Source organism: Phragmites australis, chromosome 4 (assembly GCF_958298935.1).
Source record: "Phragmites australis chromosome 4, lpPhrAust1.1, whole genome shotgun sequence".
Classification (NCBI taxonomy): domain Eukaryota; kingdom Viridiplantae; phylum Streptophyta; class Magnoliopsida; order Poales; family Poaceae; genus Phragmites; species Phragmites australis.
This window is the reverse complement of record NC_084924.1, coordinates 35,293,868-35,365,774: the sequence shown is the minus strand read 5'-3', so window position 1 is coordinate 35,365,774 and position 71,907 is coordinate 35,293,868. Positions and strand designations below refer to the sequence as shown.

Here is a 71,907-nt window from a genome sequence, read left to right as displayed (position 1 = left end):
AGCCTCTGTTGCCACGACAGGATTGTTTACCCCTATCTACATATATATTGTGTTCGTCTTGTCCACTAAAAAGCCAAAAAAAATGCCATAGCTCTTTGTTTTTGCATCTATTATTTTGGTGAGTTTAATTAAGTTTCTATCCAATAGAGTCTTTGTTTTAGCTACTAGTCATCCATCCTTCATGTGTCCTTTGTGTCATTCTATATGCTTGTGATGTTTCATATCTATAAGTGAAAATCCAACAAAAAAATCATAGGCCAAGTTCTTCCTTTGCGAAAACTTTGATCCCATCAAGTTCTAGTTGCTGGTTGTGTCAGATTTTATCTTATAATTTGTGCTATTCATATATCTGGCCTTGTGGTATTAGAGTTAAAAAAAATGTCAAAACTAAAGAAAGAAAGTTGCTGGAAAAAAAAAGAAAGAAGTGAGAAAGATTCGTTTGCACAAGTGAGTAAAAACCTTGAATCAAGTGTGCAACCAGTTTGCTATCTTTTCTTTGGTGCAAAATTTTGCTTGGGTTTGATTGCAACATTTGCATCGCAGGCATACTCCTTGTTTGCATCAAATCTGATTTTTCTTAGTGCGTGAGTTGATCCATATACTTCATTCATATCTTGTGATCAGTACTAGGCATTAAATCTCTAGTTTGGACTGTTACTTAGCTTTACAATAACTATAATTCAGATTGCTCCTTGTGTATCAAACTCCCCACCAAGATCCACAAACAAGCCACCATAAATGGAAAATTGGTCATGTATTCGTTTAGCCATCACTTTTACCACCACACGTTACTTCTGTAATCTGTAGAGAAAACATAAGATTGGGTTGGTAAGAGACGATGAGGTTGTGCGATTCCAGATATTGTCCTATTCCACATATATTTCTAATCGAGTATCACTAATCGTGCAGGAAAGATGGTGATTAATCTAGAGGAATGTGTGTCTCTTGCTCAATTCAATGATCTAAAGCAAAACTTGGAGGGGCAACTGGAGAGGAGTTCACAAGATATTCAAGCCCTCATGAATCTTGTTCGTGGTCGTCAACAAGCCTTTGATGATGAGAGTAATCAATATGAAGAAGTTGATGAAACCGATGAATAAGTTGTTGCCTGGCGTGCAAGACACAACAAGAATGTGATACTTTCCATAGTCGTTGACCACCACATCCAGAACATGGAAACAATGATGTGCATGGTAGAGGAAGAGGTTGTGGTCGAGGGAATAACGACCATGAAGAAGAAGAAGAGGTCGAGTATGAACTATTACAAAACAATGGTCGTCAACGTAAAGGCAATCGAGCACGTAATCAGCCCCAAGAAGAGAGGTTTGGTAAATTGAAATTTACCATGCTTAAATTTGAGGGAGGATCCGACCCTAAAGCTTATCTCACATGGAAGCTAAAAGTTGTTAAGATATTTCGCATGCATAACTATTCTGAAGAAAAGAAGTTGGTAATGGCTTCTCTCGAGTTCGATGGTTATGCTCTAATCTTGTGGGAGCAAGTTATCCGTGATTGTGAGGAAGTGGGACAGCCTACTATTGTCTCATGGACTGAAATGAAAATAGAAATGAGAGCTCAATTTGTGCTAAGGCATTATCAGTGTGACCTTTTTGATAAGCTACAGAATTTGAAGCAAGGTAATATTTTCATTGAAGAGTATCACAAGGAAATGGAGAAGGCCACGATCAGGGCTAACATAAATGAGCATGAAGAATAATCTATGGTGCGGTTCATGTCTGGTTTACACCGCAATATTTAGCGCATTGTTGAATTTCAGCCATATCAAAATCTTGTAGAACTAGTGCATCAAGCAAGCAAAGATGAGTGTCAATTGTAGCAAGATGCGAAGTTAAGCAAAGTCGGCCCTTATAGCACTAGAGTTGTAGCCAATACAAGAAAGAATGCCTCATGATTTATTGTAGCTCAAGGAACTGTTACACGCTCGAGTGATGGTTTCCGTTCCAATAGTCTTAGTGGAAAGCTAAATCACTACTGCCAATTCCAACAGTAAACCTACAGCATCCACCCTTCTTCCATGGGTTCTACCACTAAGAGTAGTGGAATTCAATGCTTCAAGTGTGGAGGATGTGATCATGTCATCGAAGAGTGCCCGGATAACCGTACCATACTTGTTAATGAGCATGGCGAGTATAAATCGGCTAGTGAAGAAGAGCAAATTGTTGAAGAAGATGGAAAAATTGAGGATTCTCCTGAAAATGAGGATCCCACATTATGTTAGTATGAGAGTGGAGCTTCTCATGTTGTGGCTCAAATATTGAGTGTGCAGCTAAAGGAAACTGAAAATGGACAACGGCATAATTTGTTTCAAACAAGAGCCAAGATTGGGGGCAAGGTTGTCAAGGTAATCATTGATGGTGGGAGCTGCCATAATATTGCAAGTAAAGAGATGGTCAAAAAGCTTGATTTGAAGCTGCTGCGGCATCCACGCCGCTATCATGTACAATGGTTGAATGATTCGGCAAATATCAAGATTGCATATAGGATAAAAGTTCCATTCAAGATTGGTGAATATATTGACACCATAGAGTGTGATGTTGTGCCCATGATGGTGTGCCATCTGCTGTTAGGAAGCCTCTTGGCAATATGATCATCCATCCCTTCATTTTGGATGCACCAACAACTACACTCTCAAGTGGAAAGGCAAAGATTTGTTGCTTAAGCCCATGACTCCTCAGCAAATCATGGCTAAACATTTTCAAAAGAATTCAGAAGTGAAAGTGGAGAGTGAGAGAGAAAGAGAGAAAAGGAATAATCTGAGTGTCGTCCATAATTCGGTGAGTGAGAGCCACAAGCCAAATGTGAGAGATAAAAAAGAAAAAAAGAGGGAGAGAATCTAGTCATGTTAGCCCACAAATCTGAAATGAGAGATGTGAGGAATCACCCAGATCAAGTACTCTTTGTGCTTGTGTATAAAGATTTATTGCTTTCAACTAACAACATAACATTTCTTCCTAGTATTGTGTCTCATCTTTTGCAGGACTATGAAGATGTGTTTCCAAAAGAAACCCCAGCTGGACTTCCTCCTTTGCATGGCATTGAATATCAAATTGATCTCATTCTGGGGGCCGCACTACCAAATCGACCACCACACAGCACCAACCTCGAAGAAAGGAAGGAGATTCAAAGGCAAGTGCAAGAACTTTTAAATAAAGGTTATGTGCGTGAAAGTTTAATTCCTTGTGTTGTTCATGTGAACTTAGTGCCAAAGAAAGATGGTTTGTGGAGGATGTGTGTTGATTGTAGAGTCATTAACAATATTATTGTTCGCTGTCATCATCCTATTCCTAGGCTAGATGATATGATATATATGAGTTAAGTGGTTCCATAATATTCACTAAAATTGGTTTGAGAAGTTGCTACCATCAAATAAGAATGAAAATTGACGATGAATGGAAAACTTCTTTCAAAACAAAGTTTGGACTGTATGAATGGTTAGTTATGCCTTCTGGTTTGACTAATGCTCCTAGCACTTTCATGAGATTAATGAACCATGTCTTGAGAGCTTTCATTGGGAAATTTATTGTGGTTTACTTTAATGATATTCTAATTTACAGCAAGTCTCTTAAGGAGCATGTTGATCATCTTCGGTAAGTTTTGGATGTGCTTCGAAAAGAAAGGTTATTCACTAATCTTGAGAAGTGCACATTTTGTACAGAACAGCTTGTGTTTCTTGGCTTTGTTGTTTTCGGAAAGGGAATTGAAGTGGATCAATCAAAGGTGAAGGCAATCAAGGATTGATTGGCCAACTCCTGTGAATGTAAGCCAGCAAGAGGTGAAGGTGCCTGGACTAGAGAGTTTGAAAGATTTGTATGGTGGATCCTCTTGATTTTCAGAACCATATGTACAGTGTAAAAATGGAAAAGGTGTGAGGAACCGTCCAAATAGTATTCTAATTAATCATTAAGTCGATCATTTACTTAATCACAACTTCAACGATTAACCAAAATACTATCCCGGTAGTCCTGGTACGTGTTTTGTGCCCAATATCGGAACACATGCCTTACCAACATAAGCAATCACAACCAAGCTTAATAAAGAGCGAGCAATTAAATTATATTACAAGTTCTTAAACATTTACAAATTTAAAAATTTACAGCAAAAGAGATCCAGGAGGATACTAAAACTGATCAACTCCTAGAAAAAAGAGAATACGCAGCAGAAACAAAAGCTATAGACCACAAAAAGGTGGGTGAAACCATATGCCCTCAGGCTTCACCTCAAAAGCACGACCACCAAGTAGTTGTCTACTCATGCCCGCCACCCTCAGCAGGCGTAAAGTAGCCAAAGACCAACCCCTCCTCGACGGTAACACCTGAAAAAGTAGCGTGAGTACGAAGGTACTCACAAGACTAAATCTATAATAGGCACTTATAAATAGCCCGACTCCAAAGATCATGTGTTTGGATAATAGCAAGAAAAGGCCACAAGGTTAAGTAAATTTCATATGCAAAAGCAAATTCGACATAAACATGTGCAAGCATCGATACTAGACCAAAGTAACAAACTAGCCCATAAGCATCAACTGAACATAATGTAAAAGGAATCATAGGAATAAAATCTATAAAGCACCATCTCAACTTATCAACCACCTCAATCCACATTCGTAACTCTACGACTACTACAAATGGACAGAAGTATAATCATGACCGAGAGCAGGATATTTCGAAATGTTTTTACACCCTATAGAGGGTACTCCTTTACCAACACAACTTGAGAACCATATGGCTTGCACAACCACACAGGTACATATAAAGGGGTACTATTGTCAACCTTTTCAATAAACCTCAACCGTTTGATCATGCATCGATAGGTGTAGGGGTCATCCAAAACTACTTCCAGAGCAAACTGTATACCCCAACCGACCTCATGTCCGACACCATTGACCCGCATGCCAAAAAGCCACAGCTACAAAGGTCGTCGGCTTGTCGTTCCTATATACGACATGTAGTAAGCACGGAAAGTGCAAAAGCTAACAGTAATAACGATCGGTGCTTAAACGATGCAAGTGGTCTACAGTGTTTGGGTTCTCTCCCGACCTACCCAGGGCAAGTCCACATCCGTGCTGGAGAAACACCCCTAACACTGCTCACATCTCGACTCATCCTCACCACTCATCCAACCAACACCATCAACCCATCATTGTGATCATAGTGTAAGTAATTAGGCCTATGATCACGAACGATGAAACATTTCACCGCTCGACTTCTACCGAAGAACCTAAGCACGGCTAAGCAATTCAGTTAGCCTTTGAATTAGACATCATCAAGTTAAAGCTCAGCTACAAGGATATGGAATTCCAATATTCAAGACGGGGAAAGTAATGCATCAATATAGGTTCTACCCATACCAAACCCAACAACAACTCAAACTTATGCATAATATATCTAAAACATATTTATCAATCTATATCATACGAGATCCAAATTATTGGGAGAAGTATGCTTAGATGATTGCCTTGCTGCTCAGATGATCGCCTAATGCTACCCACGCAACACTCGCAGAATTCTGGTAGATAGATGTCGCCTTCAACCACGGTCGTGACACGCTCCGGTTCTTCTTTCACTAAAGAAGAACGTGTGAAATGATGAGCATGAATGAAATGCACAATGTATGCTACAACATGCATAACAACAAGCTAAAGGTGTAAGACATCCGGGGAATAACGAAACTTGCGATCTAAACAACGTCAAAAAAGTAACATGAGGCTAGAGACTCTAGGTTGAACTTGGAGACTTCATGTTCCGAACCTCCAGGCTATCCTCTGGACTGGTGTCTCGGTTAGCCATTTTCTGATTAAATCGGAACCTTCGGGTGAGTCCGAATACTCTGGGTCGGGCCGGACATTCCAGGTGAGGCTCCAAGTGGGGCTCTCTGCTAACTCCAAAATGAATCTACCCGAACTCTCCGAGTTCTAGCCGAGTTGAGTTTTAAAGTATTTTTCCTAGGTCGATTCCACTCGCATGTTAAATCTATGCTACACAAACATGCATATGCACTATACAAAGGGTTCTAGACTTAAATTACACACTAACTCCACATGAATTTTAAATAAAATTCAATGGAGTTTTCACTGGGCTACCCAGACTATCCGGGTTGATCCAGAGTATCCGAGTTGTCCAGAGAGGTTTCTTCGAGGGTGAAAACTCGGCTAATTTGATTTCCGAGCCTCTTCAAGTCAAAGAGAAACATGTTTAGGATAGTTCATAGAGTCTAGAACTCACTCGCCAACCTAGCAACACGATTCCTAACTCAAATCTCACCCAAATCCTTATTTTAGCTCCAAAGCTCAAGAATTCAAGAACTCACAACTTTAACTCCAAACTCAAAATTGACCAACCAAATCATGCATTCTTGCCATGGGAAGCCTAAGGGGCTTACCCACGGTATTTATGGAGGTTGGTCACCATAGGGGGATGAAGGAAATGATCGGAAAGAGGAAGAACGCCGGTGCTCCTCATTCTTCAACCAAGAACACCAAAATGAGTCAAAATTGGCTCAAATCCTCTGGGAAAACAAAAATTAATTGGATGGATGGGCAGCTTATGAGCTTGTGATCACTTGAGTACCACATGCATACCTCAAATCCTTCTTGAGGTCGGATTTTGGGGAGAGGGAGAGAGTGCTTGAGAAAGGGAGGGAGAGAGGGAGCTCTCAGCTCCTTGGGCCGGTTGCAAGCACGGGAGTAAGAGAGAGAGGGGGTGGGTGGGGAAGCTCCTGTCCATGAGGGAGAGAGAGGGGTAGTTGGCCCACTCCAGTAGGGCCCATGTGTTAGAGAAACAAGACATTTATAATGTGATTTCTATTCTTGTCTCTCCCGAATTACCTTCTCTCATCCGATTAACTTTAAACAAATTGCACTAGTGTTCCAAAGTAAATTGCACCAGAATTAATCATGGCCCTAATGACGTATAATTAGACTTAATTATGTGATTACGGTTTCGGGATGTGACAAAAGGATGGGAGAAATATCACTTGCATGATGGGTTCTTGTTTCGAGCTAACAAGTTGTGTGTCCCAAATTCTTCAGTTAGACTCTTGTTATTGCAGGAAGCACATGCAGGTGGATTGATGGGTCACTCTGAACGTGATAAGACCAATGAGTTGTTGGCCGACCATTTCTATTGGCCAAAGATGATAAGAGATGTTGAAAGATTCGTGAAGTGTTGCGTCACATACCACAAAGCTAAGTCAAAACTGAACCCCCATAGTTTATATATTTCACTTCCAGTTCTGAGTGTTCCTTGGGAGGACATTAATATGGATTTTGTGGTAGGATTATCTAGAATTAAGAGGGGAAGGGATTCAGTTTGTTGTTGTTGATAGATTATCAAAGATGGATCATTTTATACCATGTCATAAAAGCGATGATGCTTTCCATATAGCAAATCTGTTTTTAGGGAAATTGTGAGATTACATGGGATCCGAAGAAAATTGTTTCAGATCATGACACAAAATTCTTGAGCTACTTTTGGAAGACATTGTGGGTAAAACTTGGAACAAAGTTGTTGTTCTCCGCAACATGTCACAAACAAACGGATGGGAAAACTAGTGGTGAATAGAATACTTTCAATGCTGTTGCAAACGATGATCAAGAGGAACTTGAAAGAATGGGAAGAATTCTTACCACATGTGGAATTTGCTTATAACAAGGCAATACACTCTAACACTAGCATGTGTCCATTTAAAATTGTATATGGATTCAAACCGATTGCTCCTATCGATGTGCTGCATCTACCATTGCAGGAAAGGAGTAACATGGAAGCATCAAGGCGTGCTGCATATGTCAAGAAGAAACATGAAAATATTAACAAAGAGATTGAGAAGAAACCAAAACACTATGCTACGAAGGCCAACAAGCATCAAAAGAAGCTATCCCTTGAACCAGGTGATCTAGTTTGGGTACATCTACACAAAGAGTGCTTTCCAAACAAGCATAAACCAAGTTGATGCCACGTGTAGATGGACCATTCAAAGTTCTAGCCAAAGTTAGTGACAATGCTTACAAGATTGCGCTTCCTGAAGAATATGGTGTAAGCACAATATTCAATGTTGCTGATTTGTCACCCTTTATCGATGGAGACAAGTTAGAGTCGAGGATGACTCCTTTTCAAGAGGGGAAGGATGATGCGGACATTCTAGCCAGTCATGTAAACCAAGATGCTTCACCCCCAGTCCAAGGACCGATTACACGAGGCCATGCCAAAAAGATACAACAAGAGGTGAACTCGCTTCTTACTGAGTTGAACTTTAATAGTTATGAGAATTTTATACTACCTAAATGGTGTACATTTGTTTTGCTAAGGTTTACACTTGAAGAGAAGGACATTGCACTAAATGCAAAGGGTTACGAGCAGCACCGCAATCCTCGACCAGCTCCGAGTAGTGCCATGTGATCCTCAACCAGCTCCGAGTAGCATTGTGTGCTCCTCGACCAGCTTCGAGCAGCACCACGTAATCCTGGACCATCCTCGAGCAGTGTCGCAAGATCCTCAACCACGAAGATCAAGTGGTTGATCTCATCGACCACAAAGAGGAGGCCTCGACCGCCTCCACAACCTTCAACACTCTCGGTCTTGTGATAAATACTTCAACTTTCATGAGTCCCGCAACCAAGCCTGTGACGATTCAGCATGCACAATACACATGATTGGAAAGATAATCAAGGCTACTTTCATACTCAATAAACTACTCGTCATTTTGACTTCCCAATAAGGAGTAATGGCCAATTTACTAAAGACTACCAGAAGCTAAACAGGCTGCGCGAGGCTCCTCGACTTTAGACCTTTCAGCTAGCTTATCTTCAAAGAAACTTAAGCAACCTTTCACACCTAGCTAGGAGGGTTGTTCCTAGTATAAATAACCCTTGTATCACTATTATACAAAGACTTTGGACAATCAAAACCCCCCTTGTTTAGCTGTGTTCTAACAATTTCAGAGAGAGTGATCTTTGCCCCTTTGTTCTTGTGGTTTCCTTGTGGAATTACATAAGCGAACGTTCGATGTCTCCCAATTAGTGCTCCTGCTCCGTTTTATTGCAGGTTGTGTTGGTTGGTAACTTAGAGTGTATTTGGGTGAATTCTCGATTCAGGTTGCGTTAAAGATGATGATTAGCTTCGAGTTTTATTTGCCGTGTTACACTGTTATTCGACTTCTTTGAAGCTAGTTATCTTGTTCGTGATCCTATATCGTGAAGATCGGGACACCCTCCATATCAAGGAACTCCTTCAGATTGGTTGAGCCGTCGTATTTTTGGGTTAGGACTGGACGGAATTTGTCTAGCCAGCGTACCTCTCACAGCTAGGTAGAGAAAGAATTGCACCCCATCCTGTAACGAGAAGCCACTCGTTGTTGGACCACTGCACGCGCTCGAGGAGATAGTTAACTGTCTCACGACCCTGGCGAAAGGACAAAGGAGTCTAATGCCTCCCCGCGAGGGGAAGTTGAGTGACAGGGTCGCTTGCCTCCAATTTTCGGGTGACCCTCTGGCCAGGCTCCCATTTCTTGCTCTCGCTGGGCGTATTCCTCCTATTTTTGGGTAACCCTCTAGCCCCGAATTACGTCATGAAGGTCGCGGTGGTGAAGCGAGTCGCGCAAGTCAGCAGGTGGACTATCCCGGTGCGGTGGGGGTCTCCTCGTACTCCCTGCCATTGAGTAGGCTCGTGTTTCCTCCCGCCGCGCAGCCCACTGCAAGCCCTACCGGCCACCATCTCGACCGTCCCTTATGACAGACAAGGTGGCAGCTACCACGGTCTGGCGTTAGGCAGTCTCTAGCAAGAGTGCGAGAACACGCATCCATGGCGCTACCGGTGAATGATACTGTCACCAGCGGGTGGCTAAGAAGTACTCACGCAGTATGTAAGTTCTGCTCGTGGGTCATGGCCTTGTAGTCGAGCCGCTAACCGCAGAGCGGTAAGACATCATGAGGGGGGAAGCCCGGCACTTGCGTTCTGTGTGCGGTGCGATGGCCTTGAAGACGATGCGACCAAGGTCTCAACCTCATGCGCGCGCTCCTCCAGGTGACGTTGTTGCTGCTAGGGCAATATAGGACCATACCCTTGTCTGGCGCTAGGCTAGTTTCCTTCTTGGCCTACGACCTGGGGCTTACGTCTAGTTCCCGCGGCACAAGCGTCGTTGTTGCCCCATGCTGCATATGCCACCATGGAAACTTCACATTCGGTCTCAGAGACCTCGGACTCCAGCTCGGTGTCCAACGCTTGGAGCACACCAGGCTCATCTAGGTCGTACCCCATGATGAAAACATTGTGACTATCAGGGTCCTCAGAACGTGACTCCATGGTTGCCATGGATTCAGATGTAGGTAGCCCAACCATAGTCTCCAAATCTAAAGAAAACACAAAAAATGCGCCCCTACCTGGCACGCCAACTATCGGGAGATGATCCCTGACAATGTATATAGGGTATACCAGATTACGAGTGTATTGATCCGCGTTTCTAGTGGGTGTATATTGAACTGGACTCAAGAATACAAGGATTTATCCAGATTCAGACCTCTCATGGGATAACAGTTCTACATCTTGTATATTGTCTTATGGATTGGGTGAACTTGTTACAGGGTGTGTTCCATATCCCTACAAGCTGGGTCTTCACCCCTTTATAAACCAGGGGAAATATGTATACAAACGGACCATACCAAAACAGGTAATAGACCTACCTGATGAAGCCTAGCTATACCTAGCTCATCATGACGATGGGTAAGCATGCCCACTCCTCTCTAGTCGTCCTACACGCCCTGTACCATCACTGAATGTCATCACACTCACCTGTTAGACAAGCTCGCAGTATTAAATGCTACAAGATGGGTCACTACAACACCGCGCCGCCCCATGACCATTCCTCGCTAAAAGAGAGTACATAGGAAAGGAAAATACTCAAGTGGGCAGCATTAAATAAGACTTCACAGGTTAGCTGAGTACCTACCTTGCGACCAGCAAGGGCTGGTCGCAGGATTTTGCTATATGACCAGGGGCTGGTTACACAAGCATCACCCTGGTTGCGCGATGAAGTCATGGTCTTGACAATATTTACTATCAGCTAACATTTGACGATGTGGGGTTCGCTTTGTGGGACACCTTCTTATCTATTACACCGACAGATGCATCAATGAATTCAACGCCGGGAAACAGGACTGAGAGTAATTAGTTACCCTATGTACCTGAATAGTGATCAGTACACATATACCCTTTGATGTTTGAATCTTGTTTTTGCAGATCATATATTCATTTTTTTTTTCTCATTCATGTGTTGTTCATGTATGCAGCTTAGAGTATTTCTTTTATGCGAATTTTTTATGTACAAAATGAGATTTTTGTGACTATTGTGCCGAGGAAATTTATGTGTACAGATCAAACAACACTTGTACATATTTCACCTTTGTAGACTAATACTTTTTTGTTGTAATTTGATAATTATCTCGTTAACTCAGGTAGCTTAACATGTTAACTCTTTACAAGATTGAGTAATATACTTCTTTAAGGATAAGATCTCTGGAAAATGTATGTGAAAATAGTTATCTATCGATGTGGGTATCAGCATCTTTGTATCGGTTAATTCCCTAAGTGTGAGAATAATATTTTAGAATTTGCCACAACGCACCGGCATATACGAGTGATGGAGGAAAACTTGCATGGCTTAAAGTTACTACCTCTATTTTTATTTACTTATCACCAGTTTTTTATTATAGCAATTTTGACCTTACATTTTTTCCTACGAAAAGTTTATAATTACCTAAAACTTCTATATTATTAGGTTCGTCGTGAAATATACTTTATTAGTATGGTCTATTTTTAAGTATTTATAAATTATTTGTAAAAAACATAAGATTAAAATTACTAAGTAAAAAATTGGTGACAAATAGTAAACGAAAATAGAGATAATACTCAATAGAAAAGTCCATTTAGGTGTAAACAATGTCTAAAAGAACACGCAGGAACTGAGCACCAGATTAAAAAAAAGTGATGAGAAGGGTGCCGCGACGCCTCCAAGAAAAAAAAATGAGCTCCAACCTCACGCATGTGCAGATGTGCTGACTGAGGGGACTGGCGCGAGCCTAGCTGGGGAGCAGACATTCAGACCGTACCTGAAAAGACATACAAAATGGGCAGAGGCGCCACGCAACCTTGCCGGCCGGGGGTTGGGATCGAGGGGCTGCCGGTTGGCCTGACACTGGCCGGCCGGCCGGCCGGGCTAGCTAGGAGTTGGAAGTCCACTGCATGCACGCAAAGGCGTATGCGTTCTGGCTGCATGTCTGCTTCTTCTGGTGGGGGCACGGACAGGCGGACAGCCTACAGAAAATGCGTCACCGTCACCGCCGGATGCATGCAGCGGTGTGGTTTCCTAGATCACTTGAGAAACGACACGTCGCGCGTGCAGCCATATATGCAGCACCGATGCTCGTCAGTCATCAATCATGTCTACTCTGGTGTGATTGGTTGCCCTAGGATGCATAGTGGCGAACCCAGCTCCAAAATATTACTAGCACGAAGACGATTCATGGCCGTTAGTCATAGCGGATGACGATCTAGGCGCGCCGGAGTACGAGGAGAAGGGGAGGAGAAGGGGTCTCTCGTCGGCGTTAGGTAGGACAGCCGTCCAACCTTATCTTATTAAAGTTTACCGCTATACAAACGGATGGATCTGACTCGACGAATATGTAAGATCTTACGGATGCTTATTTAGTTATCTATATACAATGTTACAAATTAATTTAGTGAATATAAATATACATCTGTAGTCTGATCTGCTCATGCAAATTAATTTTTTGTAAATGTCACAAAATCATTTTTATACAAATAACTAATCACAGTTTCAACTCTGACATCTACTTAAGCGATCTCATATTCGACTAACTAAACAGAAACTCAGATTAACTTGTACAGACAGATACAACCAACTAAATATTTTTCTTTTCAACAAACATAACTCGACTCATCCTACTTTCCTTCAACCTACGTATATATCAGCAAAATCCATACGAACAACTATCATACCCTATATGGATGCGCTGCTGTACTCGGCAAAGCCACATACTTCATCCGAATTCCTCATATATATTCGCCTTGTTAGCTTTGATTACTCCAGTCACCCGACGAACTCCATTATGTTACATGATATGTATTCAATACACCTTACCCAACAAATTAACATACAAAACTACAAACAAAAACATCCTACAGAGTATGGTGGTGGCGTCACACTGTCACGTCCTTCACTCATACGTACCGGCTGACTAGAAGTGGAGCAGCTAGCACATGGGGGTGGGGAGAGAACAGGACAGGGCTACACCGGCGACCGACGCACCCATAGTCCCATATCAAAATGGCAAAGCCAATGGACTCGCAAAAGGCGATCGAGTTAGGAACGAAGGAACCAACCGAGATGGCCATGAAGAGGCTAGCCCCAGCCCCTCTCCGTATTTTGTTCGCATAGCATGCTTGCAACATGCATATGCACGCTGAGCCAGCACTGCAAATTAATCAAAGCGAGGCGCTTGCATGATTGGCTAGTGGACCGGACGCCGGCCCATGCCTACGAAACGTACCACAAGCGCATCGATTTCCTACGCATGCCCGCGACGCGTACCGGGCCACGCGCAGCGTGCTCCCTTCCCGTGCCTTTCGCGCGCATGTGGCGTACCGGCGCGGTGCTGGCCCCTGGCCGTGCGCGCATGCATGCGGTTGCAGAGCCGCGGGCGAGCCGGCCGAGCGAGCGGGCGAGCGAGAGCTAGAGCCCGCGGTGGCAGCAGAGCAGAGCGCATGTGGCCTGTCCGGCGGGTAGACGAGGCCGGCCAACTCGATCGGCTCCGTTTGCTATCGAGTCTCGTGCGCGCGGGACTCTGGAGTCTGGACCACCAATAATGGACGGAGACGGAGGCAGTGCTGTCCATCAGCTGCGCGACTTTGCACGGCGTCGGCACATGCGTGTACCTTGTGGCTGGCTCTCCACGATCCGGTTATTGGGAGCGCTCTTCTGTTGGGGCCCGGCACTGCGCTGAAAAGCGTACGGCAGCATCTGCCTGTTGTCGTGGTTGTCGCCGCTGGATTGTGCTGTGGAACGGAAGAGATGAATCGGGACTACGCGCTAGAATGCCGGGTCGGGCTCGGGCCTAGCTAGCACAGCCGGCAAATAATTAAGCCCAAGTCTGCTTGACACCAAAATACCGATCAGGTTAGAGTTCTGCATCATCTTAAAAAGTAAAAAAAAAAAGTTTCAAATTTGGTCTGTTGCAATGCAATCAAGAGTTGTTAGAGACTAGGTCGTCGTCCCTAAAAACTCTAAAAAGGTTAGGAAATCCTAAAAAAAACTATCTTACTCGGCATGGATGGTGCGCAGTGATTACAAGATATATATGAAGCTCTGTTGCAAAGCTCTGATCATAAGCTGATCACGTGCAGGACAAGAAAAAGAAAGCATCAAGGTCGCACGTGTACCTGACGAGCAAGATATCTTTAGATGATCTTTATACCAGAACGGTATCTTTTATGTGCAGTCTATATATAAGACTCTAATTAACAATGGTGTAATTTTCCATAAGAATATTATTTAGAAGCTAAAAGTACCTTTGAAGATTAAGATCTTTCTTTGGTATTTGTAATAAGGTGTAATTTTAATAAAAGATAATGTAGCGAAAAGATAATAGAAGGGTAGTCTAAAATGTTGTTTATGTTCTACTAATAAATCTATACAACATTTATTTTTTAACCATCCTTTTGCTAGATTCATTTGGTGGGCTATTCAAACTTCTTGTGGTTTGAGTCCTCTAACTAGTATTGCAAATATGCTGGATACTTGGTTAGGAGGGATCAATCATAAATTACATAAACAAATTCTTGTTGGAGCAAGTGCTATATGTTGGGCAATTTGGTTGAGTAGAAATTAGGTAGTTTTTGACAAAGCACATGCTCTTTCTCCTATGCAATTTATTTTCAGGGTACGCATAGGGCACTATCGGTGGATGAACACCGCAAGCGGGGATCCTGAGGGATCCCTTTTGAGATTCGGCCGGGGGGCTGATTCTGGATCTACCTCGTACGTGGGGTTAATGCAAATGTGTGAGATCTTAGCGAGACGGATGATCGTCTGCTGGTGGTAGTAAGAAATGCACTAGGGATTTAGGCAGGTTCGGGTCGCACGGAGACGTAATACCCTACTCCTGTGTGGCTTAGTATATTCTCAAGGCTCTTGGAATGCCTTTCTCTGTATCTCTGTGTTACAAGGTTTTTTGTCTATCTATCAAGTCTTGAGCTCCGGTCTTCAAGTGCTGGTCTCTCTGAGCTTGTTCAATCTCTCACTTAGCTTCGGCTTGCCACCCCCCTTCTTTTTCTCCTTCTACGAAGTGCTCCCCCCTTTTATACTACCGGGGGAGGCTTTTCAGGGCGTGCCCAGAACGAGGGCACAAGTTCTCATAAACCATAAATGAAAAACAACCATCATGGGTCTACGGTTGAAGTGACAAAGGGTTGACAATGCGCTACTCGGACGGTCCCGTCGGTCTTCACGTCCCAACTTTAGCAGGTGCGGGAGGAGGCCCACCTGCCAGCCTCTGAGTACTCTCTCATGCTCGTCTGGTCAGAGCAGGTCTGACACCGTCTTCCTTTGTGGGCCCCGTGAAGGGATATGCGATGGGACCCATCGCATTAATTGTGCCCACACCTCCCTACCAAGAGGTGGCAGGGACAGACGTGGTCAGTATGACAGGTGTGGGGGGAGTGGTTGGATGTGACCGACCACGCTCCCTTTCAAGTGCAGTATCGGGCCATCCACCGATTGACACCTCATCGTGGGGTCCACCGGTAAGGAGCTTTTTAGGTCCTCGGGGAACTCTGGGGTACTCGATGACCAATTGTCCTTGGCCCTGAGCACCCCCTCCCGGGCTTGACTTCTTCTCGGGTCCTCGGAGAACTCTGGGTACTCGGGGACCAACTGCTCTCGGCCCCGAGCACCCCCTCCCGGATCTTGGCTCTTCTCGGGTCCTCGGGGAACTCTAGGTACTCGGGGGCTAACTGCTCTTGGTCCCGAGCACCCCCTCCTGGATCTTGGCTCTTCTCTGGTCCTCGAGGAACTCTGGGTACTCAGGGACCAACTGTTCTTGGTCCCGAGCACTCCCTCCCGGGTCTGACTTTTCTTGAACCCTCGGGGAGATGATCCCCGAGGGAAGACGCCATGTGGTACCTGTGCTGTCCTGGCCCCAGGACTCGGGGACCCCGATCCCATTTCACCGACAGGCACGTTTCTAAGCTGGTTTGCAGAAGGGAGACAAACCTCTCTACTTAAAGGATGCATGCCGTCTTTTAGAGAGTACAATGATTGAAGTTTTTGTCAAGTATGGTTAGAAGTTTAACAATAGAATCTGTGTTTAAGTCTTTAGCTCATCTTTTTGTTCTCCTAGAGCATAGGCTCATGTTCAACTCAAGCAACAAATGCTCAAGCGTGCCAGAAAACAACCGGATCAGTGTCTCTCCCAGTTTGTTGACGGGCGGCCCATGTTCGTGTCACTAATCCCTGACCGTCGATCTCGAAATAAACGGCCCAACCGCGAGAGACCCGCGCCAGACACCAGGAGCCGATTCCCTTTCCCGAAGAGTGACTTTACACATGAGAAAGTTGCCTGTACTGCACTGCGCACACGCGACGCTGTCACTTTGCAATGGTGTGCGTGCGTTCACGGTGATTGATAGATAGCTCAGCAGGTAAAGGTCGCGGCCACGTACGTGCTACGCACAGAAGAGGGCACCCACCAACGCACGCACGCACCAGCTGTCGGAACCAAATTCTACCGGACCAGTTCTTAAAAAAAAAATTCTCTCCTATGATGATATATACCTACTCATTCTCTCATCTTCAGACTAGACGTTGAATCACGAAATAGATGTATAGATGCATCTCACGAAAATCTTTTTAGTGAGGATCTATAAAATTTGTTTCCTTAGCTGCCATTGAATTAATCGGTTGAGGCACGCACAATATGCATGGCATGCATGCTCCTGCATCCTGTCAACATCTATAATCACGTGCACATTCACATAGGGCCCGTGTGGTTACCAATATGGCTCATTCTGATTTGTATTGAGTGAGTCAGACTGAGTTTTGTTAGATTAGAGAGATATAATAAGATTTATTTGATTGGTTGCATATGTTTAACCTAGGTAAGAAGAGATTATATTTGGTTGCTTATATGAGTATATATTATATGAGATTGAAATAAAAAGGCAAGTGTTAACATGATGTTTATTTTGCCTAAATACACTCTATAGTATTTAATTTATCATATTAAACTTTAATCTAATTTAAAATATACTAATATAAGTTAATATCGACTAATCATACACTAATATATCACTTTTGCAGTCTGGCCTGAGAGAAATAGATTCGAAAACCGTTTCTAGAAGCCAGGATGTAACAGTGTTTTTGCATTTCGTAAGTCACACCCATTTACGGAGCTAGGCAACCAAACAATGGTTGCCTGGAAGCGTAAAGCCAGGCCGGCTCCCTGCAGGCAACCAAATAGGCCCATAGATGATAGATCTCAGGCGGCAAGAATATATAAAACGAGGAGCAATAGATGTCTGGAGTTTGCAGTAAAAGTGTAGTAGTATCGCTGTATTTTTTTTGTTTTCTGATCGGAAACGAGCGAAAACATGTGAAATCTGAGATGTATGACTCGTTTACTTGTCGGCGCTTACTGTTGGATATATAGGGCAAGATTATACTCTGTTTCACTAGATTCCCTATCATTTTCAGGAGGAGCAATGCAAAAAATGGATGCGTTCTGGGCCATTGGCGTCAAACGCGATAAACTAGTTGTGTGTCAGGATCAGACATCCATACTCACTCAACAGATTGATACCTCGTCACTGTTCATTCTGGACTGGGGGCCGGGACCATGTCTTGTTTGCTGTTGCTATTTAAGAACTTTTCATTTCGTTTGCAACTGTGTATGGTAAGAACGTAAGAGTAAGACTATTAGAAAGAGACTTCCGCGCGCGATGCATGCGTGCAATCACTATCAAAAGAAAGGAAGCGTGTCAATTGTCATGCAGGTTAACTAATGAGCCAGAAATATATAGATTCAGCAAAATACTTCTCTCTCGGCGCTAATCCAAAGATAGTTCAGTCTTTCAGTAGATGTCTAGTAGGAGGGGATCACACTCTGGTTCATTTCAGTCAGCAACTCGCATACATGCAAGAATCAAGATGTTATTTTTATTGTTGATAGTCTACACAAAGGATTTTGAGATGACAGAGAGATACCAACAGCGCACTGCCCGGCATGCATGGAGTGGACGGCAGTACCGTACAAGTTATTTGCATATATAGGGATGGGCATGTCGTTAGCCTTCAATTGATCTGCACAATTCCGAAAAATGTTTTTCTACCACCAGATGTGGCTCAAAGCTTATCCCTTAGACCAATTATCAATGGATCGATACACACAACTGCAATCCTTTACTAACACGCTTTTGTAAGCTCAACCTCATGAGCTGTGCATGATAACCAAAAGTCACCAAATTAATCTCCAACATAGGAGTAGTATATATATGCGCAGACTTTTTGTGGAAGTTAGTTCAATGCTACCGGCCCATCAAAACATTACAAGTAGTTTTCCAGAGTGGGCTTAATAGAAATTCTTAGTTAGTTAGTAGTATGTTCTTAGAGCTTCTAATTTATCACTCCAATAATTTGATTGAAGGCTAATAATGGTTAGGCCCACCTAATGCTCCCAATGCTTTGTTTCTTAGGTGATATCTTAGAGGAGAGGGAGCAAGAAATTAGGTTAATAAATAAGCTTCCAATGCATGCATATGTGTTGCTTATTTATTGAGGTCTCTCAAATCAATTTATTGTCTAAAAACATTTAGGATTGCTTAAAAGCTAGTTTCTTCTATAAGAAACAAGTTTCATCCCTCTCCTTTTAAAACTTTAACCGTCAATATCTCTTTGAATATTTTGATTGAACTTTTGAAAATGTTAGCTAGATTTGTCTTTGAAAGTAGTATATTTTGCATATATTTATATGAGTAATTTGTGGTCAAAGTAATGTGTTGGTAACCATATCGATATCCAAAATAACACTCTTTTATGACTAGAAGATGTAATGAGTAGACTAATTTTTATCTCTCCTTATTACCTCCCATTTGTATAGACAAAAATTTAATGTGTACAGCCTTATAACTAGCTGACATATATTGTTTAAGATCTCATTGTCCTAGCAGTGAGCATCTAGGTAGTATTTTATATATGCGTCTCTTTTGTGTTTTGTTTACATGGGCTTTGACAAGCTTGCACGCGCGTGTAGAAGCGTCATTGGCGCATAATGATAGCCACTTGATCACGGTTTCTTGCAGGGAAGCACACGCTCTACCTCTCCCCCAAGAATAATATATGTAACATCACACTGAAAGTAACATGCATTGAACAGCAATGTATTTTGGGAGTATGCATATGCGCAATATCTCATTAGAAAAGACGTCGTTAAAAACAGTTTTTGTAGTCTACGTTGTGCAACTTTTATTTTTGTGCCGAACTCATTTACATCATACTAGCAATGTAAAAATTCTGGTTAGCAAAACCTTAGTTACCATAAGTTTTTTTTTCGGTGGCAAAGACTAGCTCTTTGATAGACTAATTGTGCGGCATTGACATCTGTGAGTGAACACATTCTTTCGGTGCAAACCCATATATAATATATAATAAGGTGATTGCAAAACGTTAATCATCAGTATCCTTAATTCAGAGCATGCCAGATGCCAGATGGCCTGCACGAACGTGTCATCGATGCATATAGTTCCAATAGGGGCAAGGGACCTAGCTAAGCTAGCTAAAAATGCACTACGTTACACATGCACATTGAGCTGGAATGACGGTGTAAGGGCTGATGCTTAGTGATTAGGAGTCATCCCAAGCCTTCCTAACCTGCTAAAATATACAGACTGCTCGACCGGTGTGAGCAACAGAAAGGTGAAGACGGCCAGACGGGAGAATAATCCAGGGTGTTCTAAGGACAAGTACTACTACAGAAATTATTTATAAAAATGATTCGTAATCAGTTTTTATAAACGTTTAACGTAACCGTCTGTGATTGAAAACTTGTGAAAATAAAAAAAAAATTCATAAGCATAAAAATAGACTGCATGTAGAAAACATTCTATTTCCACATACGGTTCACTTAAGAAACCACTTATAAAAATAGTTTTTCACAGACGATTCTTTATGGTTTACTTAAGTAACCATATGTGAAAATAGTTTTCCACGGACGGTTCTTTAAGTGCACCACGTGCGAAAATAGATTTCCATAGCCGGCGCACTTTAGCATCTGCTTGTAGATAGATAGATTTCTATACGCAGTTCACTTAAGAAACCGCGTGTGAAAAACTATTTCATTCAAATAATAATAATGAGCATATATTTTATTCTCTTCAGATTTCAACACATTTTCAAAACAGATTTCAACAGCGTTTTAATTAACGCAAGTACAATAATATTCACAAGTACATATATTATCATAATTTACATCACAAGCTAGTATTGCTAAGAGTCTTTCCTCTCACACTCACAAAGCCTCGGATAGCTAGCCAATTCGCCTCCGTGATCGAAAAATCTGCCACTCTTATGGATGAGTTCGTGCATGATGAACCGGCACATGTTACGTTGGATGTTTTGGATACCTTCGTCTTTGAGAGAGATATGGGTACGTTCGATCATTCGTGTCTGAAATGAAAATATAACTAAAAGAGTTTTCACTATTGATAACGAAAACATAATCAAATAAGAATGTGCAAGCGTAATGATAACTTACATCCTCGGGATTCGTTGTGTACCTCTCGTTGACACTAAGAAATTAGCAAACATAGTATCCATAAAGAACGGTATCGAAACTTTGTTTGTGGAACTTCAAATAAAAATGCAACGCATTCGTTAGTTCAATAAGATTCTTCGTCATAAATAGTGAGATACAAGTATTAGAAGTGTGTTATTACCGAAAATTATGTACAGATCGTCATCGCATCTGGCTTGGCCGTATCATATATCCATCTTTCAATTCGTACCACTTATAGGCCCTATTTGAATGCCAATAAATAATTATCAATTCATAAATGATTTATAAGAATTTTATGTATGGGGACTATCTTTACCTCTGTATAATATCGATGAGATCCTGGTAGGATATTGGGGGGATCAGCTAAGTCAAGGACCACGAGTCTGCTTGACTGCGGCATCAGCATTATACAAATAAAGTGGTCGCTATATGAATCTTTATGTTAGGTTTTTGATCGATCAATTAAGTTGAATACTTATATTAGGTTCTTAACGTATCACACTTACTTAAAGTTGTAGGGAGCCATGATGTCATCCTTGTCTTGCATTTCTAGCATAGCCATTTCTATATAAGTTGGCATTTTAAGCCTACGTGATTTGATCATTTCTCTTATAACCCGTGTTTTCTCCTTGTTACTCTTCCCCTTAATTTGAGGGTCATCAGTCCTCAACTTCACGACTAAGTTGGGCATGAAAATTCGTTGTGGATTAATAAATCCGATCGGTAACTTTAACTTTTCCATATTGTTAAATTACATTCTAGAGAATAAATCAATAGTCATTAACTTCTATAGCATACATTGGTAGATATATGAACGTAGGGGTAGATTGTATGCACTTACAGGCACCACATGCTTATGAGATTAATGTCAAGTTTATCGCGGCGGAACAAAGTGTGCATGCCTTTAAAATCCACCATGACATAGGAGTCTCCGCTGAGAAAAATGTTAGCAGGACAGAAGCAATGATTATGGAGAACCCCGTACATCATGCCCTCATGTACCATTTATGGAATTTTCTCATCTCTCATGGACCTTTTTGGAGTTAAAATAATGATAGAAATGGCTTGTCATTCTCATATTTCTCAGGAACATCCAGTGTAAAAAAGAAATCCAACTGACAGGTACTTAAGATTTTGTCGGTCTCTTTCTCGAGATCACCCTTCACTGGAGATTCTGAAGCGGATTATGTCTTTGCTTTGGAGGACAGAAGCCACCTCTTCACCGGAGATGTTAGAGTCTTTTCGTATGGGTAACTATGATAGGGACTCTCCGATACTCAGGTGAAAGTGTCGAAGGTGCGTACACTAGAGGTGGAGATGGTGGAGTCGCAGACGCTAGAGACAAAGGTGCTGGAGTCGCAGACGGTGAAGCACGATGCGAAGATGCCTGAGGCAGAGATACTGGGCGAAGGTGCCTGAGGCGGAGAGGCTTGGCACTGGGGCAAAGGTGCATGAGGTGGAGAGGCTTAGCGCTAGAGCAAAAGTGCCTGAGGTAGAGAGACTGGACGCGAGGGCGAAGGTGCCTGAGGTGGAGAGGCTTGTTGCTGGGCGCGAGGGGCGTCCGTGACACTGGCGATTGTGATTGCTGATGGATGAAGATGATATCCCATCTGGGTCACAAAATAAAGTTGCCAACAGCCTCATCGAGAATCTCGATACCCTCAGGTATGCTGATTCTAGCTTGTATTTCATAAAAAGTTGTTGTACTGAGTCCACTTATTTCTTGGTATAACCGGCTGAAATGTCTTGATTGTGAAACATATGGCCTGGAATAGCCTGGCCCATGGCAGCCTTGACAGTGAAGTCTCCCTTATCGACCGGAACATGCAGCATGCAAGGGATAGCCTCTATGATATCATCCACAGGATATATCAGGTTATCGGCCTACGTGGACCCAATACTGCTCTAAAAACTTAGGTTGGTTGGTTCCTCTATTATCATTAATACCGCCCTTTCTTTCTTCATTCCATATTTTTATGAACTGGATCTTAACATATTCTTGTATCTCTTCCGCTAGGGTCTTCTTATATCTATTACAGGTTTTGTACTGGCCTGCGACATCTAGGAACCCATACTTCCAGCCCAATTTTGATCTGATGCCTCGAGTGTGATCCGGGTGTTCTTTGTTCCCCAAGGTCTTGGTAAGCAGGTCATTCTCCCTATCAGGCTATAGAGATCCTTGATTAGCAATCTCTTGAATCGTCTACGTCACTTCCATGGTCTGGGAGCTTTTGAAGGATAAATCCCCAGAATCGGTTTGTTCCGACCCCTCTACAATGGAAAAAATTGGCTCAAAACAATATAGATTTATTACTCTCTCTCTCTCACTCTACATCTAGATCTATCAAAAAGTCTACATTCATGATAAAAAAAAAACTCCTAGAGGATATAAAACATCAAATTGAGGCTACATTTTTAAAATATAATGCTAAAATCATGTAAATCTACACAATTTAATCAGAATTGACCACAAATTTTAGCTAATTCGAGGATCTAAATGGCTAGAACTATGAGCATCTCTAGATCACATCCAAACCATGATTAAACCTTAAATCTAAATCTAGACTTCAAAAAGATGCTAGCTAGGTATAAGATATCCTTACCTTAGATGGCTACTCCAAGGAATTCAAAAACAAAACCTTCTCCCCTCTGCTTTCAAATCTCGTTGCCATCTCCGAGCTGCTCCGTTCGGACAATGAGCCCTATATGAATGAAGCTTCCCCCGCGAGCAACTACTGTTTACGGAGGCGGTTCACATAAGGAACCGTCTGTGGAAATAAATTTCTAAAGACGGTTTCTTATGTGAACCTCCTGTGTGAATTCTTTATTTCTTATGTGAACCGCCTGTGTGAATTCTTTATTTCTATAGGTGGTTTACATAAGAAACCGCATGTGGAAATATTGCATTCTTACAGGCGGTTCTTTATATAAACAAGAAATCGCCTGTAGAAATGCGACATTTCTACAGCCGGTTACTTATATGAATCGCATGTAAAAATAGCTCTATTTTCACAGGCAGTTTACATAAGGAACCGCCTGTGTAAATTAATTTTTACAGGTGGTCCCCAACCGTATGGGGTCACAACTTACTACTCAAACGATTTGTCATATGAACTGTCTATAAAAATAAAATTTAACTATCTTAAAAAATAGCTTTTGCAGTAGTGAAGGGTATAGAAGCTAGATAGGCAAGTAACTGACAACATATCTCATAGAATGCATGCCTTCATACATACAGAAGGGATCAGTCGATATAATAGCGACGGATGCAGCTGGCGTTTCGGTTTGTTGGATGGCATCGTGCATGTGGCTGCATGTGCTCGCTCCGGCCCGTTGCGACGCCAAACAAACAAAGCATTTAAGCGTGCTACGCCCATACACGCGCGCTCTAGCAGGCTACTGATCCTCGTCTGATTGATCTACCAATTCTACCACCAAAAAGGCATACAAGGGCGTATGGATCAATCGATCGATGCACCATGGCGCCTACCAACATGCACTTCTGCTCGGAATGGCGACGCAAACTTTCCGCGAAGATAGCCGCCGGCCGGGTGTGCGGCGCGGGCGGTAATATATTACCGGCCGTGCCCCGCCAACCGCAGCAACGGCGCCATTAGAATAAGCCGCGTGCGCATCCTTTTGTAGGTGGTTCGCGGTGACGGCTCGGACATGCGCATCTGGAGCCGCACCGGCACATGATTGGGTGTTGCGCATGTTCTCGCAATCGGCAATCCCTATCCATCCGTGGTGTAAACAACAAAGATTGCGGCTATATATGCGTGCGCACTTGGTGACTCTGCCCGAGTGATGTGCCTTGTTCCGTAGAAGAGCACTCCTCCTTGGCTCATCCCTTTCGGCCGTCAGCGAAGGAAAGCGTTGGGTCGAGGATGAGATCAGGAGATAGGAGCAAGGCGATACGGCCGATGGCGCCGGCGATGGGCGAGAGGGACGTTCTGGAAGACTCTAGACTGGTGAAGCAGGTGAGGGAGCTGCGGAGGCTGGTGCCGGCTTGCCGCGAGCCGTGCGGGCTCGGCGAGCTGTTCAGGGAGGCGGCGAGCTACATCGAGGACTTGCAGGTACAGGTCAAGGTGATGCAGATGCTGCTCGACAAGCTCTCCGACGAGTGATGAATTCTTGTGCGCGCGCTTATACAAAATGTTGTCAACTGTGTCCATGATCCGATCCGTCGATCGATACACTATAATCCAATTCATTCATACGATTTTCTTATTCTTGCTTTAAATTCCGTGCGTGCCAGATTTACTGGATATGCTATTTGATTCATTAATAATTGTATTCGAAATCATTTATACTTGTGAACCTTGAGTGTGTGTTCGCGTCCTTGCAGTGTAAGTGTAATATAGAACAGCCGTGGTTTAATTTCGTGGAGTTACCAAAGTTAAATGTGTTGTGAGATTAAAACGCACAACATATGCAACTCGTGTACCTTCCCAGGAAAGACCCAATATGTCGCGATTGCTCCCGTGCGACTGCGACCAGACAAAGTTGCCACTCTACCGCCGGCGCCGGCAGATGGCACGTTGTTTAAGGTACTATTTAGTTGGATGAACTAAGTTGTATGGAGTAGATCGTCTGTTAAAATAGGATGATTTTGAATAAGATGGTGCAAATAATATATTTGGTTCGATGTATGGAACGGTGCATGAGAGTGTTTGATTAAATATGTGAAATACATATATGAATGTGTTTAGTTACTAAAAGATAAGTATTATATCTATTTATAACTTAATTTCTTTATAATACAATAATTTATAATTATAATTATCGACAATACTCTAATTAGTACTAATCTTTACTAAGTTCAATTAAGTATAACCTAACATGCCACTATTCATCGCTAATTACTCACAATAATATTTAATTATGATTAATAACATCTAATTGTAACTCATGTATAACTAATTGTTCTTAATTCTCACTTATACTCACTAATCATCACTAAATACATGTAATTACAAGAGTTAATAGAGCTTGTATGAGGTCGTTCGACCAATTTTCCATATGAAATAGTTAACATCTAGAATCTGTTCACCCTATCCTAAACAAATTGATACCGTTCGTCCAACTAAACATATACCTGACAACATATTTAACATCATCTTACGCATATACCACCCGCAACCAGTGCCTAACACTCGGCGGTGCCGCCGGTAGGGGGCAGGAGACCGACTGGGCCGCGCCGCGTTAAAATCTTTCGCTGCAGGGTCCACACGAACACGCGGCAATCAGCCCAATGAACCATCGCCTCAGAATGGGCTAACCTAGCCGATGCACACACATGAATGCATGGGCCTAGGCCCGGCAACTAAAGCACTCCCCCGTCCTAAGGCGGTAACTCCAACAGCCATTCCACTCACTCTTCTCCTTCGGTCCTCCGGTTCTTCCCCCTCGCATTCCCTCCTCCACGCCCCTCCCGGCGAAGCCTAGGGTTTTAACGGCTACTCCTCTCCACCCGCCGCTTGGCCACCGCCGTTTCCCCCAGCCTCCCATGCCGCCGATGGACGTGGACTCGGACCCAGCCGCCGCGAGCAAGCCCACCCAGATGGACCTCGAGGACCAGGCAAGCCGCCGCCGCCGCCCGACTCCTCCCCTCGTCGGTTTTTTTTTCTCTTCCATTGGGGTTGCGTACCATGAGAGTGACTTTGCGCGATTGGTACCGAACGTGTGCAGACGGACTCGAAGGGGAAGGGGAAGGCGGAAGAGGAGGGGAGCGGGAAGGGCGAGCTCGCAGACTCCATCGGGAGCCTCTCCATCGGCCCGGGGCGCACCGACTTCAAGAAGAAGCCCGTGATCATCATCGTCATCGGCATGGCCGGTGCGTCGAATTTGCTCACCCACTGTTTAATTGACGTTTTAGTAGCATGAATCCCCCAACCGACCTGTGATGCTTTGATCTTCTGTTGAGTAATTTGAGGGCTGGGAGCTAATGGTTTTGGTCTATTGTGTCGTGCAGGGACTGGGAAGACGACCTTGATGCACCGGCTGGTGTGCGATATGCATGCATCAAACAAGAGGGGCTACGTCATCAACCTCGACCCTGCGGTGATGACGCTGCCATTTGGTGCCAACATTGATATCCGTGACACCGTGCGGTATAAGGATGTGATGAAGGAGTACGGGCTTGGTCCCAACGGTGGCATCCTCACCTCGCTCAACTTGTTTGCCACCAAGTTCGATGAGGTTGGGTGCTATAATCTATTTCATGATTCCATTGCAGAAACACCTCCTACCAGTGGATTTTGTCATTTTGATAGCTTTTGATAGTACTGTTTGTTGTCCTTAGTCAGTTTCTTAGTTCTATCTGTTATCTTTCTGGTTCTAACTTTAGGAGTTTCGAGGTGGAAACTTGTATCCCGACCATCTTCGGGTCTGTCCATTAATTAATTGCACAAACACAACTAGTTAGGCAAAAAATAGGAAATAGTTGAAACATATGATGATCATTTTAAACAGGATATTTTTTTTGAGCTAATCTCACAATAATGCCTATTATGCTGTGTATCGGCACCAAGTGCTTATTAGGAATGCAAATAAATTTTGTATGTGCATCTGAAGAGTTGAATGGTAATTTGTTAGCTGTGCAACTTCACAAAATATACAGGGATAATACTTCAATTTGCTGATCCTATGCATAGATCTCCCAAAAGCGGGAAAGTGAATGATCAGTGGTTAGTCACAAGAATGTTGGGCACTGTTAAGATTCTACTGAACATAATAGGATTGGAAATCCATGACGTATATGACTGATATGCTTTGCATAATGATATTTTTTTTACCAACTTAAATGTGATGAAAGAATGCATTCCTGATGTCATATCAACTCCTACTGTCCCATGCTAATTGTTCTAGCAATTGTGCTCAATTTCAGCCTACATTGGAGTCCAGGGAATTTATTTGATGCCATACTGAATAATACAACTTATTTGCAAAATTATATTGTACTTTTGGTGGTATATGGGAAACGCATTTTCCTGATACCTTTGTCTTATTCATCTAACATGACCTCTAATATTCATTCTTAGGTTGTGTCTGTTATTGAAAGGCGTGCAGACCAGTTGGATTATGTGCTGGTGGACACTCCTGGCCAGATTGAGATCTTCACTTGGTCGGCTTCAGGAGCTATCATTACTGAAGCTTTTGCATCAACATTTCCAACAGTTGTTGCATATGTTGTTGACACACCCAGATCAACAAACCCTGTCACCTTTATGAGCAACATGCTTTATGCCTGCAGTATTCTCTACAAAACCCGCCTCCCTCTAGTTCTGACATTTAACAAGGTTGATGTTGCCAAGCATGAGTTTACTATCGAAGTACGTATACCATTTATGACAATATTGTTTCCTCTGTTGCCAATACTATCGCATTTGCTACTGCCATACATTCACATCTTGTCAAAATTACACTTTACACGTTATGCAGTGGCTCTCTTTTATATATACTCAGCATAATTTGCATACTGTGAAATATGTGTATGTGCAACTCACCTGAGTTTGTCCATGAGACTTTCAGTTTTGTTCGAAGTGTTAGTTGATTTATTAGCCAGTTTGCGTTACAACTTTGCACTTATATATTCCACCAGTTTGGGTTTTCACCATATTACATTGATATCTGTAACTGGAGATTAATGTTATTTACTGGACCAGTGGATGCAAGACTTTGATGCGTTTCAGACAGCTTTGGATTCGGACAATTCTTACGCCTCTACATTTACCCGAAGCCTCTCTCTGGTTCTTGACGAATTTTACAAGAATCTACGTTCTGTTGGAGTATCTGCAGTGTCTGGTACTGGAGTCGATACATTTTTTGAAGCTATAGAAGCAAGCGCCAAGGAATATATGGAAACTTACAGGTCTTTTCTCCCAAGATGAACTGATAGAAGACTGATCTGCCTGCCTATACTTACATACTAATTGTTATTTGAAAATTTTCAGGGCTGATCTTGACAAGAGGATTGCTGAAAAGGAAAGATTGGAAGCAGAACGTAGGAAGGAGAACATGGAAAAATTGCAGAGAGATGTGATGAAATCCAAAGGACAAACTGTGGTACTCAGCACTGGTTTGAAGGACAAAAATCCTGCTTCAGACATGATGGAGAATGCTGATGAGGAGGAAGAAGAGGAGGCTTTGGAAGATTTCAGGTTTTCCGAGGATGATGATGATGAAGAAGATGGAGAAGATGAGGAAGTGGCTCATTTCAGCTTTTGAGGTATTGTAGTATTACTCCACAGAAATTTGAGATTTACCTAATGTTATCGGTTGTTTTGGAATCCGAGGAAGTTGTAATAATGCTCCAGCATCTAGTTTTTGCATTGGATGTGAATTTGCGTCTCAGGCACTAATGCTAACCAGCATATATTTGTGATACGTGAGCGAGAGGCATATTATAAATACACACTATTACAACTCATCTGCCATCTATCGTATATATGAAATTTTCGAATGGCTAGTCACAATCCGTTACTAGTTAAGACCAAGTTGAGATGTTATTGTTCCTCGTATACTTCGTTTTTGTTTCTAGGCTCTTGAATTCAAATCTGATGTTATTAAGCTATCTTTGCAGGTGACCCAACAGTAAGTTTACTTGGTGTACTGATGGAGAACCCATTGATACGTTTCCGATTTACTGAAGTGGAATGAAAAACCGTCTATATCAGTAGGTTGACTCTGCTATTAGTCTTGTAAATCAATTCTAGCACTTGTTTGAACACGATATCCTGCGGTTGAATTTGATCACTTCGCTGAGCTGAACTAATTGTCTTTATCGTGAGTGCTAAGGAACGATTCAAAGCTAAATAGGTTTAGTTGCGTCGTCTAATATGCCGTGCCAAATTTTAACTCGCAACTTAAATCCTTCACTTGATCAGCAGTCCAGCCCAACCGACCTCTTGGCTAACTTAATCTGATGCTTGCCATAATTCTAGCCGTTAAGAAAGTGAAGTCGGGGGACGATGAAAAGAATCTCTTACAAAGACATGGCAGGGTCTAGGACATGGTACGAATCGCAAGGTGTGATGAACGGTCCAAAGACCCCTTGGTACAAAATCAAGGCGTTAAATTTTGTTACATCAATGGAAAGCCCATCCACCTAACAAAAGAAAGAAAGCCCACTCAACATTGAGTCCGGCCCAGACGGCCACACCAACTCTCCCCAATCCAGCAGCCTCTCGCCCCCGCACCTCATCAGGAGACACCACCACCGCAAGCGACGACGGCGCGATGTTCCTGCGGCGGATCCTGACCGGCGGTGGCGGGCTAGCGACGCTGCGTGCGGCGCGCACCGTGAAGGAGACGACGGGGATCGTGGGCCTCGACGTGGTGCCCAACGCGCGGGAGGTGCTCATCGGGCTCTACACGCGCACGCTCAAGGAGATCGAGACCGTCCCCAAGGACGAGGGCTACCGCAAGGCCGTCGAGTCCTTCACCAAGCACCGCCTCCAGATCTGCCGGGAGGAGGAGGACTGGAAGCGCATCGAGGACCGAATCGGATGCGGGCAGGTCGAGGAGCTCATCGAGGAAGCACAGGACGAGCTCAAGCTCATCGACAAGATGGTTGGTACGTGATTCTTTGCTATCCCTCTCCTCCCCCCTCCCCTCGGTCTCGTTGCCCCTACAAAATGATTCCTCTCTCCATTTTTTTGGCTTTACTGATCCGCGGTTAGCAATTCGGGTAAATGATGACTTCTTCAATTAGTTAATTTTGTGTGATAAACTACTTCATTGATCTGGGAGCGACAACATAGTAGCAATTGATGCGTTGTTAGCTCACGCAGGACAAATGCCCATTGTTTGATGCTAGGGTCTTTGGCAATAGGATTGGTTCTTCTTGGATAATTGAATGGAATTTTTGGTTCGAGGTTGCTTGTTGATTGTGAGAAACGTTCATGGTATTGCCCATTTGGTATCAGCAGCTAGGATTGTGGTATATAGTACTCCCTCCGTTTCAAAATATAAAGCGTATTAGGATTTAAAAAGTCAAACTTCGTAAATTTTGACCAACAATTAGTTGAATTATCTGCATATTTAGTGTAGTATCAATAGATTTGTATTTCACATATCTTTTAATAAGATATTGGTTTTGTAGCAATTGATAATATATTATAAGAGAAATTAATGATCAAAGTATACTTTGAAAGACTTTCTCAAATCCTAATACGCCCTATAAAAATAAATGGAGGGAGGAGTTAATAGGATCGATTGCCTTGCCACAACACCCAGTTTGTACTGGCCAGTAGATCAAGAGATGTACATGTAAACACTGATTTATAAAAATTGGAGCGTTCATTGTTGTCTTGAAGCCATGTGTGTTTCTGGTTTCATCCCATGGCATGCTACACGTGGAAATGACTACTTCTGCTATCTGTCCATCCCATTAGGATCAGTATATTGTGTTGATGTATCGGTGTGTGTGAAAACATAGTGTTTCCTTTCAGCGGTATACCATGAAGATGAGGCAGCATTTGACCCTTCTTTTGTTCTAGTTCAGATGGTTAGTGTGCCATGTCTTTTATCTTTTGCTAAAAATGTTCAAAGAAAATCTAATGGGTTTAGTTTTCAGGGTTCGTAGAATATTATTGAAATTAATTCCAAATTTATGTGTCGCTGTGCAATATGATTTGTCCATAAAACTGCAAAAAAAAAATTGAAACTCTTATCAGCGAAATAAAATGGAAAATTAACTTTTTAGTTGAAAGATGATTTGCTGGATGCAAGATGGGAGTATAACGTAGGGTGGCCACCATCTACTCGTCACGTATTCCTTTGGATTAATGTTGTTGACTGTGTCTGAAAAATATGTCTGCAATACTGCATGTGTCTGAATGTTCTAGGCTTTTAAGTTCGAGCATATGCATCTGCCTCTAATTGTTTTCTGATGCAAAGCCTTTGAAGTTTAAGCTTCAATTTTTTAATATAATTAAACACTGCAATGGATGGCAGAATGGGATCCATGGGGTGTTCCTGATGACTATGAATGCGAGGTGATTGAAGATGATACCCAGATCCCTAAACACGTCCCGCAGCACCGTCCTGCTGCGCTTCCAGAGGAGTTCTTCAAGACACTAGATGCTGTCAAATCTGATCCTGCGCTGCAGGGCGATGCTCCTCCTCAAGTGAAAGCATAAGGATGTGAACTCTTCACGATATGTCATTTCACCTTTTGCTCTGTTGTGGTAGAGACTAGTTTCATGTGTCAGTTACCAGCAATGTGCTTCTTCCAAGCTGAATAAATTTCTAGCGAGTACTATCAAAGAATGAGTTTTAACTCAGTGATCCGGTACAGTAAAATTTGTGCCTATGAATGCTTAATACTGTGAACATCGTTTCTTTTGATACAAATCTATGTTGACGAAAGATTGAATGCTAGAGTGTCGTGTACAAGCCCTGCACTTCCTTAGTTGCCATCACTTTGTGATTGTTTGGATGTACTGAAGATCACTCAAGCGTTTTAGCACTGTATTTCCTCTGCCTTCTGGTAGGCAGTACTTCCATTTTCTTCCTCGGCGGTGTTTGTCCAGGAAGCTTGGGCGCGAGGCTGCTCAGGTACTGTCAGAACCAGCGGACATCCGAGGAGTTCATTGCCTGGTGCCTCCATTGTGGCGTATGAAATCTTACCGAGGCGCAACGGCAACTCGGCAAGCGTAAGCCTGGCGCGCCGCGAACCCATAGCCCAGCAAGGATGCAGGCGGTGGTCGTTGTGCGCATCTGAGATGGATCGCCCATCGGCCATCGCGCCCTTTGGTGGCATGCTCGGACAGGACGTGGGCGGCACCAGCAGACTTTTAGCCAGTTTGGCACGCTGCACTTTGCGAGACCAAAGAGCCCAGCGGCAACCGGCGGGCACATCGTCATGATGCTTGATGCGGCCGTGAACAGCGGTGGCCTCTAGAATATTCGGCGCGCCACGCTGCTTCCGCAAGGCCGGACCGTGCCTAGAACGAGGCAGAGCGGCGTTTCAGTATCTGTCCTGTACGCCGTGCTACTGCTTGGCAATCTGGAGGAAGTAAAGAATTCACTTCTCGAAGATCACTGAGCTAAAAATCATAGCTATGTCCCAGTAATACTTCTGTTTGGAAAGAACCCTTTAACTAATAACTTAGCACTTATGAGGTAAAATACACCACAAAGTCATCCCGGGAGAGACCACGCACGGGTACGCTGCGCTTCGCGCTTCCACCGACTGTTGCTACCGGTAACAGCATCTAGCTAACTTCACTGCAGCCTGGATGTTTATATACACCAAAACGGACAGAACCAAACGGCACAAGGCTATACCCTATGTTCAGGTAATCAGTTCCACAAAATATACCCTCGGTTACCCGGCTACCGAACCAAAACATCACTTCCTAGCGGCTTCAGTTTGCAGCAGAACTGGCCAGCTGCAGGAGACCGTTAACCACTTCCAACTTGCTGTCAAGCTGCACCTTCTGCTCCACGTTACCGTAGGGCCAGTAGAAGTTGGGCTCCCCAAAGCTGTAGTTGTAGCTCGGCAGTGGCTGAAGCTGCAGGGGCTGTAGGAGGGTGGGGATGAAATAAGGTGGCAGGCTGTTGCTCGACTGCTGGGGGAATGAAGTGGGAGCGCTGAGAGTGGCTTGGCCTTCTGCCTCTGGAACTCGCTTCTGATTCAGCCGCCTTCCAGGTCCAGTGATGGGAAGGTCACGCTGAGCGATCGCTTGCAGGTTGTACCGGCTGGGCTCGAAGTTGGTGACAGCGTTGTCGCCCCTGAACTTCAGTGTCGCAATGTCGTACGCCTCTGCAGCCTCTTCTTCGGTTGCTGAAGGAGCAGATTTATGTTAGTCCAGATGATTCGTGACGAGAACAAATCATTCATTAAAAGTAATCATTGTAAATATGCAAATCAAGGCACTACACGAGCATACTGTTATACAAGGCTACATTCATTTAGGTCAGGATCTTCTTGGTATGAGTTACAGGCTCTTACTGAAAGTCCCGAGATACAGGTCCTTGTTGCCTGCAACACGACCGATTCTTGCCTGCCAGCGTCCATGTTGGTGGTGCCTGACAAAACAAATCGAGTAGTAAGTGAAGCAGATTGCCACTGGTACAGAAGATATTGATCAATTAATGGGCTCCTGTAATTGAAAATACCTTGTGACGCCTCTGTAGATTGACGCTCCTCTAGAAAAGCCACTACTTTTCCTGAAGATTTACACCATCAAGTCAAAATTAAGAACACATAGAAGCAGCCATGGACATCATGTTGTTGCAGTATACGAAGTTATAGAAATACCTCCTCAGTGAGGCTACTACCTCATGCCTGCTCATGTTCTGCATCTCCTCAATCTCTCTGATGTAGTTTTCTTTCTAAAAAGAGAAGTCCATTTTCAGTCATGCATTGAGCAAAGATTTAACGTATATGAAAACAAAATTCGTTTGCATTCTAAAATGGAGAGAGATATGGTTCAACAAAAAGGTAAGCACACTTTGCTCAGTTTTCAGCCAGCATAATTGAGTTTAAAGCGTAGGAATCTAACTTTGGTACATTAGATGGTAAATATAATCAATAATGTAGCTAAACAACTGAGTGATTTTCAGAGTGTAAATAAGCAAGCTTCGCTTCTGACATGTTTTCTTTTTTATTCATGACCTTCAGGCTGAAACTACATGTGCTCACACAGGAGATGGGACAATACGATGGGATCCAAAGCATGCCTGAAGGACAACGCGAATATTCATGACAATAGCTAACAAGATGCCTTATTATGTGCAATATCTAAACTGAACCTTGATATTTGCTTCTTTGTAATTTATTGATACACAACTCTCCTGCGTATCACTAGGAAAAAAAGAACTATCAGGAATAAAGAGAAGTACATCACTTACAGGGAAGTTGGTAGTAGCATTAGCACCCCAATACTTCAGAGCAGCAAGATCATATGCCCTAGCAGCCTTATCTTCTTTGTCATAGCCACCTGCACCACATGTATAAAGCTTCTACTAAACATTATGCTGAAAAGGTACACTCAGGAAAATAAAAGGTCAGGAGGTAACTGTTCATACCCAAATAAACTGCAGAAAATCCCCATACAGCCGGCAAGATAATGATCATAAACAGAGTAGAAATGAGAAGCCCAGTTAGTTAGACCAAAAGAGAACAGAAGATACACAGTTGTGAGAAATTTGATTCATAAAGCTTTAGCATCTAATTGAGGAAATATTCACTAGACAAAGTGGTGCCATCCATGCATGCAAATCACCAACTTTAATGAAAAAAAAGTTGGTCGGCATTGGCTAACAGCAAGAGATGGCTGATCTATATCAAATGCAAAGACAAAAGGTAGTTTTATTATGGTAATAGTAAGAAACAAAGGCACTCGGCAGAAAAATCAAGAGCAATGGTCAGCACAAATCGAACAACAGAATCTGAATGTAGGAGTTCTCTTCGTTTCCTTTAAACTCATATAGCCATATAGTGCCATCATTCAAAAAAGTACCCCCTCCGTTCCTTTTTATTTGTCCTTTTAGAATCTATCCGGTCAATGAAAATTTGACCACTAATATGTTTACACTATTAAGTTTGATTATATGAAAATTATGCTATTGAATTTGTCTTTTGAAATGCATTAACAAAAGTACAAGTTTATTAGTATATATTGATATTAAGTGGTAAAACTAGTAGTCAAAGTTATATCTTGAAGACCACGAAAAGTCAATAAGAACAAATAAAAAATAACGGAGCTAGGTAATATAAATATAGCCATGCACATCATCTGCAAGTACTTAATGGCGAATTTACAACCGCACTACTTTTACTGAAGTCAAATTTAGAGAATGCCATAATTCCCTTCTTATTTCCTCCAAAATCATGCATGCCATACTTCATGCAAATGTATTTTGTGCAATCCGAGGCTCGACAAGATTCTTGAGTTGAATGCCAACATTCCCGAATGAACGTACATCACAGTCCATGGTGTTATTGCATGCTTTCCAAGACTGAACCATACATAAACTGTCAACTGACCTGTGACATGCAGTGATATGCCAGATTTGCTAGTTCAAGCATGTACCAATAGAATTTCAATGCAATGATCTAGGTACATGCCCACTCAACAATCACAAGTCCTCAACAATCACACGTCACTACGGCGTTGCTGAGCTGTTCCATAGCTATCGTTACAGAATGTTCAGACAGTTCCAAATTCAAAATCCAAAACCCTCTCTACCTAATGCAGGTGAAAAAAATTGGGAAACTTGCCGTTGAACTAAGAAACTAACCGATCCAACCACAAACGCCTCATGCATTGCTCGCCACCGCCGAGGCGTTCTAGGGGGTGGGAAGGCTACAGGCGAGAGACTAGCTCAGCTTTTCGCCGGTGCCTGTAGCAACGACGCTCTTGGGCGTTGCTCTCCCCATGAGGGTGCTGTCGTGGTGCCTCCTCCACTCTTCCTACAGTTCTCTCCCGGTGAAAACCATATCCATTTTCTGGACAGGTGATGGTGACGTCTTAACATCGCTTCCTTCCTGAAGGCATCGCCTTGGAGATCCCGTTTTGCTTCTAGTGGCTAGTCTGTCGCAGGGCTAGGGCGTTTGTCGTGGTCTTTGCCCCCTCCGAGCTGCCTCTTGCTTCGCAGTGGACGTCTGGCACGGGTGGGAAGTGTTTGCTATGCGAAATCGGAGCTGCTACGTCGTGGGGTGTGACGAAGCTTGGCAACGATGTCATGTGACAGGCTCTTTCTCGCAAGTGTCCTGGTGGTGTTATGTGTCTAGGTGCGTTCTTGAGGTGTTAGAGACTAAGATTCATCGTAGTAAGTCGAAGCTACTTTGTCGCTTTAGAGACAAGCTTGGCAACAATGACTCATGTCAGGCTTCATCGTTTGTGGGTTGTGAGTGTGTTGGTGAGTCGTCATAGTTGGTTGTCCCTGTAGCTTTATGTTGTCGTCAGGATTTTTAGCTGATTTTTCCTTCTAATAAACCGTGCGGTTATAAAATTTTCAGACTCAGTTTCTCTCATAAATTGGATCAACTCCATTCTTCTTCAGTGAATTACAGGAACTCCGTGCCTTTTTGAAGGTTCTTCGGGAAAAAAAACACCTCATGCATGAGCTAGAAACAAAAATGAAAAAGAAAAGGCCGCATGCACTGCATCTCTGACTCTGACAAACTGGCATGTACTTACACACGTTACCAATCCAAGATACTAATCAACATTTCATAAACCCCCGGTAACTAAAATGACTTTAGCAGCAACATTAGCCACAGGGGTAAAAAGGAACAGGCACCTACACTACACGGCTACACCTACACGGTCAAAGAGGGAGGCCGGCTTCGCAGGGAATTCGGGAACTGGGCCGAGCAGGGAGAGTGGTGTGGTCTCCCATCGTCATCATCTTTCACATACTTACTGATGTAAGTTTTGCTTTTTTTTTATTATTCAATAGATTTAAAATTAAAAAATAAATTAAAAATTCATTCCCATCTAATTAAATTAAACAAAAAAATAAACTAATCAGTAACTCGTCACTTCATCCTTTCCGGACACGGCGGCGTCCCATCATATCCTCTTCCCCGGTACACAAAAGATCCGCACCCCACAGCAAAATCCCGTCCCGTTGCAGCACCGCCCAGTCACTGCACCCGGGCCCCACCCACACTATTAGAGCCGAGATAGGATTGGTTTACGGGTTAATTACCTTGGTGCCCCTTGCGCTTCTGGCCCTCCTTCCGGGACGTGTTGTCCCACAGGTGCGCCTCGTACCGCCCCGTCCACCTGTGCCTGGCCCACACGTGTGACGGTTAATCACGTGACAGTAGTTAATTACACTCCCCAACCACGCTTACTGGCTCGCTAAGGACAGCTACTCGCTAGGCAGAGCCGACCGGCACGCACGTACGGACATACCTGGTCACCCCGCGGTAGGATGAGGTCCTGTGGCCGGCGGCGTGCACGAGGGGCAGCGCCGGCGAGGGCGGCACAGGAGCAGGCTCGCGCGCGCGCGCGGAGGAGCCGGCGTCCGCGGCGACGGCGACGGTCACAGCGGTCGTCACCTCGGACGAAGACGGCGCCAGCGCCGCCAAGGCGAGCCCCTTTGCAGTGCTACTGCCGCTGCCGTTCCCGGAGGACGAGGGAAGGAGGAGGAGGGTCTGGTCGGCGCCAACCTAGCCAAGGAGGGTGGCGTCGGCGGCCAGGAAGTCCTCGGCCGTGAAGCAGTCGAAGGGGAGGAGCAACGCGTCCGGCAGGGCCCCCGCCCCCATCGTGTAGGCGAGTGAGACAGCGCCGTTCGGCGGCGGCGGTATCCCAGCGCTTGATCAGCCTCGCCCTGGGGTTTTTGGTGGGGTTTCCTCCCTCGCGCCCTCTCGCCGTTGAAGAGAAACAAACACGGGGCCGGGGGAAATTGGCGGCGGGGTGCACGCGGAAGAAGTGGCGGAGAGGCGGAAGAAAGGACGGGGGGGAGCGGAGGGGCGGATATTTATAGGCGAGGGGTTGAAAATGATGTGCTGGGTGGCTCGCACTTCTCCTTCTGGTCTTCTATGGCTAGAGCTGGGACCTTGGGCCCTTTTTTTGGCCGACCCGAGCCCGGCACGGCCGGTGGAGCCGAAGCCCGACCCAGCCCGGGCACTATTGGGCTGGGCTGATCCGGCTCGATTTATGGGCCGGTCCGGGCCGTGATATGAGGCCTAATGGGCATTCCGGCCCGGTAAAAAATGGGTCGGGTCTGGGTCGACCCGGTACGAAAAAAGTCCAGTTCGTCATATACAATCTGTAAGCTGAGCTGTGAATATGTGATATGATGATATCAAATAAAAGAAAAAAAAATTAGCTCTGCTCAGTCACATCTCTTAAACTATTTTCCTGCATATCAGAAGAAAATGGTCATGCACTCATAATATATTGAACATTGAGGCAAATAAGAATATGCAAGGTTCAGTACCATAGATTTGAATTAGAGGCTGTAAGTTAAAAAGCTAAATAGTTTATGATTATACATATCTCTGTAGGATCAAGAACTGTAGTGATTTACAACACGAGCACAGAAATCTCTCAATCAAACTTCACAAGCAAACATTACTACTAAGCTACAAGCAAACGTGACATTAGGAATACGAGGCATACAACCAGGTGAGCTAGTAGGCATAAAGTGAGATAATGAAGTGACTCATCGAGTGACACAATGAAGTGACTCATCGACTTTAACTTTATGCTGTGAGCCTGTGACTCGCAGAGTGACACAAAGTGCCAAAACAAAGCAACGGGCAAGAGCAGAGTAAACGGCTACTTCTTTGCTTCTATTTAATCTTCCAGTCTGATCTAAATTTTTCTATCACACTGAGTCACCAAACATAGAACCATGCTGCCTCGTTCAAAGTCATGTGTTGTTCGGAGTAAGCGCGCTAAAGCCGTCCAACGCTCCATTAGCCCCCCTCCAGCTCTCGACCCTCGCCAGTTGTCCCCGAGCATGGAAGATTATGGCATGGACGACCGTCACATGGATGGTCTCGAGGGGTATGAGGACGACCATACCGACGCAAATCAGATGGAGCCTGATGATGTGAATCATACCTCTGTTGGTAGCACGTCCACCTCGATCGGACGGCGATCAAAAGCGTGGAAGCACATGAAGTTGGTTGAGGAAATACGGGGTGGTGAGAAGGTATGTATCGCAATTTGCAATTATTGTAGTCGTGAATTATCGCGTCTACAACAGCAGGTACCACACATTTGAATCGACATTGGAAACGGTGTCGGGAAAAGATTGCTGCAGCTGCGTGGATAGCTGGACAACCTGTACAGACACAAATTACCTTTGCGCCTGACGGTTCGATAAGCACATGGATATTTGATCCTTCAGTAGCTCGTCAAGAAATTGCTAAATATATAGTTTCCGAGGATCTACCAATTAGAATGGGGGAAAGCCCAAGTTTTGAGAGAATGATCCAACATAGTTTTTGTCCACAATATCAACATGTCTCTAGAAAAACTACTAAGAATGATATTTTAAAATTGTTTCATAGTCAATTAGATGCTTTGAAACAAAACTTCCATAATATGACCTACTCATTTGCTTTAACATCTGATATTTGGACTTCATCACATCAAAGAACATCATATCTTAGCGTTGTCGCACATTATGTAGACAACAACTATAACCTAAATAAAAGAATAATAGGGTTTAGAATCATTGATGAGTCACATACAGGAGAAGCCATTGCCGCACGTGTGCTAGAGGTTGTTAAGGAATTTAAAATAGAAAATAGGATTATTTCTATAACTTTGGACAATGCATCAGCCAACTCAAAAGCAATGGAGGACCTAGAACCTCACATACAGAGCTACATTGGTGGGTATGTTCTCCACCAAAGATGTATGTGTCATATCATCAATATCATGGTGCAGGCAAGTATGACAATGGTAAATAGATATTTGAACAATATTCGTGGTGCCATCCGTCTCATCTTTACTTCGCCTACAATATTTAGTAGTTTCAAGGACTACTGCAAGGCTCAAGGTAAGAAGCCAAGAAAATTCGGACTTGACATGAAAGTGCGCTGGAGTTCAACATATAATATGTTGAAGCAAGTGAAAGGTTACGAAGGAATTATTACTGTTTTCGTAAATGCTCAGAATGCTGGTTTACTACTTACAGAAACTGATTGGTACATTGCTACACGTTTACGACTTTTTCTAAAACCCTTTTACAAGGCAACAGTGCAGTTGTCCGGTGTTTATTATCCTATATCTTGCTTAGTGCTAGAGTGGCTCTGGAGAATTGCATACATATTTAATGAAAATAAGGATGACAATGTTTTAAATCCCATTGTTGAACAAATGAAAGATAAATATCTAAAATATTTCTCTGCTATCCCACATCTATATTGTTTTGCTGTTATATTTGACCCGCGTAAAAAGTTGGGTGGTTTAGAGCTTGCTTTGCAGGAAATAGGTGACTTGCTCAACCTTGATTTCTCGGATGCCTACAATCATGTCAAAGAAGAAGTATTTCGGGTTTTTCAGTTATACCAGGGCAAATTTGGATGTAGCCCTCCGGTCCCGAAGTCTACACAGCAACACAAAGCAAACAAGTCGAGTGCGGCCAATTTATGGAACAAGATCAAAGGCAAGGGATTCGCATCATCATCTCAGCAGACAACTAGGTTATCTTGGAATCCCATAGCAGAGCTTAACCACTACCTTGAGCAAGATCTTTACACCCATGATCCAATGCTTGCGGACAACAACACTGTCAACCTTCGTGCATGGTGGAAAGATAAAGAGCGATTCTTCCCTGTGTTGTCACACTTTGCACGGGATGTTCTCCTAGTTCCAGTGTCGACCGTCTAGTCGGAAGCGACATTCAGCATGGTGGGGAGAATTATTGAAGAGAGGAGATCATCGCTCACTCCTGAAATGGTAGAGGCAATCACCTGCCTCAAAGACTGGGAGAAGGCGAACGCTGGCACACAACATCAGCTTGAGGATTTGGAGATCGCGGGGGCATTAGCGGACCTCGAGAACCTTGATCTAGATGATAATGAGTAAATTATGTGTGTAACGATGTATTGTACTCTTTTTCTTACCGGAGGAACTCCATATTGGAGTGTAAGGTTTTTAACGAGGCAATCACATTGTAACACATTATTTTATAAGAAAATTTCTCTTTTTTCTCCAAAAATATTTGATGCATCTATTTTATGTATTATATTTTTTCGCCGTATTCCACCATAAAATTTCGCATCGCTCCTCGCGCCATTGCACCGTTTCTCGCGCCATTGCACCTGCATCCGCGCTGACACACGGCTCTGTCGCGTCAACACGCGGCGCGCGCCCGCGCCAACGCTCGGCTCCATGCCTCCGTCCCGCGCCAAACGCTGATCCCGCGCTGACACACGGCGCCCGCGCCCAGTCTCTGCGCTGTCCCGCGCCAACGCCCGCTCCTGCGATGACACGCGGCGCCAGCACCCGCGCGGCCGTGCCAGCTCCCACCGACGTCGTCCGACACGCAGCGCCGCGCGCGAGCCCGCGCCGGCACGCCCTCACACGCGCTGGAGTGCTCCGATCCCGCGCTGAGTCGCTGACACACGGCGCCTACGCCAGGTCTCTGCGCCGTCCCGCGCCAGCGCCCGCTCCTGTGCCGACACGCGGCGCCAGCACCCGCGTTGTCCCGCACGGCCGCGCCAGCTCCCACCAATGCTGTCCGACACGCGGCGCCGCGCGTGAGCCCGCGCCAGCACGCCCTCACGTGCACTGTAGTGTACCAGTGCTGGGCCCGTGCCATCCCAGCCCGACGAGGCCCATCGGGCATGCGTGCCGGGTCTAGGCCTAGCTGACGGTGGCTTGGGCCAGCCCGACCCGACCCGAGCAGTATCTCGGGCCATTCTAGCACGGCCCGGAAGGCCCGAAACCCGAAGGGGCCGGGTCGGGCCAGCCTGACCCGGCCCAAGTCCCACCTCTATCTATGGCTATGGAATGGAATGGAAACGGGGCTGGTGGGGTAAGTGGATGGGTTCGGCGGCCTGCGGTGGGGCCGGGTCTTCCGCTGTGCTCTGCTGGGATCTTTTGGCCGCGTCTGCGCAGTCTGGTGAGGCGGTGACCCTTTTTTGGGCTGTTTGGTTTTTTCTCGCCATGCTAAGTTAAAATTTAGTTAGACATTAAATTAGGATAGTATTAAATTTTGGACATTAAAATGATGTTTGGTTCGAGGTTAAACTAAATTTAGCTGGTCAAAAATTTTGGCGGATGATTTGACCGTCCGAGATTTATCTAAAAATGCTATAAAAAAATTTTGTCTGATCAAATTTTTCGGAGCATTACTAAATTTTAACCTCAAAACAAACGGATGTCAAATTTTCAACGTAGTACCAAAAAAGGGTTCAAACAGTGCCACTGGTGCGGCAGTTTCGGTTTGAATATTTGAATGGAATGGAATTGGCAGTGCCATCCGTGGCCAGGGTGAAGGCACGGAGAAACGGATAGGGAGTGAAGGTAGATGTGTGTATCGCACAAAAATGATGCTGTTGCAAAAAGAAAGTTAAAACATGCATGCGAGAGGTAGATTGGCTTGCCTTACTTCTTAAGAACAGAACTAAGAAAAAAGTGTAAAACTATGTTTTTCTTGGTCAAACCAATTTTCAGACTTTTCAGCTGCAAAATGTAAAGTTTTTAGAGGGACAGTGCCGGAGAATATCTTAGTTCTAAGTTAGCTGCCGTCATAACTACAACTCGGAACTCGAAATGCCTGATCTTACGGCTTTTGCTAAAAAAACAAAATGTCTAAAACTGGATACTCGTCATGCTTATTTGCGGTATTACTCGTTGAGACAGCTAGGGTTGGAATGGATCAGATTGGATAATACTTTTTTCATACTCTTAATCCACTTATTTTTGGTGTGATTAGGAGCGGACCAAATAATGCACGGATACAAATAATATCGATGATTAGTAAAATTAATTATGTAAATACTTATTTAAAGTAGATATATGTGACCATTAATTGTGTGTAGGACACGAGATTTAAAGTGTCAACGGATATAGAAGGCCACATACAACATTCACACGTGGTCTGGCGCTTGCGGGAAGTTGTTGCTTTTCCATGCCACCATGGTGCTTCATGCAAGTTCTTGCGATCGCGTCGCTGCTCGCGGAGACGCCCGATGCTTGCATCGAGCCATATGTGGGGAACGGACTTCGTGGGAATGCGGACTCCCATGCCCAACTGAAATCACAATTTCTTCATGGAGATTATTAACGGTTTGAGTGCGGAGATTAGCGTGGAAATTACGCTGCCATTGAAGATTAAAACTCTTATGCATATGCTTTATTAATATCTCTTTTTAAACGTCTATTTAAGTATTCTTGTATTGCACATGCCCGAAGAATAAAAACAAACCAAGATGAAAAGAAAAAAAACAGACCCACTTGGGAAGAAGGCTAAAATGAAAATGTTCAGAATTAACTAAGCGGTGATTGTTCATCAGTTAGCAAAACCCGTTTTTCTTCATAAAAAACATAGTTTCTCTACCATCCTGCATGCATGTGTCTTATTCGGACAAAGGCAATGCCTACCCCTTCTCTTATTTAAGGAGTTCATTCACGGCCGTGGACTTTCATTACATTCCACAGCCGCTGGGCCGCATACGGCTCATCACTCGTCAGTTACTCGTCGTTTCCTGCAGGCCAGAACAATCCAATGATCTCACCTCTCCTATATTGGTGAGGTTTTTCAGGAGCATAATCTTGGCCCGCATGGGTCGTTAAGTCGTTTGATGTTTGTGAAAGGTCATTTGATTGTAGATCTGAGTTAACTACTGCATTTCCTTTGAGTCCGTGTCTCCACAGGCTGCATCTAGCGAGTGTGCATTCGAGTTCTAAATCTTGTTCACGGGTTTAACGGGTTAGGTATCCGATCTGTAGCGTATTTAGATTTTCTCCCGTGAGTGACTGGTGGGCATCCAAATAACTCACTGAAAGTCAGCTCAGTTCAGCCCAATTTGCTCTTCTTCCTCCCCATCCGCATGGACCGTGTGCCCCCTTGATTGCCTCGCTTGGCCTCCCCGCCGACCTGCTCGGCCTCCCCGCTCGACCTCCTTCTGCCGTAGATTCGACCTCGTTTGTTAACGCGGATTCCAAACCCGACGAGAACCTAGGGGTGTGTGAGTTCGATGATATTTTTCACATGTTTGTCATTTCGGGCTTAGGTAAGTTAGGATTAGCAAGTATCAAATCGAACATGATTTTACTCCACCCATCTCGACGTGGTCTCACCCGTTACCATCCCTAGTGCACGCACACTTATGCTCGTATTTACGCCTTGGCGAGCCGCGCACGCACAAAAGTGCAGGAAGGATGTGCGGGGTTCGGGTCGGTGGGAGAGGTCAGGGTAGTGATGCCGCGCGCACGACCCGTCCCTGGGGAGCGGGGGCGATATCGCGGTGCAGACGGGCTGACCTAGGCAGCGAGTGATAGGCAGGGAGTTTGCACAGCAGGCTGCGCTGCAGCACGCACATGATTGATTGAAAGTGCCAGATCGTACGTGTTACGCCATTGGAGTAGAGCAGCACTTCGACTAGGGCTCTAGGAGGATTCCACCCCCACCTTCCCCTGCTTGCTCCGTGGGACGCAGCGCCGCACCGGTAGCCGAGGTGCTGGGCGGGGCGGGGCGGGGTCCTCGTGGTTCAAGCCTTAAAGGGCTAATCGATTGGACTCGGGTGCCATTCTTGGAGGCTTGGATCAGTTTATTGAGTCGTGGTTGCCGATGGCCGATGGCCGATGGCCCTTCTGCCCTTCTCGCTCCGGTTCTGGCCGCTGTCCCCTTGATAGGAATATAGGATGCTCGTGTGCTCTTTGGGGACGCCGGAGAGGATCTGAACGCTGCAGAAAGACTATTAGCATGTCCTCTACGCAAAAAGCTGCCACGCAGGAGGAAAAGGAGCTTGGAGCTCGATTGTGTGAGTACATCCTATGCTTTTTAAATCCAGTGGAGCATCCCGTCCTAGAAAACATGAACATGCTCGTCTATGGATAGACTGGTTCCTAATTTCGTGTTGTGCCATTCACCATGCTACTTCTGGGGCTGTTTGGTTCGGTGACATATTATTAGCCTAAGTAAATGACCTAGAGTTTCAATGGAGGAAGAAATCTTACCAAATTTTGGTAGCAAACCAAATGCTTGTCAACATTAGCGAATTTAGGTAAGACAAGCATTGGCATAAAAACAAACAACTGTCACACCCGATTTTCAAAGAACAAATCAAATACATTCTACATGTATATCAGGATCAAGTTTTCATACATACGGTGATTTCATAAGTGATAACATAACAATGTCATTACATAACGATAAGATTCATCATTACAAAAGGATATGTAGGTCTTAAAGAAAACACTATAATAACTTTTAGCGATAACGGATCTTCCATCCATCCACAGTCGTTGTCCAGGGGAGCACGAGCCTAGAACATGGTCTTCAGGTCGAAATCTTTCTTCGCCTAGAACTCAGCTCCATCGACCAGGGTGCCCTCGAAGTCCTCACCTTCTGAGCAGCATTAAGAGATTGGGAGAAGGCAAGCGTGAGCATATGGGGTACTCAGCAAGTGTGGAAAAACATGATATGAAGGCTTAAGGCAAGAAAGACTTGAATCAGGTTTACTGCATCTATACCATCTTAATCTAGGACTCAAAAAGACACAACAATCCTATTTACTATGTGTGATGACACCAACATTAAAGAAACAGCTCATCGAATTTCATCTGGCTACTAGACTCACCAGATATTTCATACCCAGCTACCAATTCATCAAGATACCACCCGACTACCCAAAACTAACCATCCAAAATCCCTCACTAATCATGAAGAAGTCCAAACCCGCTCTTGACCGTGAGTACGGCTGACCGATTAGTTTTATAATCTGCAGAGTTTGCACACTTTACCCACGAGTCTTGATTCTCATTTTGCTTCACACTTCCGGGGTGTAGAGCCAGGGTCTCACTACAAAGCATTTACAAAGCGCCTCCAAATCCATATGCACCCACTAAGGTTTCACCGTTAACAGGGATTCCATCCACTGCAGAGGCCCCCTCTTATGCCACTCAACAGCCAATTGGTGCGTATAGAATAAGAAGGACATCTAATTAATTGGTCAGGCTGTAACCATATAAGCCTCGTGGTTGTGCTGTTATGCCAGGTTACAGGCTTCATAAACCGGTCCTTAGAATCCAAGGCAGGTGCTCGCACATTCCCAATGCGCACACAGCAGTCATACCAACCAAACCAACCTAATTGGATCCCTATGATCCATGTTGCTACAAAAAGTTACCCAAACCGGTTTCATGTTGCATAGACCATTATTCATATTAACATTTAACTCACCTGACTTGACAGCACGACTAAGCATTTCTACCCTTAACACATAAACTACAACACTAGCGACAAGGATAATCACGGAAAATACTAATAAACCCTAATCTTGGGATTCATATTGACAAGCATGCATCTAGAAAAATAAAAGATACTCTTTCCTACAATGGGATCGATGTGATCAAGGACACTTGCCTTCAACCGTGGGCTGCTCAAACTCCTCGAAATTCTGATCCTGTAGGTTCACAAACTGCTCGTCTTCTATTGCAATCGCGCACAGTGAAAATAAACAAGCACAAACATCTAAGAACAGTACACCAAACAGTAGCAAGGCACTATAAAAATATTACTAATGGATAGTGCTCGCTGCTACGATCACGGGAGCGCAAGAATCGCCTAAAACGGAACTCGTATGAAAAAGTTATGAGGGTTTTAAGCTACAAGGGCTTTTTTGAAAAAGAATAAGGGCTAATTTGTAAAAATAGAAAGTTCTAGGAACTTATTTGTAAAATTTTAGGGATCTATATGCAAATAAATAAAACTGTAGGGGCTGAAAGTAAAATTGCAAGGGCTGAAAAGGGTCTTTTGTGAAAACAAAAAAGTTTGGGGGCCTATATGTAAAATTACCTAATCTCAAAGATTTAAGGATTTATTTTTGAATTGAAAAACCAAATTATTGCATCGTCACGCTGATTGGGCTCGAATGGCTGAGGTGGCGACTTGCGAGGATGCTGATCGGGTGAAAACAATTGACGTGGTGCCTACAGAGCCGCTGACTAGGATTGTGGACCGGCACCGTGGACTGGGTCTACTGGTCCATGGTGGACCGGTTACACACCCGAAGGGGTATGTGATCTCGGCCTCAAATCTGAGATCTAATGGCCCAGGATGATTGGGGGAAGTCGATGACCGGCAAGAAGACAGTGGCGCCGCCTCAGACATGGCTGGAACATCATCGGCGACACGCAAACTGGGGCTACGGGCTACCAAACTCGACGATAAATGGTGCAATCAAAAGAGATGACGACAGATAGTCTCACCGAGGGCTTTACAGCGGCCGATAGGGTCTCAACGGTGGTCGGCGATGGAGGGAAGTGGCGGCGGGGGTCGGAGCTCAATGGGGGCTCGGCTGTTGGGACGGAGACGCGAAATTGGGGGTCGATGGGGGGCTTCCTCAGGGTCCTGCGGTGCTGAAGAGTTGATCAGCCGGTCCCGAGGCGCAACAGGGAGAGCTGGCAACAGTGAGGAGCGGAGATGCTCACCGGACCTCGGCGCGGGCTGGCTTGCGGTAGCGGAACGACGTCGAGAAGCGGCGGGGAAGGCTTCATGTGTTCCTGCATTGCCTGCGGCGACCTTAAACGCGACGGGAAGGCTCGGGTGCGGCGGTAATGGCGCTCAGCGCAGTTGACGATGGGGTGAGGGAGAAAAGGAGGGTGCTGCGGAGTCCGTTTTATAGCGCAGAGAGGGAGCAGTTCGTTGCGGGGACGTGGGGCGCGGGGGTGGAGGCGTGCGCCGATGGTTTTGATGAGTAATTGCGGTGCGGCGCGAGCACAGTGCGAAAGGAGCGGGAGGAAAACGCTGATAGGCGGACCTGGGCTGTTAGAGAGAGAGGGAGGAGGAGCGGGCTGGGCTGCAGGAGGAAGATGAGCTAGGCCGGTGAAAAACGGGCGTCACAACAGCCCTATAATTTGCACTGCCCACCCAAGGAATTGTAAAAGGAAAGAATCTAGAACTTCCTGTATTCGGTGTTGATTGTTATTCACCGTATAAAATCCGAATATATATTCTATAAAAAAGGAAATAGGTAGAAGGTCAATTTTTTAATATTATAAAGTTATTTGGTAAAAACCGGTACAAATTAGAAAAATATTGTATTCATCTGCTCAAACATTCAAAATATCATTCAAATTGTCACAAAAAATTCTTTTTTTTTTGGTAGTGTAGAGTATACTATCTTCAAGTGCTCCAAAGTTTCAGATCAAACAATGAATTGTACAATAAGAAGAAAAAAGGACAACTTTTAGGGAATCATAAATTTGTGTTTTTTGTTCCTAATTGTACAAGCCATGAAGTGGGGTGGAATTTTGTGAAGAACTTGAAGATAACATCCTATACAACTCTAAATGTTTTCAAAATTTTTGTGACTATCTGAATGGTGTCTCGAAGGGTGAGAGCAAAAGAACATAATATTTTAGAGACTTTCGCAAACATCGCTCAACAAAACGACGATCTTTGCCAAGCCTTGTCGCCTAATGGTTGGGCAACCAGGGTCTATTTCGGTAAAATTTGCAAATGGACCCAATTTTGTAACATTAATTATATATATATATATATATATATATATATATATATATATATATATATATATATATATATATATATATATATATATATATATATATATATATATATATATGTCTTACTGGTTGCAGCCCACCAACACCGGCGTGTTTCCCAAGCTGGAATTTCCTTGGGATGGTACTAACCTGTGTTGATCTCATGGACAGGTTATTGCCTTGTTGGCCTCATATGCTATTCAGTATTTCAGTTACTACTGTGATTTTTTTTCAAATGACTACTGTGAAATTTGTAATCAACTTGGAGTGTAGAAACTGAAAGTTTGACAAGTGATAATTTGATGAAATATGGTAATTGTGACTTATCAAACTTGTTATACCACTTGAAGTATTGTGTTGCTTCACTCTGATTTGGCATACTGCATTTACGGATACCAAACTGTAACATTTCTGTTGTTACCGTGTCGAAGCGAAAATTTAATTTGGATATCTAAATTAACATATTTAGCGACCGTTGAACATCCTATTTCACCTGGTGCTAAGCTAGCATGTACAATACGCACAGCGACTTGTCATACAGTAATATACAGTAGCACAATAGCAGATACCGTGGAGATCGTACTGCTGATAAGGATCTCTAGCGATTTACTGTGTTGTCCTGTTGTACTGATACTGTAGAACGCTGTTTCAGATCGCTGGATGCAGATCAGACTGTGCAGATGCAGCGTAATGCACATTTACTGCATCTCTGCCGTTCGACCATCACAACTGGAGAAAAGGCGCTCCGAAACCCTAGAATGTGAATTTTTAAATTGACTCTTCGCAAAGCAATCCAAGAGCAGCAAGAAACAAGTAAAAGATCAATGCTGGTTAATCTTGTCCTCAGATTCTTTTTTTGACACAAGGACAAGATTATTGAATTCTGGAGCAAAATAAGGTGCAAGCATACTCAGAAATGCAAGCTACGCGTCCCATGCATATAGGGTCTTGATTTGTGCCCAAATTTTCAATACCAAAATTTAGCTGTCCAAAGTTGTAGTTGCCCACAATTTAGCCAAAGATTGGCATAGAACATGACCAGGACGATGTAGGCTTACCAAAATTTGGCATCCATCCAAATGAGCGCCAAACTTTGACAAAGTTGGTTTAGGGCACAAACCAAAAAGGCTGTACTCCAATCTTGCACCATAAACACGTCAAAAAGAGTTGACATAGAACGGAAATAACATCAGCCGCAATTACATCAAGCTTTGGGCCAGACATAACGCATGAGGACACAATTTCTCTTCCACAAAGTCAGATCGCTACATACGAATTCTTGGACAGTAGGACAGGCAAAAGTTTTTTTTTGCAGCCTACAACAAAAAAAGTGGATCGCATCGATCCAAAACACTTTCATATTGGCCTAGAATGGATGGCTTCCATTCACCACCCAATCATATCGACCTCAGCATTTGTGCCCAGTAGCAATTCTAACAACAGGAAGCAATTTACACATTTTTTGCTGCTGGGTACAAAGATTACAACTACAGTTTACAAACACCTTTATATGGTCACTCTGCCACTTGTATACCAATTGCTATGCTGTGTACATGAATATACATGTACCTGCACATGCCTCACAACAGGGATAAGTTGCTCGCGTGAATCTAGAAGCTTGAAGAAAGATCCAGCTCTTGACAACCAACTCCACGGAAAAACTTCCGTATTCCTTGCGCCAGAGGCATGAACAAGCCCCTACATCTAAAAAGACAGCCAGAAATTCTGAGTATCTGATGCGGAAAACGGCCTCAACAACCCAAGAAAATTAGGCTTCTCACTGTTATCATATCGATATGCACAAACGAAGCTCAACTGCAATATGACACCAGAGCCCTAACCGACTGCATTGTGGTCCTGCTTCATTAATTGGTGGCCCATCATATATGGTGGTAGATTCTCTGAGTAAACTGAGTGATCAAAGAAACTTTTAGGCAGCTGGGGAGGCTCAACAATGGACATTGTTATGTCCGAATGGGCACATTTTTCCTTCCCATAGATGTTATTAAAGACACTTTTCATGAAGTCTTCTTTGAGAGAACTTGTACATATTCGCACACTCCTTCTGTACATGAGACCCCAGAAGAATGCAACATTTGGCTCAGTGATGGTATGATCAACTTGCTCCGAGGGATTTGGGTCACAGTAAACACCAAGGCTTTCCAGCTGCAGAACATCAGATAGGAAAGTTCATGATCTACCATCCAGAAATGTGAAAGAAAAAACACACAGGTGGCAATAAACAACCTTGAGAAGAAGGTTTCGGAATCGTGATTTCACCCATCCAACCCAGTCACGTAATTCTTCAGCCATCGGAGTAGAGAGAACTATGCGAAGAAAACGTTTGTATTTTGCACCATATGGAAAAGGTGCAAAGAGCCAACTCCAGTCAATATCAGTACTTCTGATATCCTGTAGAAGTAACAAAATGAGATATTACCAAGATGCCATTCAGGGATACATTGCATGCCTTGAAACTAAATTTCACCAACAACAGAGGCAAGTGAAATTTAAACCGTTTAAGACATTTAGCACAATGAAAGACTTTACAGCATAACATATTTGGAGAACTATCAGTGAGTGCAGATCTAAAAAGTAAACATGGCAACAGATTCGGAAAACTAATATGGAGCAAGACATATTCAAGTATCTAGAAATCAGTGGCGAAGCTCAAAGAGGAACGTATCTATCAGTGTTTTCGTTAGTAGTCAAATGGTGAAGATTAGTGTTTTGTTGAGAAATGAGAAATTTTTTGAGCATAGAGGAGCCATGGCCACCCCTGGCTCCAAGAAGCTCCACCCAATGCAGGAAATGGTATAATAAGATAGTAATAAGCTCTCAGTTTTTCTGTGGATTAACCATAGGCGTCCAATGTTTAAACTGAACCAGTTAACCTTTTTTCTGTTAAAAGAGAAAAAAAAGTGACCAAGCAAAAAAAAAAGAAAAAAGAAATTAACTTGGGATCTCAATTTGGAAAAAAATTGCGCTTATAAAAAAAGCCAACCTCAAAATAAGAAACAAAGTGATCCACAATTCCACATCCTTTCCGATTTAAATTACTTGGGAGCTTGCAACAAAGTGACACAAAGGAAATAACTTGGGATCTCAATTGGTTTCAAAATAAATAATATGGCAATTCAACACAACAGTATAAAAAAGAATGGAAGGTATTGAAATACACTTGCTAATATGACAACTCGCAACTCTTCAACTTCGCAACATATGCATTCTAGTAATTCGTATATCGAATTCCGACAGGGCATGACAGTAGAAATATAAACAGAGAATTGACCTTTTTAGAAAGGAAAAAGGGACATTAGTTAAATAGAAACCTAGCAAGAATCACTATACCTTGGTCAAAGCATGACCACGCCGAAGTTCTTCTTTGATTTTGTTGAAAGTACTAACTGTTATACTAGAGGAGCAAAATTCTGGTGGAATACAGGGCAACATTATGGGCATGAGAGAGCACCCATCAGGACTCTGACAAAGAGTTGGTAGATCAAGCAAACTCACTGGAAGAGGCCAAGGCCAGTGAACAAAAATATCAAAGAACAAAGAGAACAAAGTATTGATACTAGCATTTGGATGTCTGCAACAGACATATGCGGCAAGAACCGCCAAATGAATTCCAGCAAAGAAGCCAAGTAGCTGAAAATGACATCAGGTAATCAATAATAGTGTAGTTGTAGAAAAATAAAAGACAACATCCACAAGGAGTTGTTGAAAAATTAAGGGGGCAAGCCACCTACATGGCAATGAAGTCCTCTTTTTCTTGCCCATAGTTTGAGGCACCGCAACAGATATTGAAACTTCTGCATCAACACTCCGTAGAAGGAGATAGTTAGAAAAGGAAGAGTGGGAGAAAGAAAGGTTTAAAGAACTCAATGGATAGACCAACAGCGCTAGAAAAAAAGGATATTCGATTCAGCATAGACAAAACACATTAGCAGAGACAAAACTGAGGAATATAAAGGGATGTATGTAAGGAACAAAGTGAAACAATGGGGAACAACATTAGGTCTGAAATACAAAATGCAGAGTAAAATCAAATAAATGAAGAAGGATAATGGAATGTGAATAAATCTAGTGAGGTTGTTATTGGACCTTCATATTAGGAACCAATTGAATGATTTGTCTATTAACACGAACTCCAGATAGACATCTCCAGCTGGCCCCATCAACTTTCTCTAGCACACAGGGATCAAATGCATGTATAGCCTGCAGCAATGACCAATGTACAACCTATGAGAACTTAAATCAAACACCAAATATTATGCACAATATCTCTTTTCTACAAACTGATCTACAGTTAAATGACTTAAACTAATAATGAAAATTACTTGTCAAACCAGGGAGGATGGGGTTATAGTGTAGTCTATGCATAAGGATATCAAAGATATCAGTCTTCACAAATACTAGAATGCTTTAACTCATTTACGTGCAAGACCCAAAACCTTGTTGAAATAAATGTACAACACATTAAGTTGCTGGACTGAAATTTCTTGGAGGGAAATCTAGTTCACAATTAGGCGTTGCTTTCAAGAGATATTATGTATGCCTCACTAAATGCTGCAAAAGTTGTAGCAAGTAAAATAACTTATCAAGGTACAGCACGACCAAAATGAAAGCATGATGTTATAGGATAGTTAGACAGAAAGATATTTCAAGAAAACCTGAAATGCAAAAATATATCCATGGAATGAACAAATGCAACACATACAATATAAGGTAGTAAACAAACACTAATCAAAAGACCACGATGATTACCTCTGCAGCATTGATCACTGGGAGTTGCACATAAGGAAAATCAACTAAAATCCCATTGAATTTAAAACGAATCAATGGAACCTTAGCGCCATTAATGGAATGCAATTCTGATACTTCTGGCCTTCCTTCAAGCATTTGTCGCAGAACAACGAAAAAATGATGCTGCAAATTAACACATAAACACATTCTGAGTAAATTTCAAATTAATGGGCAAAAACAAAATACAAAATTAATACTCACTTGCAGTGACGCAATATAGGGACCAACACATAGAGCATCAATATCAGATTCAGGTCCATATGCCTTCAAAGTGGAAAACTCTTAGTCAAGGCTTGTCTCAAAAAGATAAATCGCAAAATTCAAAGGGGCAACTACAGAAGCAATACTGTGAAGTATAAATAGGAAAACTCAAGTTCTAATTCTTCCATTAAAGACTACTCAAACCAAGATTTTGAAATCTGTCATTGTACACATAAGTATATTATTCATTGTACGCATGTTGACAATAATTTAGAAATGAAAAACAAAACCATTGTACGCATATGTATAATATTCATTGTAGAAAACCTGCATATAATTATCAACACAAATTCATATTTAGCAGCTCTTTCTAACTCCCTGACTTACTTGTCCAGTTTAAACTTTTGTTAAGGCATTCGAAGCACACAGTTTAAACAAGCTCCATGTTATATACATGCATGCTATTAACCGTAGAAGCAGATTTCAAGACTCAATTTCTCCCCTATCCCCTAGACATCCCATGATTCAGTTCTGTCTGTCACATCAACAAAAACCATATTAAGTTGGATATGCAAGACTAAGAATCTATCATCTCTCTATTCATGCATATACTCCCTCCAGTCATAAAATATGTTATTTTGGGTTTTGTGCAGTCAAACTAATTAAATATTGGCCAGCTATTTTTTTTAATATTGAGAATCAATATTTGAAAATGATATGAGTAGACTATCTCAAAAAATAGTATCATGATATTATAACTTTGCTATGTTTTACATGTTACAACAGAAATTAGCTGTCAAAGTTTTTTGGAGACTCTGTCGATGCCCAAAACAACACTTCTTTGTGGCCGGAGGGAGTATCAAGCCTCCACCATGTGACATGCAACTTTCTCCTCTTACATTCACTATCACACATTCTGATCCTACCAATCATTGGCCTTATATAAATTGTACAAGAGCAATGCAGTCAAACAGATCACTCCACCAGATCATTATCGCAGCAAGCTGAGCAAGCTAAGAAAACGAACAGTGAGCGGAAAAAAGAGGACCTATGCTGCTCATTTTGCTTTGTGGAGACATTATCAGAGTCATGATAATCGGCAGATTGGTCAAGGCCAGAGAAAACGTGCTCTTTACTAAACTGAACATGACACATATGCAACTCCATCCAAAAGACAGTTGCATATTAGAGAACTCGTGGAATAAATATCGTAACAAACTAACAATAAGGCACGTCTAGCTGACCATATCCCAGTAATAACTCAGAAATGATGATCACCATGACACATTGCCAGAAATGTACAGGCAAAATTTTAGGGTTTAAACTGAATACAGCATATTAAAAGATAAGTAAATGCAACACAGAGACAAAGATCATTCCAAATCAATACCATAAACAAATATATCAACTGGACGTTGCGTCACCATAAGAAATTCCAACAGATCGTACACAAATTTGACATCCTTCGCTTACCCCCAAGGCATAGGAGCCAAAGGTCAACACCGTGGCTGATGTGATCCAATGCTGTTCCCCCTGCTCGTACGCCACCCTCTTTGCCCAATCCATCACTATCTGCAACAACCACCACCAGATCAAAACATCCACTCCAGCCGACATTGCAAGCAGAAACCTTTAAGCCCAAAATCCTAGCCCCCCATTACCTTGTCGAGCTCGTGTACCACTCTCTCCCTCCTCAGCACGTCCTCTATTGAAGGCACAACCCCCGCGCTCGAAATGAACTAACCTCGTAAAACACCAGTTCCCAAAATTAGCCACGAATCCACACGGAATCATACGATAAGAGAGCCGTGCGAGCTGTAGGCTCCGGCGTTCACCTTGACGAGGGAGCGACTCCGGCACTCGTCCATGTGCGTGACGGCCGCGGGATTGAGCTGGTACACGATCGGGCGCGGCAGGAGCACCCCCGGTGGCGGCGGCCCCGGGAGGTACATCCCCGGCGTCGTCGGGATTGGCGGCGGAGGCGGCGGGCCCACGAGCGGCACGGGCGCTAGGGTTTGGAGCTCGGCCTTGCGGGGCGCCGAGCCCCCGACGGCGAGGTCGAGCGCCATTGCTGCCGGAGCACGCCGCCGGCGGAGGCGGGAAGGCAGCCAGCCGGTGGCGAGGCGCCCCGGCTATGCCCGCCGCGTCGTTGGGTGGGTGGCGGACGCGGAGACGACGACGCGAACGAGAGCTTTCACGTTTTGAACTTGTTTAAGGCAGCATTGGGGTTTTGAGGGGGATGGACCGGACGGAACGGAACGGTATGGAACAAGAGGAGGGGAGACGGGGCCGAGGACACGAGACGGGCGCGGAGGTGTCGGGGGGCTTGGCTGGTGAGGAGACGGGGTGGGACGTGGGAGGGAGGGCGAGAAGGGCCCGCGAGCGGACGCGGCGGAACATTGGCGAGTGTGCTGCGTGGTGGTTGGTTCTCACGGAACATTGGCGAGTGTGCTGCGTGGTGGTTGGCTGCCCACGGGAAGGAAGTCGCTCTGTGCCTGTGCTGGCCTGGGAATGGTCCGCAAGTTTTCTATGGTTGTTTGCTTCGAAGACGTTTGCAGATTAGGAGTACAATGATGTTGGTTTTTATTCACTCCGATCGTAAATACATGCTGCTTGGATAATATATGGTTTTTAATATATAGTTTTGATAACTATTCTTATTGAATTTATGATATTATTAAAAATATGTTTAAGATAAATTTACCCATATGATTTTTAAGGTTTGCAAACTAAATATTTTGAAAACTATTATTAATCAAAGTTTTATAATTTTGATAAACATTTTCGAAAATAACATGTATTTATGATAAAAAGAATAAATAAGTTATCTTTTCTAAAGCAAATTCCCTAAATCTCGTATCATTAGAATTAGAGGAATTTTACGGTGGTCTGAGAGAGACGTGGGTCATCTATTTTTTAGATCGGATGGTTCAAATTAATTAGAATACTGTTTATTGTCTAAAGGTAGTATGAGTAGTATATTAGAAGAGTATACGTAGTATAAGGGTATTTTTGGAAAAAAAAAAGAAATGGTATGGTAGTTATATGGTGTAAATGTATATGTTCAATGTTTAGTCTGGTCGAATGTTATATGATACCAGTTCGGCCTATCCATTCGACGGCGACTAGGGTTGCTTGAGGTCGGCCCATCCACGGTGAGTTACGGCGACGGCGACTGGCGATGGCATCTCGATTCGCGGGGGAAGGCGCGGCGCCAGTAGCCGCCTGGCGTCAGGAGCGGGTGAAGCCGGTGGCAGGAGAGGCGGAGGCGGAGGCTCCGCCGCCCTCTCCCGTGCCGCCACCTTCTCTCGCGAGCGCCGCCGCAGAAGCCGTAGCCACCCTCTCCCGCGCCGCCACCTTCTCTCGCGAGCGCCGTCGCAAAAGTCATAGCCGCCCTCTCCCGCGTCGCCACGTTCTCTCGCGAGTGCCGGCGCAGAAGCCGTAGCCGCCCTCGCTGATGTCTGCGTGCCGATGCCTTCTCTCGCGAGATCTGCGTGATCCGATTATCAGTTCACCGAACCAATTATTCCATCATCAGGTAAAAGGTAAAACAAAAAAGACTATAATACCCTTTGATGGCATGGTGGGTAAATATTAAAATTATTATCGTAATTATTAAAATATCCAATCATCTGGACGGTCAGATTACATTTATACTACTTTCTATCTACAAGTAGTATGGATCACCGTAAAAATGCTCTAGAATTAGACTCTCATCTTCCCCACGATCAGACCCGGCCTCGCCTCTTGCTCTATTCGTTAATCAAAATCATTGGTTAGTTCTGATAAAGTACCAATTCCAAATCCTAGCTACAAGAAGGCCACAACAGATCAACATCAAGCGAGGTGTTAGCATCGGCATCACATGTTTCCTTGTCAGAGTCACAGAGTGCATCAATCAACAAGGTTGAATGGTGATGTGAGAAGTCATCCATGCTCAACAACGTGGAATGCCTCGAATCATGTTCATCTATTTTGTACAGTACCTCTCTAAAGCAAAGAAGGCCAAATTTTTTTTTCTTTTCGAGTCAATGATAGCTAACCCTTTTGGTGAGCATTGTCACCTTGTTCTTTAAACGATGCCTGCTATGCAGTTGGATTCTTTTCATATTTTACTTTGCCTTCTACTATCAATTGGAAGAAAATTCAAGACAGGCTCCACCCTTCAACAATAACTGGCAGCAACGACAGACCAGCTCGTGGTGCTTTCATCGAGATCAGCCAGACTGTTATCTTTCCTCAAGTACATCGCAAGGAGCTAAATTGATAAGTGCGTGATTGGTTGCCGATGAGCTCCATCCTGACTCGATGAAAGCGTATATTCACTAAAGAAATGTTGTTTGGTTGTTTATTTTCACAGTTCTGACTTGGTTCGGTATGTGCAAATATACGCCCTCATCTACCTTGTGAGTGATGAAAAATTGAGCATCACTCTTGACCCAAGTCCAATAAATATAATTGTGTCGCACTGCACAGTGCAGTAGCCCACAAGTTAGACGAATAGCTTTACCTCGCGGCCGTCTCCACCCCAGTGGCATTCCTCTCGCGCACCACTAGGGTTACCACTCCCCTCCTCCACTACCACTCACTCATAGCCCCTCTTCTCTCCAAATTCGATCCGTTAATAGGTCACCTCCATCCCCTCCAATGACGTACCTCCATTCCGCCAATGGTTCCTCTCCTTCCCTCCACTGTCTTTTGTGCACACTGTGGCAAGGTTTGGCACTCCACACTCCGGGATCCATCACAAGATTGCTCATTGCCGGATCCTCTCTCTGTAGATCCATGAGGTAAAGGTGTCGAGCGGTCCTCTACATCCCATCTAGTGACATCCTAGTAAGCTCATCTGCCTTCCGTCCATCTCCCTTTTGTTCCTCTAAGCTTGTTTGAGCCGTGCCCTTAGCAAGTGCTTGGGATGGTAGGCCACGGTTAGCCGATTGTAGCAAATGCTTAGGGTTAGAGCTAACCAATTAACACATGGCTATAGTTAGGCTTGTGGTTCAATTGTTGCATGTTTACAGTGCATATTTGAATTGTGAATTTTTTTCATTAACCAAATGCAATTTACGTTTCCTTAATATGCTTAGATGGATGATATGGCTCGTAAACTCGTGAAATCATTGCTCGAGGTGCTGAACCAGTTGCTCGTGTCACCTACGGTCCCTTTTCCGAGAGAGATAAAATTGTTGACACGACTTTTGGCTTATACTTAAATATATGCAACATTTAGTAAAATAATATTGATGGCTAAATTCCATCTGGATATGGCTAAATGGATAATTCAAAATAATTATTCCTTAAAAAAGGGAGATTAATAAAGTCTATCATCATCCACAAAATATTGGTGCGCCCAAAATATTGAGGTTGTACCAAATAAGAAAGAAAAATTATGCATGGTTGTCATAGCGTATGTCTGTATGTAGTGGCTACACGTGAATATGGCTTGCTCACAAGATCACGTGGCCCGCCGGCAAACCATTGTGTATATAGGATGTATACATACAGTAACGTACTCTAAACAAAAATTGTCAAATGTCTCGAGTTGGTCTGTTACAGGTCCAGTATTCTACTTTTTATATTAGAAGGTGTCATATGAGCTCCTACGTATGATGGATCGTTAGAAAAAAAAAGCCAATGTCATGTGCATCCTGTAAATAAAGTGGATCTACCCATGTATACACATGAACCAAATATTTCTTCATCTAATAAAAATAATCAGTCTATTAAAAATGATGAAACATATATACATGTATGGAACACTTACCGATCAAGTGAAAAGACAACAAAAGAGATAAATGAAAATAAAATGATCTGAGAAGTGATTATATATATACACACGCACACGGCACGCTTACCGATCAAGTGAAAAGACAACAAAAGAGATAAATGAAAATAAAATGATCTGAGAAGTGATTAGCTAATCCACGGGTTAAGTGGTTATATGCAGGCGCGTACATGCATTATATTCATGTACTTTTCTCTCATGACGTGAGGAATGAGCACATACCAATAATCGAAAAAGGCTCTTATATCTCCTAATTACTCTCCCCAAGAACTAATGAAGTATGACGCATGGGTCCTACATATTAGCCAAGTTATCTTTCGATTAACTAACTAAAATGAGCCACTCATCAGCCAATAAATCAGAGCACCTTCCCGCAGCAGGTAGGGAGGTTGCCGGTCAAAACAGAGAAGCACACGATCTGCACGTACAGGCAAAAGGCAGGAGAGTGCTAGTTAATGCCTTGCATAATCGCTAATGCAAATAATAAAAAAAATCAGAAATTAGAAGTGAAGGGAGCCATAACTTTCCTCAAGCCAACTGCATCCTCACTTGGCTCCATAAAGGTATGAACAATACGGGATGCATGTTCACTTGGCTTCATAAGCCAACTGCATCCTCATTTGGCATGAACAATACGGAATGTTTAAGAAAAATGTTAAATATTTATATAAAAATTATAATAATATAAACAAAGGTTGCATGTGATTAGAAATTATAATTTCTAATACAACTAAAGACTATACATGTTTAAATATGATTAACTATCTTGTTAGCACTAATATAAGTAATTGTACTTAAGTAAATATCTTATCCTCCACATAAGCACATGTGCTATTGCAGTTAAGAAAAAAATCCGGTTTTTTTCATAAGCACCCCCGTTGTATATGCTTAGGGGTGCTTATGAAAAAAATGGGTTTTTTCCCAACTTCAGTAGCACAGGTGCTTAAGCAGAATGCAAGGTACTTACTTAAGTATAATTGTTTATATTAGTGCTAACAAGATGGTGAATTGTATTTAAGCACATATAATCTTTGTTTACATTAAAAATTAAATTTTTATGTAGATACTTAATACTCTCTTTCTTTAAACACTTAGTATTATTCATACCCTAAATAGAGGATCACTGTAGAAAGATGAAAGGGGTGACCAAGCCTGCATGGTGGGAGTACAAACCTCTACCACTGCACGTCCTGCATGCATGCAGAGTGCTGCTAGTTGCAGCAGGACCCGTAGCTTAGCTGCAGCAGGCTTGGAGATTTTCAGTCAAACGGAGCACATTCTGCTCTGGATGATTCAAAGCAAAGGGAAGAACTGCCCATTCATCTAACTCTATAAATAGGAAGTCACGGTGAGCATTTGAGAGGAGACTTTGGAGAGGGCCGGCAGGCTGCTGGCGTGAGAGCTTTTACGTGAGAACTAGCTTCTGCAAAAACACCAACTACAACAACCAATTAGGATCGAGAGACTCATCGACAAGCAATCAAGAGGAAGCACTATCAGCGCAAGGTTTGCTGCGGGGAGGTGCCGCGAAGGTGATAAATTAAGCTCCATCCCCTCATTGCCATTGGTTTTGGTCATTGCAATACAAACTATAAATGCACCATCTCTCCAGCTCACATATTATCTGTCTGTCATTCTCGCTACTCTATATTTTCTTCCTTTTTATGATAATCTTAGGTCTCTCTATTCGGTCTAGTTAGTGGATACGAGCCAACAAATGTGAGACTCGATCTCAAATCTTGGTTCGGTCCTATAATGAATACAAATTGATGTCGCGCACAATGATTTCATCACATACGCTCGGTCCTCTATGTTGGATACAAGTCTAGGATGTTATATGTTATTCTTCTTTCTATGAGTCTGTTGTTGAATCTCGAGGTTGTATCTAATACACCTCCGGGAAACCTGAGCCCTATGGTGAAGAACTCGACGAAGACCACTACTTTGTCCTTCTCTGGGGTTGTAGCATATAGGCTCTTAGATAAGTGACAAGTATTTCAAAGATTAATAATAACTGTATCATTACAATTAATAAGTTTATTTTGAAAGGTATAAATTTATTTCACAATGATGATTGAATATTTTTTGTCCTTAAGTTGATTATATGGACGATCAAAGGATATGAGCATCAAGATTAAGGATCTTCTAGTTCTAAGTGTCGCAAGTAGATAAATGACACTTATAGTAGTATACATATCTTTTTTTAGTCTTTTAACTATACTATAAAGAGGGACTAAGAGTAGCAGGTTGACCTAGTTAAGTCTAAACTTGGCTAGATACACACTTGTAAAGTTCTAGTATTAGGTAGGTCAGAGAAACCCATGGTTGAGATGTCGAGAAGTTAGAGCTCAAAAAAGTTTGAATTAGACGAACTCAGAAAAATTTGTTCTCACCGGATGATCCAACGCTCAATGAGTTAAACTCATCGGAGCATTCTTGGCTTAGGTCAAAGAGATGATAAGTACACCGGATGTTCTGACAATCAATAAGTTACTCTCACCGAAGTATTTGTGGCTGGAAAAATCACAAGTCAACATCGGATGGTCTGGTGTTAGAGTAAAGAGAATGCCAGAGCATTTTACAAGACTTGTGCAAATTCATAGAAGATGGAGTTGAATGCACCGGAGTATTTTTCAGAAGAATTGCTTTTCGGCACAATAGAGATGCTACTCACTGGATGGTCTGGTGTATAGACAGCAGAAGTGCCAGAGCATTTCTCAGGAGTAACAGCTAATGACAACTGGCATAGTGTGAACTTCAAAAATTGTACACACCGGATGGTCCGGTATGTGTAAGATGATGTACAGCGGATCATCCGGTGTTCACAAGAAACGTGGGTGATTGAGCAACGACTAGATTTGAACCTCTAACATATAAATACCCTCTCATTTCGTCTGAGTAAGTACTCTTGCTTACCTAGAGGAGCCTACTGTGTGTGTCATCAAGAAGCAAGAGTGTGTACTAGAGTGATTTGCAAAGTTCTTAATTGAAGATTAAGGATATCATTAGTGCTTAGAGAGTAGCAAATGTGCATCTAGCTGTAGTTTAGATTTAATCTTGGTCAAGTGAAACTATTGGTTTATTACTCTTTGTAGTTGACAATACCTAGCCGATCTTTGGTGATTGGAGGTGTCTTGGTGAGTTCTTGGAGTTTTTGTGAGAGCTCCGAGAAGAGCGATGTACTTGGTTTTATGTCCGCCAATTCAGAGATAGAGAAATGGTAATCATGAGAAAATATTTGAGTCTTTATGGCTCAAGGGGGAGCAATACTCTTAATAGATGCTACAATAAGGACTAGGGGGAGTACCAACTCCTTGATACCTCGGAAAAAAAATCAGTGTCTTCTTGCTCATCTCTTTAGATTCTCGTATTTACTTTGAGCATTTACATTCTTGCAAGTTTTTTATTTTGTATTTACTTTGTGTTCTAGCTTACTTGATTACTTGCTTATTTGTGTAGTTGCATTTCTTTCCATCTAAGATAAGGTTGCTACTTGTCTTAGAATTCGATAGAATTAGTTTTTAACTAGAGCTCAATTCATCTCCCCTCTTAGGTCATTCGATCCTTTCAGGGGCTGGCTCCATTGCCCCCATAGCTGGTATCCTTACATCTTTGGCTTGACAAAGCCACTCTCGCTCCACAAGGGATGAACGGGTGGCCTCGGTGAATCGCGAAACCTCGAAGAGTGGGTTGGAGAGAAGCTTATCACTAACTCGCTATGGATTGGCCTTCATCATGATTGTTGCTAAGACCGAAGCTCGACCATGCAATTCTCTTGCATTGAGACCGAAGCTTTGCCTGTGCTTCTACATGGGGTCAAGTTTTATTTATACCCCAGCGCCAACCGCATGCACGGGAAACCAGGCGTCAAACACAGGTGATGAATGGTGGAGCAACATGTGTCGCATTGACTATATGTTGCCGAAATTTGTGGGATCTGCTCGGCGAAAGCAAATCATAAAACTTCCCATCAGGGGTTGACTTCGGTCAGCCAAAGGGGGAGGGAAGCGAGAGAGGTAGTACCACCATCTAAAGAATCTCAGTTTCGGCCCCCTGAAGTCGGACCTCAACAAAGAGAGGCTACTGCTGGGGAATGATACCACATTAACCCCCTTGACTTCGGTTGGCCTCAGCCAACCCCATAGACTGGAAGAGATCAGTGACGCTACCACTTCCGTTGAGCTACTTTGGTCTCAAGTATGGATTTGAGGGTTGGCCAAGGAGCGAGAAACCCAAAGGCTAAACTTATGGGAGATCAAAGATCGCTGAAGAAATCAACCAGGCCCTAAAGGTTCAGCCAATGCGGAGTGAGGAGTCCAAAGGAACGAAGCCTCCGTCGGAGCCAAAGGAATGAAGCCTGAAGAGGATTCGAAGGTTTGACTATCAATGTCCCGAGGATAGCGACACCCACGGGAACGAAGGCCCGGAGTACCAAAGGCCTATCTAATCGAATCTATCTACAGGGACATTAGTGTAAAATCTTATGTTTGTACGGTATGGGGTTAATACGATGACTATAATACCCCAATGATATTTCGAGAATATCCTGACAAACATAGATACTCATGTAATATAGACCAGATTGGTTAGGGTATGACTATAAATACCCCACCCATTTGGTGTAATGGACCAATGAATTCCAGTTCCACCATATAATCATTTATTGTGTTGTGATCTCAATTCCCACGATCACAACAAGCATCATCACATATGCATCTTGATAGTGCATTCGAGGATGGCTATTATAGATGTCCAATGGTTAGGGTTTCTCATCATAATTGGTATAAAGTTTTGACTCCGGTTTTTGATGATTTGCTTGTTTAGTTGCTATGAGGTGAGGTGAAGAACGACAAATGTTATCGAAGGTGATGAAGAGGACATTGTTGTATTATCTCTATAATTTATTTATTATCATGGCCCCCTATGTAATATGGAGATGTATTTTTCACTTTTAATATAATTCTTGCCCTATTGGAAAAAATTATTGAGTATCGATGTTTAGCCAAATCGCCACCTTTTTAACCGAAGGAAGTAAATTAAATGTTGACATTCATCCATACATAAGTGAATTTTTTAATTTTGTCTTCTGAGAGGAACATATTGAGTTTTATTACAGTCACCATTAAATTTTGTCTTGTGGCAGGGACTTTCTTTCGGACTTGGTTGCGACCACACCGGTCCTCTACAGGGGCAAGTTTTCGGCGAGGTCTCTGTTACTGTTGGTGTTGTGCCTGTTCCTCACAGTTGTCGTCTAACATGTGTTGTTTCAAGTGGGTTGTGGTGGAGTTTGTCACGTCTCAAAACCCGTAATCATGTATTCAAGCATAATCATGCAACATTAGCATCATGTTTAATTTTGAGCAATTTTATTTTTGGAGTACTAGAGCACCTCGGTTTGGGTAATAAAAAGAGAGAAAGAAAATAGGAGAAAAAGAATAGAATTTGCAGTTGAAATATCTTGTTTCTTTGATGCATGGGACCTACTAGAGTTGGCCAACCACCCCCTCCCTCTCCCTTAGCTGTAGCCCCACTCCCTCACTCCTCTCCCAGCCAAGCTGCTGCTCCCCCTCTCCCTCAAGCTCTCTCTCATTCTCCCTCGTATTCCTTCTTCAAGAAGCAAAATCGAGGTACGTGTGTGGTACCCTCGTGATCCCTAGCTTTCAGGCTTCCTATCCATCCAAGTATTTTGCGCATACCCGAAGGATTCGAGCCGTTCTTGACTTCTTTTGGTGTTCTTGATGTTTGGAGCTAACAGAAGGATTTGGATGAGTTTGAGTTAGGAAATCGTGTTGCATTGTTGGTGGATGAAGTCTAGAACCCATGTATTAGTTCAAACCCTTTACTCCTTAGATTGGGCTTAGATTGGGTTGTTGCGAAGAACACTCTTCGCAACAACCCGGAGCTTCCAGGTGTAACTTGGAAGTTCCGGGTAGCGCTAGGAAATCCCTGTTGAATTGTACTCGAAAATTGTGTGGGTTTAGTGTGTAAATTGAGTCTAGAACGTTTGACCTAGTGCATATACATATTTATGTGGGATAGATTTGACATGCATGGAGAATCGTCAAAGTGATCAACAAGAACATATTTTCTTCCAGAACCCAGATGTTCCGAGTTTGCAACCCGGAAGTTTCAGGTGATCCTAGTTAAAGCTAACCAAGTACCCCCACCCGAAAGTTCCGGGTATAGCCCAGAAGTTCCAGGTGATTTGAATTAACTCTAATTGAGCACTCTCGCTTGGAGCCTCACCTGGAGCATTCGACCCAACCTGGAAGTTTCGGATTGATCCAATTTAGGATTAGCCTAGCACCCTCATTCGAAAGCAAACCCGGATATTCCGGCCTGACCTAGAGGTTCCAACCTCAACCCGGAACCTTCGAGTCAATCAAAAAGTGGCAACCTGAGGACCCCTATCTGGAGGTTAACTCGAAAGTTCCATAACCCGAAACTTCTGGGTTCATTCCGAATTTTGTCAGAGTTTCTGAATTTGTTAGATTGTAGACTTCGTTAATCTTTCTCATGTCTTGTACTTTTAACTTGTTGTTATACATCTTGCGGTATACATCTTTGCATTTTTTTCATACTCATCATTGCATGCTGAAAGGATCGAATGGTCCAAGAGGGGAGGAGTGAATTAGGCTATTAAAAAAATTACTCCCCCCAAAATCTAGAACAAGCAGCAATCTTAGCCTAGATGAATTGAAATATGACTACATGATCAAACTAGAAAGAAGCATGAAAAATAAGCAATCTAGAACACAAAGTAAATATGGAAAGTGAAACTTTCAAGTAAATAAAATGCTCAAATGTAAATATGGGAAAGTAAGAAGATGGACATGAGAACATCGATCTTTTCCTAAGGTATCGAGGAGTTGAAACTCCCTCTAGTCCTCGTTGGAGCATCCACAAAATATATCACTCCCTCTTGAGTCACAAAATCTCAAGTACTCACTCATGATTGTCGTATCTCCATCTCCGGATTGCGGGCATCAATCCAGGCACATAGCTCTTCTCGGGGCTCCCACAAGAACTCCAATAGCTCACCGAGATACCTTCAATCACCAAAGACCGGCTAAGTGTTGCCAACCATCGAGAGTAACAAGCTAATAGCTTCACTTGAACAAGATCAAGTCTAGACTACAGCTAGAATCACACTTTCTCACTACTACATAACACCCGTTCATTGCCAGTTACAAACCGGCTTTCACACCCGGTTTAGGAACCGACAGTACGTAAGCGGCAGTGATAATTGAGTTGCTATCACCGCTGGTAGCTATCGTCCGGTAGTAATGACATTTTCTGAAAAAAAAACACTACAACCGCTCGGCGACAACGCCCGCTCCGTCGCCGCACATCGACCACCACTGCACCACTAGTTTCATCCACCGTAGCAAGATCAAACATTCGCATCATCAAAACATTCACAAAACACAAAATCAAACATTCACAAAACACCCAATCCTCAGTGCCAAAGCTCTACTACATGTACAAATACTTCAACAGCAAAATGATAACACTGTGCTGCTCTTGAGGTGTCCTTAACCTTCCATTAAGAACTTTGGAATTCTCTCAAGTGCACTATTTTGCTTCTTGATCACACACAGTGTATGAGCTCTTCTGGGGTCGCAAGAGTGCCAACTGAAACCAAGTTATGGGATATTTATAGGCTAGAGATCCAAATTTAGTCGTTGCCTAACAACTCACCTTTTCTATTAACACCGGATGATACAGTGAGTATGTAACACCCTAATTTTTTTTTCTTTTCTCTAATTCCAAATTTTTCTTAATGGTTATTAAGGTTCAAATGAATTTAATTATTTTATTCTTAAAGAGAGAAAACCCTATTTTATAGGAAAGAAAAGAAAATGACATAGGATATAAGTGAAAATCTTGCATTCATGCTGAATTAGGCAAATAGTATTTTATTTGAATTCTTGATGAACTTATTTGAAGAGATTTTGTTTGGATTTTTGAATTTGAAATTTGATTTGAATTCTATAGAAAAGGTAAAGGTTAAATCTTCCCTCGGGCTGTCTCTTGCTGATTCGGCCCACCATCTCAGCTCGGCCCATCTGCCCGGATTTCCCTCCCGCCCAGGGCCGCGCCCCTGCTCCGGCCCAGCCACCCGCGCCGTGCTCTCGCGCGCCAGCCGAAGACTCCTGCGCAGTCTCCGTTTTCCCCTGTGCCGCCGCCAGGTGGGGCCCGCCGGTCGGATCCGTCGTCTCCGAGAAGGACTCCGCTGCGCCGCCGAATCCGAGCGAGAAACCGACGCCGCCTTAAGAGTCTTGCGCTGTCCCGTGATCTCCGAGCCGCCTATATATATGCCCGCCCCTCCCCGAACTCATCCCATCTGCAAATCGCCGAAAACCGAGCCCTAATCGTCGGATTCGAAGCTCGCCGAGCCGCCATCGCCGCCGCTTCGTCCGCTCTCGCCGCTACGCCGTTCCAGAGCCAAACCACGCAACCCGAGCCCACCATTGCACGCGCCTGCCCTTGCTTAAGCTTTTCCCGCCGTCGCCTTGGCCCCTGCGTCGCCGGAGCACCCTCTCCGACGAGTTCCCGAGGCAGCCGCCGCCCCTTCCGTCGTCGATCGCTTTCCTGTGCCACCAAGCCCGAGGTAAGCCCCAAAACGGATTCCCCGTGCTTCCCTGAACGTTTTGCGCCGCTCATCGTCGTTGCCGGCGAGCCCTAGCCGATTCCGGCGAGATGTCCGGCCGTGCGCCGCCGTGAACCCCTCGGCGCCGCCCTGTCCTTCCCCTCCGGCCGCCCGATCTTCCCCGTGCCGTCGGATCTGTCCTCAACGATCGAGATTAGATCTAAATCGTACCCCTTCAGCAACCAGTAGCGTAGCGCCACGTGTTTACTCCTTAAACCAGTCAGCCGTATTGCCCCGTCACCCTGCCACCTCAGCTGCCAACTCATCCCTTTTGCCTATGTGTCCAACCAGTCAGCAGTCACGTCATAAAGGAGGTTTTTCAATCTGAAAATAATTCCTGATAAATCCTTTAATTGGTAAATTTTGCATTTTAGCCCCTGAACTTTTCTGAAATAACAAAAGAGCCATGTCTTTTTATAGTTAGGTCCTTATACTTTTTCATAATTACTTTTTGGTCCCTCTATTTTTACAAAAAGGTCCCTGGACTTTCTAATAATTCAATTTAAGTCCTTTTCCTTTTTCCAGATTTAACCCTAGACTTGTTTTAGCCCTAACTTTTCCATCGTAACTCCGATTTGAGCGATTCTTGCGTCGATGGATTCGTTTTTCAGTGCTCTTTCTTGTTAGCAAGTTTTTATCTCGTTGTTCTTTTGCTTTATGCTTTGTTCTTAGTGTATCTTGTTTGCTTGTTTGCCGGTAATTGTGCGATTAACCGACAACGTCCCGGATCAATTGGAAGAACATCAAGACCAGGAGCAAGAATACACTGAGCAGCAGCAAGGAGAAGGCAAGTGTCCTTGATCATATTGAACCTATGTTTTTAAATGTTTTGTTTTACAAAATTGCATGCAGTGTCAATATGATGGGTAGTCACCTATGTTAGGGTTTTCTCTAGATTTTCCCTTATCATCCCTTAGAACCTATATAGTTTATGGTTAGGTGTCCTTTGTGGGTAGATTGCTTAGCCATGCTTTTGGGATATTGGGAAGTGTCATAATTTTGACTAATGAATATATGCAGTAATGATGGTTAATTTGTTAATGGTCTAGCAACATGGAACCTTAGGCCTTGAGCAAAGTGGTTTTGATTGTTGTCATGGTTATGATGTTGGTTTAGTGTTTGCTCAAGTAACCTAAGTAAGGACCGGTTCGTGGAGCGACAACCCAAGAAGTAACATACCAACCACGAGGCTGATATGGTAAAGTGTGACATACTGATTAGAGTCTGTCCAGTGTGCGTTGGGTCAGCACAAAAAGGGGCTTCTGGGTAGGAGCTGTTGCTCGCGTAAAGCCTGGCGGTGAAACCTAGTGGGCAGACATGCACTGGATTAGTCTCTGGTTAGTGGAAAGTGTCATACAGTGATTCTTGGCGGCACACCACTGGCGTGTGTTAAGTGTCTTGCAAACACGGTAACATGGAATTCACTGACTCGTGGGTAAAGTTGGACAACCTCTGCAGAGTGTAAAACTGTTATAACAGCCGTGCTCACGGATATGAGAGACTTGGATCCTCATATGATTAGATGGTGGTTTGGTTTTGATTCTGGTACAGGGAGTACTAGATGTTGTGGTCTTGGTCTTAGTGCGGGGAGCACAAGACAGATGTGGTATGCAGGGTGGGGAGCCTTGTATGCTAGTTGATGGATTGTTGGGTTACATTCATTTAATATATGTCTAATGCTTTTTGAGTCCAAATGTGTTATTTTTCATTACTCGCATTTACGCAAATAATACCTTGTTTTAGCCTATTCTTGATATAAGCCTGCATGTCATTTTTTTCCCCACACTTGCTGAGTACATTATGTGCTCACCCTTGCTTTCTCCTACCAAAAACATATGCTGCTCAGTGGAAGACTTTGAGGATTTCCAAGACGACGACCTGGTGTTCTAAGGAGCGTATCTTCCAGTCGATGCCTGTGGAGTCTTGGTCGCCAATGCTTTCTTTCCGCTGCCGTCGTTTAGATGATGTCGTTTAGGTTAAATTTTGAGTTTTGCTTAGGTAAAGTCTTTTATTGTAAGAGGTGAACGTTTAAATAAATAAAGTATTGTTTTTGTTACTTCACCTATGACGTCCTTATGTGTGTTAAACTTCCTGGGCACACATAAGCCGCACTTGGTTTTGACCGTTAAAACCGGGTGTGACAGAGTATCTCCTCACAATCACCGGACAATTCGATGAGCACAACTTTTAAAGCCACACTATGCTAGCTGTCATTAGCCATAGCCGCTGAGAATAGTACGATGTATGCATCTGGTGATCATACCTTTAGCATCGGACCATCTTGTCAGTTGATCTCCAATTTTCAAACAGCTGCATCCTTCTCTGCAAGAATTGTTTAGGTGCTCATTTTATCCATCACTGGACCATTTGGTGAACTGAGCAACTTTGAATTGTTTGAAGCAATCTCTCTGCAAAAATTAGTCCAGTGATTCCTCTTTGGCTTCACCAGACCATCCAGTGAGTGTAGCTTCTTCTGAAACCAAAATTTTTTCTATGCAAGAAATGCTATGATGCTCCTATCTTTATATCACCAGATAATCCGATGAGTTCAACTTTAATTTCACTAGGAAAAATTGCTTTTGCTGAAAAAGATCTAGTGCTCTCACCATATTATCACCGGATTATTCGGTGTAACACTTCTCAAAACTTTGGTCACGTGTCACTGAAAAAAGCTTCCGGTGAATGCCACACTTACACATCAGATCATCCTGTGCATTCAGTGTCTTTTGTTCTAGATCAAGGAACAATGATTCAGTGAGAACAAAAAACATAATATCAGACTAACCAGTGGGGCTGAAAACACTGAGTTAGTCAAATTCAATCTTTTCTTGAGCTCTAGCTTCACAACATCTCAATCATGGGCTTCTATGAGCTACCCAGTGCTAGAATTCACAAATATGCATCAAATCAAGTCTAGACTCAATTAGATCAAGCTACTACTCTTAGCCTCTCTTTATAGTATGGTCAAAAAGACTAAGAAAGAAGACATATATTATTCTAAGTGTCCTTCATCTTCTTTGTGGCACTTAGAACTAGAAGATCTTTAATCTTGATGCACATGACCTTTGATCGTCTATATAATCGACTAAAGTTTTTGATACACTTCAAAATAAATTTGTTAGTCACAATGATACGGTTGTCATTAATCACCAAAATACTTACCACTTACCTACAGACCTAGATGCTACACACGAGTTCTTCTTTAGAGAATAAAGAACCGAAGTGTGACGCAGGCGTGACCGAGGGTAGTCTAGAATTCTATGAGTGTTGCGCAGGTAGCATCAGACAGACGTCGGAGCAGCAAGATAAACATCTAAACATATTATACATACTATTTTGGATCATGTAGTGTCTAAGTGATAAATTATTCCATATGTATGTTGTGCATGTTAGCGAGTCGATATCGAAAAATGGTGGGTAGCTCCTATGTTGATGTATT

General features: G+C 43.3%; 4 protein-coding genes and 1 pseudogene across 4 annotated transcripts; 3 read left to right on the top strand and 2 right to left on the bottom strand.

Annotated features, from left to right (window-relative positions):
- The first annotated feature begins 24,668 nt into the window (after positions 1-24,668).
- On the top strand, positions 24,669-24,994 carry LOC133914348 (transcription factor UPBEAT1-like). Its single transcript, XM_062357465.1, has one exon. The coding sequence runs from the start codon at positions 24,742-24,744 to the stop codon at positions 24,979-24,981; it is 240 nt and encodes a 79-aa protein (XP_062213449.1). The 5' UTR covers positions 24,669-24,741; the 3' UTR covers positions 24,982-24,994.
- A 1,205-nt stretch (positions 24,995-26,199) lies between these two features.
- On the top strand, positions 26,200-29,626 carry LOC133916234 (GPN-loop GTPase QQT2-like). The gene is made up of 7 exons (XM_062359821.1): positions 26,200-26,435; positions 26,546-26,690; positions 26,829-27,055; positions 27,898-28,188; positions 28,522-28,727; positions 28,810-29,084; positions 29,439-29,626. Exons 1-6 carry the CDS (start codon positions 26,364-26,366, stop codon positions 29,081-29,083), a joined length of 1,215 nt encoding a protein of 404 aa, XP_062215805.1. The 5' UTR covers positions 26,200-26,363; the 3' UTR covers position 29,084; positions 29,439-29,626.
- Positions 29,627-30,003: 377 nt separating this feature from the next.
- LOC133916235 (probable NADH dehydrogenase [ubiquinone] 1 alpha subcomplex subunit 5, mitochondrial) lies at positions 30,004-32,239 on the top strand. Its single transcript, XM_062359822.1, has 2 exons — positions 30,004-30,431; positions 31,814-32,239. The coding sequence occupies exons 1-2, from the start codon at positions 30,095-30,097 to the stop codon at positions 31,996-31,998; spliced, it is 522 nt and encodes a 173-aa protein (XP_062215806.1). The 5' UTR covers positions 30,004-30,094; the 3' UTR covers positions 31,999-32,239.
- A 790-nt stretch (positions 32,240-33,029) lies between these two features.
- LOC133914750 (AP2-like ethylene-responsive transcription factor PLT2) lies at positions 33,030-42,106 on the bottom strand (annotated as a pseudogene).
- Positions 42,107-50,250: 8,144 nt separating this feature from the next.
- Positions 50,251-56,441, bottom strand: LOC133916233 (nuclear poly(A) polymerase 3-like). The gene is made up of 10 exons (XM_062359820.1): positions 55,866-56,441; positions 55,692-55,769; positions 55,504-55,602; positions 54,031-54,093; positions 53,791-53,952; positions 53,128-53,241; positions 52,773-52,835; positions 52,372-52,671; positions 51,268-51,432; positions 50,251-51,186 (listed from the first exon to the last, which is right to left on the bottom strand). The coding sequence occupies exons 1-10, from the start codon at positions 56,097-56,099 to the stop codon at positions 50,857-50,859; spliced, it is 1,608 nt and encodes a 535-aa protein (XP_062215804.1). The 5' UTR covers positions 56,100-56,441; the 3' UTR covers positions 50,251-50,856.
- Between the last annotated feature and the right edge of the window lie 15,466 nt (positions 56,442-71,907).

What these genes read in the sequence shown, in the direction of transcription:
- LOC133916233 (XM_062359820.1), bottom strand. Translation starts at nt 56,099, where the DNA reads ATGGCGCTCGACCTCGCCGTCGGGGGCTCGGCGCCCCGCAAGGCCGAG. An exon ending in AATTGGTTCCTAATATGAAG is followed by an intron (nt 52,836 to 53,127) that starts GTCCAATAACAA and finishes GTGTTGATGCAG; the next exon opens with AAGTTTCAATATCTGTTGCG. An exon ending in TCCGAAACCTTCTTCTCAAG is followed by an intron (nt 51,187 to 51,267) that starts GTTGTTTATTGC and finishes GATGTTCTGCAG; the next exon opens with CTGGAAAGCCTTGGTGTTTA.
- LOC133916235 (XM_062359822.1), top strand. Translation starts at nt 30,095, where the DNA reads ATGTTCCTGCGGCGGATCCTGACCGGCGGTGGCGGGCTAGCGACGCTG. An exon ending in GCTCATCGACAAGATGGTTG is followed by an intron (nt 30,432 to 31,813) that starts GTACGTGATTCT and finishes AATGGATGGCAG; the next exon opens with AATGGGATCCATGGGGTGTT.
- LOC133916234 (XM_062359821.1), top strand. Translation starts at nt 26,364, where the DNA reads ATGCCGCCGATGGACGTGGACTCGGACCCAGCCGCCGCGAGCAAGCCC. An exon ending in TTGCCACCAAGTTCGATGAG is followed by an intron (nt 27,056 to 27,897) that starts GTTGGGTGCTAT and finishes ATTCATTCTTAG; the next exon opens with GTTGTGTCTGTTATTGAAAG. An exon ending in GAATATATGGAAACTTACAG is followed by an intron (nt 28,728 to 28,809) that starts GTCTTTTCTCCC and finishes GAAAATTTTCAG; the next exon opens with GGCTGATCTTGACAAGAGGA.
- LOC133914348 (XM_062357465.1), top strand. Translation starts at nt 24,742, where the DNA reads ATGAGATCAGGAGATAGGAGCAAGGCGATACGGCCGATGGCGCCGGCG.